At 38.4% G+C, this 69,421-nt stretch overlaps 1 protein-coding gene and 1 long non-coding RNA gene across 2 annotated transcripts in view; both read left to right on the top strand.

Moving 5' to 3' along the window:
• The window catches only part of Htr1a (5-hydroxytryptamine (serotonin) receptor 1A), a 4,441-nt gene extending 4,326 nt beyond the window's left edge, over positions 1-115 (top strand). The window contains exon 1 of the mRNA NM_008308.4: positions 1-115. This exon is cut by the window's left edge and continues 4,326 nt beyond it. The gene's annotated coding sequence lies outside the window, so the exon portion shown is untranslated.
• Positions 116-38,653: 38,538 nt separating this feature from the next.
• Gm41050 lies at positions 38,654-54,900 on the top strand. The gene is made up of 4 exons (XR_873898.1): positions 38,654-38,719; positions 38,956-39,075; positions 40,430-40,478; positions 54,697-54,900. It is a non-coding gene; the product is annotated as a predicted gene, 41050 (long non-coding RNA).
• The last annotated feature ends 14,521 nt before the right edge of the window (positions 54,901-69,421 follow it).

A 69,421-nucleotide genomic window follows, 5' to 3' on the forward strand; every position in this document is an offset into this window, starting at 1 on the left:
TTACAGTAAAATGTTAATGCATCAAAATTGGCCTTCACTTTTCCTTGTGATAATAAAGGACTTTAGTAATGGCAATGCTGTAATAAACTAAGACCAGTAACCTATATGTACCTTTATTTAATCAGACTCTCCATTTGTGCTAGTTGTATTAATACAGAAATAAAGGTGAAAAATAGGACTGATCTCACAATTCAGGTTAGGGAATTGCTTTTTAAAATTTTTTTGGACACAATTTTGTCTAACTATGTAGCCCTTGCTGGCCTGGAACTTTCTATGTAAACCAAGCTGGCCTTTTTATAATTTCTTTTTTATTTTAGGTATATTGATGTCTTGCTTGCATGTGTATGTCTATTTGAGGATATTGGAGTTGTGAGCTGCCATGTGGGTGCTGGGAATTGAGCCCAGGTCCTTTGGAAGAGCAGTCAGTGCTTTTAACCTCTGAACTGTCTATCCATTGCTCCTCTTGCCCCTGCCCTCAAACTGGCTCTGAAGAGCTCTCCTTACTCTGTTCCTGTGTGCTGAGATTAAAGACATGGGCAGCCACGCCCCCTGCTCAGGGAAGGGATTTAACACTTACGAGAAAAGTTAGGCTCACAAGTCCTCCCTCCCTCCATTCCTCCCTCCCTCACTTCACTCTTCCCTCCCTCCATTCCTCCCTCCCTCCCTCCTTCCCTCCCTCCTTCCCTCCCTCACTTCACTCCTCCCTCCCTCCCTTCCTCCCTCCCTCACTTCACTCCTCCCTCCCTCCCTTCCTCCCTCCCTCACTTCACTCCTCCCTCCCTTCACTCCTCCCATCCCTCCTTTCATTCCTCCCTCCCTCCTTCCCTCCCTCCTTCCCTCCCTCCCTTCACTCCTCCCTCTCTCCCTCCCTTCCTCCCTCCCTCACTTCACTCCTCCCTCCCTCCCTCCCTCCCTTCACTCCTCCCTCTCTCCATCCCTCCCTCCTTCCCTCCCTCCCTTCATTCCTCCCTTCCTCCCTCCCTTCCTCTGTCCCTCCCTCCCTCCCTCAGTCTATCCTCTGTCCCTCCCTCCCTCAGTCCATCCTCTGTCCCTCCCTCCCTCCCTCCTTCCCTCCCTCCCTCCCTCCCTCCCTTCATTCCTCCTTTACTATTCCTTCCTTTCTTCCTTTCTTAAATTTTAGTCTCTAAATAATATTTTATTTCGTGGGTTTGACATGAAACCATGCATTTTACATAACTGGCTCCTTCAATAGTTTTTGGCTTCTGTCTCAGAAACATGGCCAGCACAGGAGAATGAACAGGATGGAAAGCAGTGAAGCTTCACTCTTTCAGAGCAGCTCTTTCCTCTGTGTCCCTTACAATATCCAGAGGACAGGAACCACTGGTCTCCAAAGGAGCTGATCTTTGTTATGGGGTTGTTGCTTAAAGCAACAATGAAGGGACATTCTTTTTTTTTTTCTTTTTTTTTTTTTGTCACCGGCTCTCATTTGATAATGGGTTTCCAGGAGTAAGCCTTAACGTGGAATCTGCATGTGCTTTTTTTTTCCCTCCCTATTCGAATCATCAGTATATTTCTTGTTTCTATTGTATCGAATATTCTTAAGATTTTCTGGTATCAGAATGATAACTGCAGTTAAATCTCAATTAACCTCAAGGGTAAACAAGTCAGGACTACTATGGTTGCAGCAGAGAAACCCTCAGAAGGTTCATGCAGCCTGTCCCAGGATGGAGATTATATATGATATATGATGTGTGTGTGTGTGTGTGAGTGTGTGTGTGTGTGTGTGTGTGTGTGTGTGTGTGTGTGTTGGAGAACTTGAAACATGAGAACATTTTGGATTTGGATTTTTTTGTTTGTTTGTTTATTTGCTTTTTTTTTTTTTTTTTTTTTTTTATGCTTCTCAAGACAGGATTTCTCCGTACAGCCCTGGCTTCCTGGAACGCATTCTGTAGACTATGCTGGCCCCAAACTCACAGAGATCTACCTGCCTCTGTGATTACAGGTGTGTGCCACTACTGCCAAGCTTTGTTTGGAGTTTCTTATCTGAAAATTTTACATCAATGTGTACAGTGTCACATTCTGCACATTTGTCTGGACCTGGAGGAGAGTGCATCTTTGCTCTCCTTCTCTCTTCTGCCTTTCTTTTTTCCACAAAGACAACAGGTTTCTCTTTCTATGGGCCCTCCCATTACAGGAAAATCTATAGAGATCAATCCCACAGCTCAGAGACATTATTGTTACAAGTCACTTCCAGAGTGACTAGAAAACCCCAGGACCCACTGATAGTGCCCAGCTCTATCAGCTCCTGTTTGATAATATAAGATTACAAATAGTACAAGCTATTATTGCAATGAAGAAAATTTCAACTTGGTTGAGTATGTACAAATAAGCTGCTATGACTAAATGTCCACTTGGGGAGGAGGTGGGGGATACAAGTACCTCCTAAACAAGGTGAACCAGAGAACTTTGGCCTTATTCAGAGGACAATGGTCATCACGTGATGTGCTGACTGGGAAGAATGTGTAGAAATGTCTATCCAGGATGGAGATCTGGAGAGATGCGAGTTGGGATGAACAACTAGGGGTCCTTTAAGAGGTGACAGACCGGAGTCTGATCCCTGTTTTGTATTGAGTAGATACTTGGGATGACAATTTTTAATGGGTTGTTTGACCTTGATTAGCTACCATGGTGGTTTATGCCTTTGACAATGAGGCAGAAAAATCATCACATTCTGCAATCTGATGAGCTCATGAAGACAGAGGGAGAGGATGAATCTGAAGTCAAAGAAAGTAAAATGGGGGCTGATAAGATAGGGGAATGTAAGCAGAGAAAGGGCAGAAAGGTGACAACAAGGTCGGGGCATGACAAAATAATTTACACTTATAAAATGGTTTTAATTATATCATTTAGTTAATTAATCAATTAAACTTTGTCAGGTGCTTTTTCCTCCACATATAATATACCATTTAAATCTTTTTAGAAATGGCAAACAGGTCATTTTAAAACCAGATCAGTGTTTTTCCATTGGTGGTTGTGGAAGGATGAAAGTCTATCATGGTGGGAATAATAGCAGCAAGCAGTGGGCGGGCATGGTGGCAAGAAGAGGAAGCTGAGAAATCATAGCTCTACTGCCAACACAGAGCAGAGAGAACAGACTGGCCGTGGAGTGAACCTGGATAGTCTCAAAGCCCAGCCCTGGTGATGCCTTTTCTCCAGCATGGCTCCATCACCCCTCAATCACTGCCACCAACTGGGAAACAAATGTTCAACTATGCTAGCCTATTGGGGGACATTTCTCATTCAAGCTACCATAAGCAGTTTTATCATGTAGTGGATAGGTTTAAAGAGCAATGCTAAAGAGCATACATAGAGACACTAGATTCCAAGTCCAGAAATCAATGTGGGAAGTTTGGAGATGATTTCAGTGATGCAGGTTTGAAGTAATAAAGACCTGCAGCAAAAGGCTAGAAGGAGGATTGGAAGACAGGTATGAGCATTAAAAAGCAATTAAAAGCCAAATCTGTCAGGAATAGTTGTCTATGGAGGAGAACAGTGTGGGAATGAAGATTCTGATGGAAATTTCACACTGAGCGTTTTGGATAAATGACAGAAAAAGAAGTCGGAGGTCATTGCTTCTATTTGAATTACCTTTTGTAGCTTCATCTGTGATTGTGAAAAGGCTTTGTCCACTGTGAACAGAACTAGCCCAGATGGCAAGAGCCTGCTGGAAAAGGAATTGATTGCTGTCACAGCTTTGAACAATCTGCTGTTTGGATGAGTACTTAAGGCATGCTACCACCCAGAACAGTGGTTGGATCGATTCCCTGACTATTGTAACTCTTAACAGTAGAACATGTTAGTCATTTTTTGAAGAAGGCACAATTCCAAGGGACAAAAATCCTTCAGGAACTCTAAAACATCATGTTAGGCATTGTGTTGGGGAGAACATATGAAGATTAAATATTGAATCTATTTACTTAAGCACACTGAAGTGGAACCACCCAGTTTGTTCAAGTACTCTTACCGATAAACTTGTTGCAGTTTAATCCTAATGATCTTGGTCTCCATGGACAACAACAACAACAACAAAGTGTCAAATGAAGTAAGTAGTTTATGAATTATAAATTCATTTCTCATAGGTCTAAAGGCTATGAAACCCATGGTACCAACAAGTTTGATGTCTGCTGGGAACCTGTTTTTCCTGCCTTGTAGAAAGCTCTCTTGCTATAATCTCATTCAGAAGAAGGGAAGGGGTTATACTTCGGGGGCCTCTTTGTGTAAGAGAATTAATCTTATTCAAGATGCTTTCATAATCCATTTATCTTCTAAATGGCCATCATCCTAGTAGCATCACATTGGGGATTAAATGACAGCATTTGAGTTTTGAGGGATATACATTTTTTTTTTCAGACAGGAACAGTATGACTAATCAATGAATTTCTTTTGTTTTCTGATTTTCTTTGTTTATATGGCAGTGACAGGGAAGGGGAAACATAGTGTCAGTAAAAACCTCAGTACCAGCCGCCATTTCAGACCCTGATGCCTTGTCTGTAGCTCTGTGCTATTGCCTAGGCTTTCAGAACATTCCTTAAGGCAGTTCCAATGCACTTTTATGTATTGGCAATTGATAGTTCTGCTGTATTTAAGCTGGTTCCATACTTGAAAAGAGAGAGGTAAGTGAGATGGCTTGGAAATGGAAGGAAACAAAGAGCAAAGAAGACACACCAAGATTCACTTTCATGGTTTCTACATAGCTGTAGAGGTGAATGGGAAATGTGGTGTGAAACATCTCCAATGACCTTGGAAAGTGAGTTTTCAAGGAACTTTGAATGCTTCATGGACTCCAGGAGCAATCAGCCACCCAAGTTTGCAATGACTACAAGAGACTCTCAAAGTTGATTTAACCTTAAAAGAACAGCAGCTACACATTCACTCAAACTAGAATTTAATATGAGTATCTATATACAGTAAATATTTACAACAAAGAAAGGACAATTTATTGGAGAGACTTTGGATTATAATTCAAGCTTTTATTCATCCTGGTCACATTTATAGTGTCTATGGAACAGTTATCAAAATAAAGGTACTGCAATTAATAAATCATGACAAATCTCTGGTACATTGCTTGCAGAAATGGACACCACAATTTCCTTTTATGTGTTCTTCTCTTTGTAGAGTGACCAACATTCATGATATGGAGGCTGTAAAAAGTTATTAAAAGACTAGATGTCTAAGGGTTGTCAATACACATGACCATAATAAGTAAATGAAGTAGTGCATATGTTTTATAAAAGGATATAATTTTTTTTCTGTATCTCGAATCTTGGACTGCCTATGTGACTCTGTGGAGAATTAATATGGTGTCAAGAAATCATTTACTTACTTATTTATTATTGATAAGTAACATCTAGAGTTTATTGAGTGTTTCCTATGTGTTAGTCACTCATGAATATTCATTTCTTATTTTCTTTTTTTATTAGATATTTTCTTCAATTATATTTCAATTGCTATTCCTAAAGGTCACTATACCTTCCCCCTGCCTTGCTCCCCAACCCACCCATTCCCGCATCCTGGCCCTGGCATTGCCCTGTACTGGAGCATATAATCTTCACAAGACCAAGGGCCTCTCCTCCCATTGATGGCCTACTAGGCCATCCTCTGCTACAAATGCAACTAGAGACACAAGCTCTGAGAGGTACTGGTTAGTTCATATTGTTGTTCCTCCTATAGGGTTGCAGACCCTTTCAGCTCCTTGGGTACTTTCTCTAGCTCATTCATTGGGACCCTGTGTTCTATCCAATAGATGACTGTAAGTATCCACTTCTGTATTTGCTAGGCACTGGCATAGCCTCACACGAGACAGCTATATCAGGGTTCTGTCAGCAAAATCTTGCTGGCATATGCAATAGGGTCTGGGTTTGGTGGTTGTTTATGGGATGGATCCCCAGGTGGGACAGATTCTGGATGGTCCTTCCTTCAGTCTCAACTCCAAACTTTGTCTCTGTAACTCCTTCCATGGGTATTTTTCCCCATTCTTTTTTTTTTAAGATTTATTTATTATTTATATGAGTACACTGTACCTGTTTATTTTTTCATTTTTTATTAGATATTTTCTTCATTTACATGTCAAATGCTATCCTGAAAGTCCCATATACCCTCCACCTGCCCTTCGCCCCTACCCACTCACTCCCAATTCTTGGCCCGGGCGTTCCCCCGTACTGAGGCATATAAAGTTTGCAAGACCAAGGGGCCTCTCATCTCAATGATGACTGACTAGGCCATCTTCTGCTACATATGCAGCTAGAGACATGAGCTCTGGGGACACTGGTTAGTTCATATTGTTGTTCCACCTATAGAGTTGTAGACCTCTTCAGCTCTTTGGGTACTTTCTCTAGCTCCTCCATTGGGGGCCCTGTGTTCAATCCAATAGATGACTGTGAGCATCCACTTCTATATTTGCCAGGCACTGGCATAGCCTCACATGAGACAGCTATATCAGTGTCCTTTCAGCAAAATCTTGCTGGCATGTGCAACAGTGTCTGCGTTTGGTGGCTGATTATGGGATGGATCCCTGGGTGGGGTAGTCTCTAGATGGTCCATCCTTTCCTCTCAGCTCCAACCTTTGTCCCTGTAACTCCTTCCATGAGTATTTTGTTCCCTATTCTAAGGAGGAATGAAGTATCCACATGTTGGTCTTCCTTCTTCTTGATTTTTTTGTGTTTTGCAAATTGTATCTTGGTTATTCTAAATTTCTGGGCTAACATCAACTTATCAGTGAGTGCATATCAAGTGACTTCTTTTGTGATTGGGTTACCTCACTCAGGATGATGCCCTCCAGATACATCCATTTGTCCAAGAATTTCATAAATTCATTGTTTTTAATAGCTGAGTAGTACTACATTGTGTAAATGTACATTTTCTGTATCCATTCTTCTGTTGAGGGAATGGTTTGTGCTGTAAGATCAAGAATTGACAAATGGGACCTCATAAAACTGCAAAGCTTCTGTAAGGCAAAAGACACTGTCAATAAGACAAAAAGGCCACCAACAGATTGGGAAAGGATTTTTACCATCCTAAATCTGATAGGGGACTAATATCCAATATATACAAAGAGCTCAAGAAGCTGGACTCCAGAAATTCAAATAACCCCATTACAAAATGGGGTACAGAGCTAAACAAAGAATTCTCAACTGAGGAATACCGAATGGCTGAAAAGCACCTGAAAAAAATGTTCAATATCCTTAATCATCAGGGAAATGCAAATCAAAACAACCCTGAGATTCCACCTCACATCAGACAGAATGGCTAAGATCAAAAATTCAGGTGACAGCAGATGCTGGCTAGGATGTGGAGAAAGAGGAACAGTCCTCCATTGCTGGTGGGATTGCAATCTCGTACAACCACTCTGGAAGTCAGTCTGGAGGTTCCTCAGAAAATTAGACATAATAGTACCGGAAGATCCAGCAATACCTCTCTGGGGCATATATCCAGAAGAAGTTCCAACTGGTAATAAGAACACATGCTCCACTATGTTCATAGCAGCCTTATTTATAATAGCCAGAAGCTGGAAAGAACAAACATGTCTGTCAGCAGAAGAATGGATACAGAAAATGTGGTACATTTTTTACCCATTCTAAGAAGGAATGAAGTACCCATACTTTGGTGTTCCTTCTTGAGTTTCATGTGTTTTACAAATTGTATAGTGGGTATTCTAAGTTTCAGGGCAAATATTCACTTATCAGTGAGTGTGTATCACGTGTGTTCTTTTGTGATTGGGTTACCTCACACAGGATGATCTCCTTCAGCTCCACGCATTTGCCTAAGAATTTAATACATTCATTATTTTTAATAGCTGAGTAGTACTCCATTGTGTAAATGTACCATTTGCATTTCCCTGATGATTAAGGACGTTGTACTTTATTTTTTTCAGGTGCTTCTCAGCCATTCAGTATTCCTCAGTTGAGAATTCTTTGTTTAGTTATGTACACCCCCCCCCCTTTTTTTTTTGGTTTTTAGAGACAGGGTTTCTCTGTATAGCCCTGGCTGTCCTGGAACTCATTCTGTAGACCAGGCTGGCCACGAACTCAGAAATCTGCCTACTTCTGCCTCCCAAGTGCTGGGATTGAAGGTGTGTGCCACCACTGCCTGGCTCTGTACCCCATTTTTAATCGGGATATTTGATTTTCTGGAGTCCAGCTTCTTGAGTTCTCTGTACATATTGGATAGTAGTCCCCTATCAGATTTAGGATTGGTAAAGATCCTTTCCCAATCTGTTGGTGGCATTTTTGTCTTATTGACAATGTCTTTTACCTTACAGAAGCTTTGCAATTTTATAAGGTCCCATTAGTAAATTCTTGATCTTACAGTACAAGCCATTGCTGTTCTGTTTAGGAATTTTTCCCCTGTGCCCATATCTTTGAGGCTTTCCCCCTCTTTCTCCTCTATAAATTTCAGTGTCTGTGGTTTTATGTGGGGTTCTTTGATCCACTTAGATCTGAGCTTTGTACAAGGAGATAAGAATGGATCAATTAGCATTCTTCAACATGATAACCGCCAGTTGTGCCAGCACCATTCGTCACAGTCAGCTAATGGATGAATCACAGGGCTCCCAATGGAGGAGCTAGAGAAAGTAGCCAAGGAGCTAAAGGGATCTGCAACCCTATAGGTGGAACAACATTATGAACTAACCAGTACCCCGGAGCTCTTGACTCTAGCTGCATATGTATCAAAAGATGGCCTAGTCGGCCATCACTGGAAAGAAAGGCCCATTGGACATGCAAACTTTATATGCCCCAGTACAGGGGAACGCCAGGGCCAAAAAGGGGGAGTGGGTGGGTAGGGGAGTGGGGGTGGGTGGCTATGGGGACTTTTGGTATAGCATTGGAAATGTAAATGAGCTAAATACCTAATAAAAATGGAAAAGAAAAAAAAAAAAAAGAAAGTGATGTCTTTTTTCCACTGGATGGTTTTAGCTCTTTTGTCAAAGATCAAGTAGCCATAGGTGTGTGGGTTCATTTCTGGGTCTTCAGTTCTATTCCATTGACCTACCTGTCTGTTGCTGTACCAGTACCATGCATTTTTTTTTAATCACAATTGCTTTGTAGTACCGCTTGAGATCAGGCATGATGATTCCACCAGATGTTCTTTTATTGTTGAGAATAGATTTTGCTATCCTAGGTTTTTTGTTATTCCAGATGAATTTTCAAATTGCCCTTTCTAATTCATTGAAGAATTGAGTTGGAATTTCGATGGGGATTGCATTGAATCTGTAGTTTGCTTTCAGCAAGATAGCCATTTTCACTATATTGATCCTGCCAATCCATGAATATGGGAGATCTTTCCATTTCATCCAGGTTTTCAGGTTTAGTTGAGTATGGTCTTTTGTTAGGATATAATGATGTGTTGGATTTCCTCAGGTTCTGTTGTTATATCTCCCTTTTCATTGCTGATTTTGTTAATTAGGATACTGTCCCTGTGCCTTCTTGTTAGTCTGGCTAAGGGTTTATCTATCTTGTTGATTATCTCAAAGAACCAGCTCCTGGTTTGGTTGATTCTTTGAATAGTTCTTTTTGTTTTCACTTGGTTCACTTCAGCTCTGAGTTTGACTATTTTCTGCTGTCTACCCCTCTTGGTTGAATTTGCTTCCTTTTGTTCTAGAACATTTAGGTGTTCTGTCAACCTGCTAGTGTATGCTCTCACCAGTTTCTTCTTGGAGGCACTCAGAGCTATGAGTTTTCCTCTTAGGACTGCTTTCATTGTGTCCCATAAGTTTGGGTGTGTTTTGGCTTCATTTTCATTAAACTCTAAAAAGTCTTTAATCTCCTTTTTTATTTCATCATTGACCAAGTTATCATCAAGTAGAGTGTTGTTCAGCTTCCACATGAATGTTTGCTTTCTATTATTTATGTTGTTATTGAAGATCAGCCTTAGTCTGTGGTGATGTGATAGGATGCATGGGATAATTTCAATATTTATTTTTATGTGTTGAGGCCTGTTTTGTGACCAATTATATGTTCAGTTTTGGAGACAGTACCATGAGATGCTGAGAAGAAGGTATATCCTTTTGTTTTGGGATAAAATGTGCTGTAGATATCTGTTAAACCCATTTCTTTCATAACTTCTTTTAGTTTCAATGTGTCTGTGTTTAATTTCTGTTTCCAGAATCTGTCCATTGAGAAGAGTGGGGTGGTGAAGTCTCCCACTATTATTGTGTGAGGTGCAATGTGTTTTTTGAGCTTTACTAAAGTTTTCTTAATGAATGTGGATACCCTTGCATTTGGAGCATAGATATTCAGAATAGAGAGTTCCTCTTGGAAGATTTTACCTTTGATGAGTATGAAGTGCCCCTTCTTGTCTTTTTTGATAACTTTGGGTTGGAAGTTGATTTTATTAGATATTAGAATAGCTACTCCAGCTTGTTTCTTCAGACCATTTGCTTGGAATATTGTTTTCCAGCCTTTCACTCTGAGGTAGTGTCTGTCTTTGTCCCTGAGGTGCGTTTCCTGTATGCAGCAACATGTTGGTTCCTGTTTATGTAGCCATTCTGTTAGTCTATGTCTTTTTATTGGAGGAGTCAAGTCCATTGATATTAAGAAATATTAAGGAAAATTAATTGTTGCTTCCTGTTATTTTTGTTGTTAGAGTTGGGATTCTGTTTTTGTGGCTATCTTCTTTTAGGTTTGTTGAAGGATTAATTTCTTGCTGTTTCTAGGGCATAATTTCCCTTCTCGTGTTAGAGTGTTCCCTTTATTATCCTTTGAAGAGCTGGATTCATGGAAAGATATTGTGTGGATTTGGTTTTGTCATGGAATACTTTGGTTTCTCTATCTTTGGTAATTGAGAGTTTTGCTGTGTATAGTAGCCTGGGCTGGCATTTGTGTTCTCTTAGGGTTTGTCTAACATCTGTCCAGGATCATCTGGCTTTCATAGCCTTTGTTGAGAAGTCTGGTGTAATTCTAATAGGTCTGCCTTTATATGTTACTTGATCTTTTTCCTTTTACTGCTTTTAATATTCTATCTTTATTTAGTGTATTTGTTGTTCTGATTATTATGTGTCGGGGAGGAATGCCTTTTCTGGTCCAGTCTATTTGGAGTTCTGTAGGCTTCTTGTATGTTCATGGGCATCTCTTCCTTTAGGTTAGGGAAGTTTTCTTCTATAACTTTGTTAAAGATATTTACTGGCCCTCTAAGTTGCAAATCTTCATTCTCATCTATACCTATTCTCCTTAGGTTTGGGGCTTGGAGAAAGGATCATTTATATAAATATTGATTGAGAAATCTTATGCAATTTATTATGAGACAATGGTTTATGTCGCATAAGAAATGCCAAGAAAGGAAAAACTTGGAGATTTGTGTGCTCAAATTTTAGGGATATTCAGTTTCTGCTAGGAAAACGAAAACATTTGTACTGAAATTACTAGTTAGTATTTCCCTTCTTCATGAGAATGCTGACTCAGGCTCTGAGAAGTCCTGGATGGGGTCCTATCCAGCAAGTCACTAGCATTTCTTGTAACCCTGACATGCTCTACAGTGTCCACAGGGGGAAAAATGAAAATGACAACAGCGGCAACAACCCTGCCTTTTTAAAAAGGATCCCGAGTTTAGTTTCCTTTTATGCTCAACACTGCACTTTCTGTATGTTGTATAATTTTATGAACAGCTTTATTGAGGTATAATTTGCATACTTGATGACGATGTCTAATGTATCCAATTCAAAGGTTTTCAGTTCATTGATAGAACTGTAGAGCAACTATCACAACCTCAGGACACTTTTTATCATCTCTCTAAAATATTTGTACCTATTTGCCTTGACTTTGTACTTATTTTTAAATAATCTCTGAACTTTAGCAACTACTAATTTTTCCCATCACTATAAGTCTTTTCAGTCTGTATTTGTATTCATTTGAGCCACAGCACTGTGCATATAAGTAAGTTCTTTTATCCAGTATAATGATATCAAAAGTAATTCCTGCTCTAATGCAAATGAATACTTTGGTTTTTATTTTCAGGAGCTATTTATTAACATATATTAGTTACCGAGTACTGTGTTTCATTGTGATCATTTCATATACACATATGACACTTTTTTAGATGTATGTATTTATGTACACGAGTACACTGTAACTGTCTTCAGACACACCAGAAGAGGACATTGGATTCCATTACAGATGGTTGTGAGTCAATATGTGGTTGCTGGGAATTGAACTCAGGACCGCTGGAATATCAGTCAGTGCTCTTAACTGCTGAGTCATTTTTATCACTCTCATTTTCATCCTTTCTTTAGCTGTCCCCACCTCCACCCTCTCTTCCTCAAATGGTCCCTCTTAATTTGAAAGGTTTGTTTAAATTTTTAATTTCATTAACTATTAATAAAGTATCTGCTCACTTTTTAGAACAATGATAATTTTCAGAAAACATTTAATATTCAATTTGGAGCATGCACGTTATCAATTTTGGTGGGTTGCGTGAATGCTTAACAAATTAGCAACTCTTTAGTGAAATGCAAAGCTATACTCACTAAAAGTAAAATAGTGTTTAGTTTCTGATTGTGCAGAATGCTTATTCCTCAAGACTCTAACATTAAAATCTAGCCAGATATGATAAAATATTTTTCAAAATAGTTGACAGTATTTTACAGATACACTTCATTTTTGTTACTCCCCTGCCCCATACTCCTTCCTCATCACCCTAACCCCTCTTTCTTACACATTCTTTTACCTCAGTATGTTTCTCTTCCATTTCTTCTATTATTGCCATCATTTCCTTTAAAGCTTCTTTTGACCCTAGTTTTATGGGTCCCTTTCCAGACTCCTGGCCTTTGTCATATTTATTCCATATGGGTATTCATATTTAACAGTTAGGGAGTAGAATCTGCATATAAGAGAGAACACAGAGGATTTGTCCTTCTAAACTTGGGGTTGCTCCATTTCACATGCTTTCTACCCATTTCCTGCAAATTTTATTTCTGTAGATGAATAAATGCCCCACCTCTCTCTCTCTCTCTCTCTCTCTCTCTCTCTCTCTCTCTCTCTCTCTCTCTCTCTGTGTGTGTGTGTGTGTGTGTGTAATTCACATTTTCACTATCTATTCATCTATTGATGGACACTTAGGCTCATTCCATCTCTGTTCAATCGCAAACAGGGCAGTGACAAACATAGATGATAGATGTGCAAGTATCTCTATAGTAGAATGCAGAGTCCTTTGAGTATATGTCCCTGTATTGTTTTTTTATTGTAAAAATAACATGCCATTTAAAAATATACCAGATTTTACCTATTCAACAATCTGTTGATGATAATTGGGATCATTACTTCCTTTTGTTGACTATTACAAATAATATTTATGAATTTCTGTGTGAACATATATTATTATTAAACTTGGGTATAAGTCTGAGTATAGACTAGATTTCAAGAGCACTGTGAAGGTTGGTTTTGCCAACTTGATGGGTTATAAATTAACTTAGAAGACATGTACATTGGACAGGTCTTTGGGGAGGGGATTAACTGTTGGGGAGAGAACTACCCTCAAAGTGGATAGAAGTTTCCAACTTATGTCCTAGCTACAAAGAGATCCAAGGAACAAGTAATGTTGTGTGGTGAATTCTCTGAGAGTTGAAAGGGAAGAGGCTGTGCTGTTAGAGCAGGTGAGAACAGCAACAGTGGGAACTCTGTCAGAGACTAAAGGAAACAATGGGATGAAGCCAACATACACTTCCCTTTTTCTTCTTTAGATGAAAGTTGGCCAATGTAAGTGTAGATAGCGGAGAGATGGAAGCACAGAAAAGCAAAGCTGAAATCTGGAAGAGTTGAAATTTTGTCAAACAAGGGGATGATTAAAGAAACTAAGGAAGAAGGCAAGGTTTGAAGGGTTGGTCCTTGAAGCAAGATTGTTCTATGACATCATAGATGAAGGGAGAAGGTGTGAAGAGGCATGAATGGGATCCAGAACACATGCTTATGTCTGATTTGGCAGCTACTCATGTCCTTCAATTCACTACTGCCTTTAAGCATCTGAAGGTTCTTTCACTATGGGAATTTTAAGAAAGAAGAAAAAGTACTTGTCTAAAGGATTTCAAAGTAAGTTAATAAATAGCAGCTATTAGTTGTTGAGGGAATGATCAATCTCTTCAGTATCATAGCCATTGATGAGTTGTTCCTACTCTTGTGGATAGCTCCACACACACGTGCATCTGTGAGGCCCTGGATAGACTCAGTGGATAATAAAACAAAAATAAAATGACAATAAAATGACATGATTGTATGGATGCATGAAAACATCACAGTGGAAATTAGTTTTTAAACAAGTAGGGGAAAAGGAATTGTAGCAAAGGCAGTAGCTTCATCAGAACAAGAATGTTTACTGTGACTACAGTTTCACTGGTACCTCTTGAGCTGCTCTGTTGCTCTGCATTGTTAGATGATGTTAAACTGCTAAACTTGTACTAAATCAGATGGATGGAACAGAACGGGTGAATAGGGTATTTCTCTACTCTTCCCAGTTTCTCCCATTACCAAGTCATATTCTTCTATGTCTCTCTTTATGCTCTTCCATTTTAAACCAAAAATTCTTGTCATTCCCCTTTGTAGTTCATGTCTCAGTGATGTCGAAATTGCTCTGGCTCCTTAAGTTTTCTTCTATTCCTTCCACCCCCTCTCTATCAATTTTTCTGTGTTTAAATTTGTATTGGTGCTATATTAGAAAAGGTCCTCAATTTTTAACTTTATTGACTAAATATGGCCAATTCTCTCTAACCTAGTACTAAGATTAAATGGAGTAATTTCTGGAGGCATTAAAAATTCTTCATCACTGAGTAGGTGTCTACTCAAGAGAGTGACTTTAATTGGGGCACTCATTGGTTCTATAGTGGTAGAGCTGGAAGTATTATATCAATATAATATGAAATCCATGATTTTTATAATCACATGAAACAAAAGAGAGTTAGGTAGAAGTAAGATTTTTATGGAGATTTCAAAAGCTTAAGAGAAAAAATAAAAGAATATTTACAAACTACCACTGCAACATAATAGATCATTCATTCTAAAGAAATAAGACCATATATGAGAATTGAGAAATAGCGTGGCAACTGATAAATTCCATAAAATGTCCCCCCTCTACACACACACACACACACACACACACACCCCACACACTCACTCACTAATCTTGGGTCTAGTTTTTATTATTTTGTCCACCGTGGTTCTCACAGGGGCTTCCCTGTGACCTTCTTAAGCCTCTTCAAAGGAATACAAAGGCTGGTGTACTTGATCTGCCAAAATAACAACAGTAAAAATCATAAAATGTGGAGGAATGATATTTCTTCTTATTTTTCATCTATGACAGAGATTTTAAGTATTGAGGACTTTAGAATCTGTATTTCATATGTTATTGAGTTGGGGTCACTGATAAATGAACATCTCTTAGCAGGCACACATTTGTTCAGGTGACACTTTGAATTCTTACTTTAGCAAATAAAAGCAATTATTAATGTGGAATTGATTTAATTGCTTGCTTCTTAGTTTGCATTTAGATCTTGATAGTATGCTATTTGAAAGTATTGGGATCTTCTACTGGTAAGAATATCTGAAATTATGCCACTTCCTTGACGGCTGTTTTGTTGTTTGTTTACATGATGCTTGTTTTAATATGACTCTTCACTTTTTAGTCTCACTTTGATAACATCTAAATTGTTAGTAATGGCATCATTAGATCAACCATTGATTTTTCATGAATATTTACCTATTCATGTACACATGTCTTATAATTTGATATACTTAGGTATGTAAATCTTTATACAGCTTGGTGTGTTCTTTACAGGATAGTTATCATGTTTACATGTTATAAGTAAGCTATAGATCAGTGTTTGGAGTCTTCATTGTTATAGTTGCAGGTGAGCTACTGGGACTCTTTGAGTATGTGCTGCCGAGATAGCCTCTAAAACAAAGAACTACCTCCTTCAAAGCATCAGCAGTGCTTATGTTTTGAAAATTCTCTAGGGAAATAGGAATGTGGCCATTTTTTCATGTTTCAGAGAAAAGCTTTGAGATACTTACATAACCAGTAAGGAAATAACGTGCACATGCAGGAAGACTCTAAGAATACCAATGCCATAGCTTCCTCTTAGTTTCTGTGCTTTTTAGTTTTTCAAGAAGCTTTCATGCTTAGAATCTTTCATAATTCCTGTGTTATTACTGTGATGTACAAATGGATGAGTTTTTAAATACGCATACCTTTTTACGGATGGAAAATTACATGGGGCAGCTTTAGTGATTACCCTGTTACATGACTGATTAGCTATCCCAGCTCTCAGGCTGACTGTAGAAGCAGAACTAAGAGGGTGACTTTTATGTTCCTCAGAGAAAAGCAGGCTGATAGCACCCAAGTACAGAACATTCTGTGTTATCCCTTTTCTTTGTCTCCTATCGCCCAGTAAAAGGAAAATCCCAGAAGAATAATTTCATCATTTAACATTGAATATCATATCATCATTTTAATTAAATTTTGATCTTTTGCTCATCATTTCTTCATTGATACAAAATTAAATTAGCTTATGTTAACCTGAAATTTACATTAATTTACATATACAGGTAGTGCATCTCAAACTGAGAATTCTGCTAATGGAGCTGTGGGGAGACTGAAATACAACAAGGAATATCAGCTTTCTGTGATTTTATTTTCTCTGCAAATTTCAAGCCATACATCCTCTTGCAGATGTCAAACAATGACTTCATGACAGAATGCCACTAGTTATGACAGAAATTTAGTGAGAAATGAAGACACCGATGCTTGGTAACAGTAGCGTTAATCTGGAATTAAGGTACTAATAATATTCAGTGAATCTGGAATTGAATTCTACTGGCTCATCTTTCCAAACTGAGTCTTACTGAATTGTTGCTATTTTTATCTAGAAAAGTAACTTTAAGCTCTAACTTGGAGATTATAATATTATAAAATTGTACTTTCTGTTTTAATGGTTGAGGAATTAATTGTAAATGAAATACAGATGTATATACTTATATTTATGCACACTTATATTTAAATGTTTCCTAACCAGATTTACTAGCCTTTGACAAAGAATGCACCTTGTGCAGCTGTAAATGTTTCCTGAAATTGATCACTGACAGAGCTACAGAGAATGCTCAGTTAGTTAGCCTGCTGCCCAAGCCTGGAGACCTGGGTTCAGTGGATTCCTAGAATACAATCTGGGCATGGCAACTTGCTCCTGTAACAACAGTGTTAGAGGGCAGAGACAGGCAGGTCCTGAAGCCCATTGGCCAACCACCTCGCCAACTCAATGTATCTCAACTTCAGTGAGATCCTATCTCAAAAGTAGAAACAACTAAAAGGAAAGAAATTAAAGTTAGATATTAATCAAGGAAAGTAGTGACACATGAAACTGAAGAAGAACGAAGACCAAAGTGTGGACACTTTGCCCCTTCTTAGAATTGGAAACAATCGTCCATGGAAGGAGTTACAAAGTTTGGAGCTGAGACAAAAGGATGGACCATCTAGAGACTGCCATATCCAGGGATCCATCCCATAATTAGTCTCCAAACGATGACACCATTGCATACACTAGCAAGCATTTGCTGAAAGGGCCCTGATATAGCTGTCTCTTGTGGGACTATGCCGGGGCCTAGCAAACACATAAGTGGATGCTCACAGTCAGCTATTGGATGGATCACAGGGCCCCCAATGGAGGAGCTAGAGAAAGTATCCAAGGAGCTAAAGAGATCTGCAACTCTGTAGGTGCAACAACATTATGAACTAACCAGTACCCCGGAGCTCTTGACTCTAGCTGCATATGTATCAAAAGATGGCCTAGTAGGCCATCACTGGAAAGAGAGGCCCATTGGACACGCAAACTTTATATGCCCCAGTACAGGGGAATGCCAGGGCCAAAAAGTGGAAATGGGTGGGTAGGGGAGTGGGGGGGGGGGAGGGTATGGAGGACTTTTGGGATAGCATTGGAAATGTAATTGAGGAAAATATGTAATAAAAAATATATATAAAAAGCAAGCCTCCCCCCCCCCCCCCAAAAAAAAAAAAGAATTTGCAACGATGTAAAAAAAAAAAAATCCACCTCTGGTCTTAACATTCACACATGCATGCACATACTTGTGTGTGTGTGTGTGTTTGTGTGTGTCCTCACAAACAAGCACATGTACCACATACAACACTTTGTCATGAACAAAATAAATTTAACATTTACAGAGTGGAGCAGGGAGTTGTTTTAGTTTCTTTGGTCATCATTGTGGCCAAATATCTGACAAGAATCAACGTAAGAGTGGAGGATTTCTTTTTGGATCACAGACAGAGAGGATATAAGTTCATTTTGGTAGGTCAAGTATGACTAAGGGACCAATTCATCCATGGCAATGGGAACATGAGACAGTTTGCTTACTTCTTAGTGGGTCCAGAACCAAAAACAGGACAGGAAGCAGAGATGTACGATAGACATTAAGAACCCCCTGTAGTGACCGAATTTCCTCAGCAAAACCTCAGCTACTAACAGTTGCACAACCCACCCAAATGGCATCCCTAGTTGGGGACTAGGTATACAAACCTATGAGCCTGGCATATGTCACATTTTATCCATAAGAAGTTTCTTCTCAACACACTTGTTGAATTCCTGCCAGTTGTCTGTCACTGAGGATATAATGGAGAGTCAGAGAGGCTTCATATGCATTTTCTCAAACTCAACATTTACACTGATGATTGCAGAAATCCTATAGTGGTTGTGGTGGTGAAGTAGCAGTGAAGACAGACCACGTGTGCACAGGAGAGCTGATTATGTAGAAATGAGCTTGGTGATGTCTGAGCAGAAGGCTAAGAGGAAGAGTAGAAAATAAGAAAAGTTAGGGGATGAAACGAGTTTCCTGAAGAGTTCTTTCTTTCTTTCTTTCTTTCTTTCTTTCTTTCTTTCTTTCTTTCTTTCTTTCTTTCTTTCTTTCTTTCTTTCTTTCTTTCTCTCTCTCTCTCTCTCTCTCTCTCTCTCTCTCTCTCTCTCTCTCTCTCTCTCTCTCTCTTTCTTTCTTTCTTTCTTTCTTTCTTTCGAAATTTATTCAGCACAACAGCTTCAAAGTGACTAGCAAAACCTTCCCACATTATCGATGGAAGAAATAGTTGAATTATTTGTAAATCCATATAGTCTAGTATCTGTTTTAAATCCCCAAACATATTCAGATTGCCAGAGGAGTCATAAGTGTGTGCTTGGCCAGACTTTCATGTGGGCCCAGAATGAAGCCTGATAACCTTCCACTGACATAGGAAAGCAAATGAAGAGAGAGCTCAGTGGGTGGTGAAGTTAGTTATTTCATGTTGCTATGATGAACTGCCTTGCAAAAGAGTTTATTTTGCTCTACAACTTGGGAAAGTGCATCACGATAAGGATATACTGGCAGTGGGACTGTGAGCCAGTCGGTCACAATGTAGCCACAGACAGAAAGGAAAGCATTCAGCTCATTTCCTTCTTTGCCTTCAGTCCAGGATGTCACCCATGAATGGTGTCACCCACCATTAAGGTGTGTGTTCACACTGTTAACCTAGTCTATGAAATCTCTCACCAACCCTTGTCTCATGTATGGATTCTGGACCATGTATGGTTAGTAAGTAGTTAATATTAACCAGCACAGTGATTCTAAAATACAGAAAGCCAGGGGGACTACATAGCAGTTTGAAAAGATCCAAAGTCATCAGAGAAGACATAGCTTGTGCTTGATGGTAATGAGTGCTTTATAAGGCTCGGACTTTTTAACATTTTTCCATGTGGGACTTTACCTTTTGTTTTTGTTTTTGTTTTTTTTTAAAGAATTTATTTATTTATTATATGTAAGCACACTGTAACTGTCTTCAGACACACCAAAAGAGGGCATCAGATCTCATTACAGATGGTTGTAAGCTACCAAGTGGTTGCTGGGATTTGAACTCAGGACCTCCGGAAGAGCAGTCAGTGCTCTTAACCACTGAGTCATCTCTCCAGCCCGAGCTTTACCTTTTGTATAAGAATGAACATGAAAAGGAGGCCAGTCACACTTCTGTCTTGCTGTCCTCCTCATCTCATAAACCTGGGAATTTAACATGGCATGTAAATAATGAAAAGTGTCTAGGAAATCTAAATAATAAAGAGTCATTGTACTTGAATGGCCTTTAGGGGCTACTCTAGTCTAAGGTATCCTGAACTACACATTAAAAGAAGCTAACTGGAGTAAGATTTTTAAACAAAATGATAATTATGATGTCTAAATTAATGCATTGATATGATATTGTGACATCAAAGAAATAACTAAATACTGTTCTCATATAACCAGAAGGAGACCTGTCAATGACAATAGACCCCAAGGCCAAGAGTCAGGGCACACACGCACACACACACACTGCAGAATCACCTTCACAGTAGGAGAAAGATGTTTTAACTGTGGGTTTGCACTGTGATAAGTTACAGTCTTGGGGATGGAGAATGAAGAAGAGATTTGGTCCATATTATAATTTAAGAATACATGCAGAATATTAACAAGTATCTAGAACCCAGCAGCAATATTTAAAAGGAATTAACCTTGGTTATTTTGACACTAAGCATACTCTTGATCTCCTATTGTGTTAAACATCTTTTAAATATTTCTCTTATCACCCTTTATAGATGTAATCTATCCTAAGTAGGGAGTTTGTCTAATCTGTCATCATTTTAATAGGAATGTCCTTGGAAATGTGGGGCATCTCACCAACATATCTAGGAGTAACTTTAAAGGAGTTAGATGCTGAGAACAAGCAGGAGGCAAATTCTTTGGAGGCATAGCTGCCTGTGTTGTATTATACAAGTTGATAGAGACCTGTTAACAGGAAGTTGATTAGATTGTTCCTAGCATACATAAAATCTAACTGTTAAAACCAAAAATGAAAAAAAAATTTAAGCTAGTCTAGAATCTTCTTTTTATAAGAAACATTTTTATTTGTTATTTGAGAATTTCATATACTGTGTTTTGTCATATTCAGCCCCCTCCCTCAATCTCCATTCCTTCAAGATCTACCCCCTTCACACCCAACCACCCAACTTTGTTCTCTCTCTCTCTCTCTCTCTCTCTCTCTCTCTCTCTCTCTCTTTCTGTCTTAGTCATTTGAACTCCTAAACTTATTTCTTACCCTTCAAACATATCTCATATAATAAGTTGTATTAGAAGAGATAAAGAGAACAATACCTAGGAAGAATCTACCAATGGAGATGGAGCACAAAGCAAGTTATTTATAGCTATTGTCAACATGGTTGAACTAAGAGATTCCCAGGAGCTAAGTAATAGGTCTTTCTAGATGTGTCAGTAAGGGCATTTCCTGAATATTATTAAGGGTTTGATATAATAGGTAGTTTAATAATCACCACAGTTGGAGTGAAGATGTAACTAGGCAACTGGAGAGAGGGTGGATGCTTTGTGTGTGTGTAAGGTGAAGAGTGGCTGATGTAATAAATGAGGCCATATCATGAATGTTTCTTCTTCTTGGACCCTTCTTCCTCCTCTGCTTCTGGATAACATGACCTGAACATGTCTCTTCCATTCGGCTCTCTTTGTGATACTCTTTTGCCTCATCACAGGCTAAGAGAGATTGAACTAGGAAATGGTGCTTTCAGACATTTGGAAACTTCTGGAACATGCGCCAAAATGAATACATTTTCCTCTTTATTTTTTAACCCCCCCCCCGTGTGTGTGTGTGTGAGTGTGTGTGTGTGTGTGTGTGTGTGTGTGTGTGTGTGTGTGTATGTGTGTGTTTTGGGGGATGTTAGGGAGGTGAGCATGCCACAATGTATCAATGGAGGTCAGAAGAAAGTTTGGAAAGTCAATTATTTCCTTTTATCAAATACAGGTGATAAGCCTTGGTGGCAATTGCCTTTTCCTACTATGTTGCTTCTTCTATCTTTTTTTTTGTCATAGTTACATAAAAAACTAATACAGAGAATCTTTAAAAAACAAACAAACAAGAACTAGAACAGTATGCCTCAAATATGGCCTTCAAAGAACAAACTGATGGCTTGAGTACATACAGTGAACAGTAGATAAAAGACAAACATTCTATGAACTCTTTAAAAAGCACTATTGAATTCAACCATTACATTAAACATTAATGATACTTTAAAAATAAAACAGAGGGTCTGGAAAGATGGCTCCATGAGTGGAGGTGCCAAGCCTGATCGTCTGAACATGTTCCCTGAACTCATATTGTGAAAAGGGAAAACTGAGTCCTGCAAGTTGTCCTCTGGCCTCTTCAAGCACATTGTGGTATAAGGAAACACACACACACACACCCCAAATAAATAAATAAATAAATAAATAAATAAATAAATAAATGCAAAACAACAAAGCAACAAAATATTTTATTTTTGACATTATCCTAAAAACAAACCCTGCTAGGTACAGTAGTTAAAAAGAAAGCAAGATCAAAATTTGCTGAAAGAAACCAGTGTTATGTGTCATGCGTGTTTAACTGTGCATATCTTTGCTTTAAGTATCTTATAGTTAGAAAATTCCATGGAAATACCAGACTGCTGATAAATAATATGTTTATAGATTTTTCAATCAGCAGCATTGTTAATAACAGTAAAACTGCACAGAGGATAGGTGCTTAATTATAGTGGTTTGATTAATTCATTGTAATAATTCATACAGAAGAATACTATGCAATAATCCAAAAAGTATGTAGAAGTTCTTACATTCTTATTGTGTGTGTGTGTGTGTGTGTGTGTGTGTGTGTGTGTGTGTGTGTGCAGGCAAATGCATGCCACCAAGTGTGTTGACGTCAAGTGACAACTTGCAGATATTGGTTTTCTTCTTCTACCCCGTGGGTGTCAGGGATGGAGCTTAGGTCACAGTATTTGTGGAAAATGCTTCTACCTGCTGTGCCAATTTGCTAGCTCTGTAGGTTGGTTTTGAATGGTACTAATGATATATTGTTAATAAAAAAACCAGTTGTAAAATAATTATTTTAAAAAATTGCCCATATGAAGAAGATTAAATTTTTAGTGAACACCTACATATAAATAATGTTAATTTTTCTGTGGGTCCGGAAGCTATCTTTCTTTCTAAAAGTATCCTCTTATAATTGTAAATAAATTCTTTGACATAGAAACAAGGCAGAATTCAATTGGTAGTATAAAATACTCCATTTCTATTGAAAATCCATGTTGTTTTTATTATAGCTTTTGAGAGTCTAGGGAAAAAAATCTTTTTTTTCCATGTGGGAGGCATTTTAAATGTAGCCACAATCCATTAAAATTATATTTCCATAACATTTTAGTTGCGGAGATAAAAGTACGCAAATGGCACTACTGGAGTGAAACAGACTAAGTAAGCCATCATAAGTGATGCAGGCAGTACACTTTTCATCTGGAGAAAATCTGTTGGGGAAGAAACTGGTGTGAACTGGGAAGTCAGCTGGCCATGTGAATGGAGTGAGGGGACCTTGGCTGTTAAGGATGATGGGACTGGATACAATATAAGAAGTAGCTGTTTGGATGCAGACACTTATGTGTCATTAGAGGAAAAGTCAAGTGGTTGATAGATCCAGAAAGGAGATACAGAAATGATAATCTATAAAGAATTCACAAATACAAATATACAGGCACAATCTGAACAGAATAGGAGTCAGGAAGTGTGGCTCCTGGATGACTGGAGATCTGAGACACAAAGTTATTCCATACCGGAGGAATGGAGTGAAGATAGTGATACCAAGGAGAGTTGAGATGAAGCGAGGACCCTGCTCTGGGTGCCTCTGAGACCAGTCAAGGAAGCATCAGCATAACTTAATATACCAAAGGGAGAAAAACAGAGAGCCCTGAATGGATGAGGAAAAAGAAAACTATCTTAATGAAAAAGCTCTGCACACATTGCTAAGCTTCCCTTCAGAGCTTCCATCCAGTTTTCTCTTATTGTCGGCATCTCACGTAACTAAAATACCAAAATAAAAGAAACAAATGGGTGCAGAGCCATTAACGAGACTGCAGACTTTATTCTCATTTTATCAATATTGTACTACTCATCCTTCACTATGACAGGATCCATTATTTTATGTCTTTATGTAGGCAACTTAGCCCTCCACTTGCAATCAGGCAGCTGAAGACTTAATATCCCATTCTTGCCTTTCCAGAAGGTTATATAAATCAGGTCATAAAATATGTATTAGTATTTTAAGCATGGCTTATTTCACATTGAAAATTTTATTAAGGAATATCATACTGTTTCATGAGTTAATAATATACTTGCTGTTATTACTTAACTAGCATTTCCCTTTACTCCACACCTGTGAAGCTGTTGGTTGGTCCACTCTCTGGTGTGGGAGCTAATAGTGCATTCCGAGTTATAAATACAACTGATACCAATGAATGTGTAAACTTCTTAGGGAACATGAATTTGCACATCTCTCAAGTAAACATCTAAGTTTATGGATCCCATGCTAAAAACACGCTGAACTTTATAAGGAACTGCAAAGCACTTGAGAATGTATATCTACATTCCCTTTATCTCAGCAGGGTATCAGAGTTCAGTGTCCACCATGTTCTTTCTGATTGTCATGTGGTCAAGTGTTCAGTAGCTTATTTGAGAGCAGAAGTGTGAAATTATATAACATTTTACCTTTAATTCATGTCTCCTTGAATTCATGAGTACTATTCATGTCTTTATGAATTCATGAGTACGGATGGTACTCTGAATCAGTCCATAATTAGTGTTCAACACTAATATTATCATGTAACATTTAATATAATCAAATGTTTTTTCCATTTTAAGACTAATATTGGATGAATTATATTATTTCATCATTGTTAATATGTTGATTCAGTTGAATATTTCCAGGATAACATCTACTTGGTTATGAAGCTTAACATTTCAAATGCATTTCTTAGTTTAAGTATATTTGCTTCTATTTTTTGAAATGTAGTTACTATGAAAGTCATTCCTCTGTATTTTCCTGTGGTTGTGGTTTTGGCCATTGTGTATCAGAGTGTGCTAATGATTGGACATGAAATGAACACTAACAGAGAAAGCCTGTATTGAGAAGAGGCCATTGCTGTCACCACACAGGATTCAGAAGCTTTTCCAAATATTTTATGGGAGACACTTAGAAGAGATCAGAGAAGGCAAGTGGTCAATACGTAGAGTGCTGTACAGAGAGCATAATGGTGGGCTCTTAAAGGAACAGAAGATCTGAGTGACTGATAGGGATATGGAGAATCAAGAAAGGCTCAAGAACTTTCAGATGGAAATGGGGACTCTATAGGGATTTGGAACAGATTGTATGCAGGTCAAGATGATTTCTGCATTTTGTGTACACTGAAACTTTATTAAGAAGCTGAGCTAAAAGTTAAGTACTAAGCATTCTGAAAGAGGAAATTAGAAGGAAGCATACATAGCATTCCTGCTGTGGGATGGGTATTGATCATCACTGTTAGCTTGGAAAACCTTGGACACTGGTGAGAAAAACAATACATTTGGAATTGCAGTCAAGGAAGGTGGAGTTGCTGAAGAGTTCTTTGCCTTAGGATAACAGGAAAGACCTGAAATGTGTTTCAGGAATTATCCAGAATCCACTGACTAAAGGCTCAACAGTATAAGAAAATAAACCAACAAAAATATCCCTGTGAAGGGTGTGCTATGGTAGTTTTCTCCTACATGGATGCCTAGAGATTTTTCTCTAGATTCAGCTCATTGTGCTCTGCCACACAGGCATTCAGTCTCCAGCAATTTTGGTTCAAGCATGCCTAGCACTTTACTGGTTTTAGATTTTAACATTCATATAATGCTGGGTTCATAGTTATGCAGAATGAAAAATTTGTGAGTTAATGGAGTTTTCCACCCAATTTCAAATAAATTTTTTTAAGCCAGGCATTGTTTACCACAGCCAAAGTCCAGTGAGTAGTCTTTGTGATTGTGTCTCTGAATCTGTGAGAGTGGAGACAAAGCTGCAATGAAGACTACAGGAAGCTGAAGATGCCAGTACTGTGGATGGAACAGCTGCCCAGAGAAGCTGCATGCAGTGAGCAGAGCCATACCAACAGAAGCCATGTGTGCCATATCTGACAAGAATGCAAGAATGGGCTCCTCCAAGCCCTTAGAACTCATCTCAACTCACTGTGTACCCTTGTGTGGTGGTGGTTTGAATATTCTTGGCTCAGGGAGTGGCACTATTAGGAGGTATGACCTTCTTTGAGTAGGTGTGGCCTTGTTGGAGGAAATGTGTCACTGTGTAGGTGAGCTTTAAGACACTCTTCCTAGCCATGTAGAAGCCAATCTTCTGTCTGCCTTTGGATCAAGATGTAGAACTTTTGGCTCCTCCAGTCCCATGTCTACCTGGATGCTGCCATGCTCTTGCCTTGATGATAATGGACTGAATCTCTGAACCTGTAAGCCAGCCTCAATTAAATGTTGTCCTTATAAGAATTGCTTTGGTCATGGTATCTGTTCACAGTAATGGAAACTCTAACTAAGACATCTGGGTACTTGCTGGGAGCTCCAGGATGCAGTGTTTCTTCTGCTGGTTTTGATCTTGCTTTGGCACCTTCCTTCTTCTCAATGGTTCCATTCATTCATTTTCTAATGGCAGTGCTACCCTACACATATGCGACACATGTTTGGAATATCTAACTTGTTATTTTGATTAATACATGGCCTCACAGTTACAAATTTATTTCATGGTTAAGGAAGTCTTTGAACTGGGACTTCTAAGGAATTCTAGAATTCTGAACATTTTGGAATATTTGGGACAAAATTTTATGGTTTGTCATATGGAATGTCTTCAAGGGTTCATATGATGAAAGCAGGATGTCAGTTGTTCAACTGAAAGGGGTCTGCAATAATCATTAGGTTCCTAATATGATTAATTGATAGCCCTATAAATAAGTCCATAATTGACTGTGCTATCAGAGGTGGGCCTGGTTTGAGCAAGTACGGCATTATGCACCTCCCAAAAGTGTGTATTGTCACCACCCCTTCCTCTTTTTATCATTCTGATCGATGGCTGTCATGCTATATAGTCCCTCTGTCACGATGTACAGCCTTACCATAGCCCATCTCAATGGTGCCAAAGACCACAGACTGAAACTACAGGTACTGTGAAACAATATAATCTGCTCTCCTAAGTTTGCATTGTTATATTAAGCAATTGCTGCAACAATAGAAAATAGTAAACAAGGTAAAAATGGCCACACAGAAATAGATTGGAAAGGAACTCTTCTTTTAGGGCCAGTGATCAAATGGCTCAGTTATCAAGTATGCCTGCTCCCAAATCATTAAGACCAGTGTTCGGATCCTAGTACTACTTGTACAACGCTGGATTCTCAAGCACCAAGTGGGGTGACTGGGGCTTGCGGCTACCAGCCTAGGAAAAAAAAGGTGATCCCCAAGTTTAGGGAGAGACATGCCTAAGGAATAGAGACATGCCTAAGGAATAGAGGCAAATCTCTGGTGATGTAATTTGGCCTCTATTCAGGTATATAGGCACATATGCACACACACAGACACACACAGACACACACACACACACAGATACACACACACACACAGACAGACATGTGGGAAGCTGCCCTCACATTTGCCATTACAAGATGGCGCTGACAGCTGTGTTCTAAGTGGTAAACATAATCTGCACACGTGCAGGGGCAGTTTTCCCGCCATGTGTTCTGCCTTTCTTGTGATGACAACTGAGCCGATGGGCTGCAGCCAATCAGGGAGTAATACGTCCTAGGCGGAGGATAATTCTCCTTAAAAGGGACGGGGTTTTGCCATTCTATCTCTTGCTTTCTTGTTCTTGTTCTTTTTCTTGCTTTCTTGCTCTCTCTTGCTCTTGCTCTTGCTCTCTTGTTCTTGTTCTTTTTCTTGTTCTTTTTCTCTCTCTTGCACTCTTGCTCCTGAAGATGTAAGCAATAAAGCTTTTGCCGCAGAAGATTCCGGTTTGTTGCGTTCTTCCTGGCCGGTCGCGAACACGTGTAAGACAGACAGACAGACACACACACACACACACACACACACACACACACACACACACACACCTAACTAAAGCAAATAAAATATCCTCTTAATATTTTCAGGACATACTACATAGAATTTGTGTTAATATTATCATCACCCTTAAGTGTTTAAGAGAATTCATTAATGAAGTTATTTGGGCCTAGAACTTTTTTAATTGGACTTTATTTATTTTTTTGTTATTTTTATTTTATACTTTTAAAAACTTAGTATATTTAATAGCCATGGAATTATTCACATTATCTGCTTGGTTTTTTGTTTTATCTGTTAAACTTTGTCTCTTGAAAAAATGGGCACATTTTAAACTAGGTAACTGAATTTATGATCAGAGTACTGTTTATAGTCGTTCATTATTTTCCATTTGAAACAGATGAAGTCTGTGTTGATGCATTCTGTTTCCTAAGAGTTGTATTTTATTCTTTTTCTTTATTTGCCTTATTATTTCTAATCAGCTTAATAGGTCTTTGCAATGAATCAATTTTGTTTTAATTAATTTTCTGTGTATATTTTGTGTTTTGTGCTTCTGCCTGTTGCCATGCATATGATATTTAAAAACTGCAGTTTTCCACAAGGACGCATATTGAGTTACTTATTTCATACCAGTGATTCTTAATAGGAACATTTAAGGATGCATGTTTATCTGTAAAGAATGCTGTAAGTTTATCCCACCCATTTAAAAGTGTCTTCAAATATCCTTTGAGATTTTCTCCAGGTTGCTCAGAAGCATTTCCTTTAGCTTCCTAGCATTTGAGCATTTGCTGATAGTTTTGTGTTACTGACTAGTAGTGAGTGTAACACCATTATGTCTGATCTCATACTTGCCTTACTGCTATTCTGATAACATCCTTGGTATACTCCTATTATGTTGATCCAATCTGCTGGCACTTGATTCACTTTCCATCATAGATCTTGACAGATATCGGAAGAGCTTTTGAAAGAAAAAAATATATGTTGCCATTGTAGCATATCCTATAAATATTAAGCACATCAAGGTGGCTGTTGAGGTCGGTATCCCTAACAGTGCATTCAGTTAACTACTGAGATTAATTGTGAAGTCTCCTGTCATAATTGCTGATTTACCAGCTCTATCACTTTTTAACTTTATACAATTTTAATCTCTTTATTTACATGTCTACAAAGTTGGGCTCGTTGCATCTTGTGGAAGTACTAAGCTCTTTATGTTTATTTGATACTATCTTTGTTCCTCATTACACTCCCTTTTCAGTAAATGTTTTGTCGCAGATGAAAATAACCTTCTGCAGGGCGTTCTGTCTACTTGTAAGATAAGTCCCTGTTTACTCGACACTTGTATGGATACCTTTCTATTTAAATTGAGCTGCTTATATATAGCATTAAGGTTTTGATTTTTAAAAAAATACTTGGAAATTATCTTTCTCTTTAATTAATGCTTCTAGACAGTTGAGTGTTCCTGCACTTATAATTGAATTAAAATCTGCCATCTTAGCCAAGTAGGGTGGTACAAGCTTGCAAACCACCCTAGTTGGGAGACCAAGGTTTTCCAAGTGGTTTGAACCAGTTCGCACATCACAGTATGAAACACTTTGTGACCAACAAGCCCGAAACCTGCCTTTTCCTGGTTTGGCCTGTGTTTTATTTGCTTTCCTTTCTCTGGGGCTAATTCAGCTTCACATTAGATATAGTCTATAGTCACTATTTGTATACTATCTCCACCTACTCATTAAACATTTTAGTAGTTGCCTGAGAGTCACAATATGCAAATCTGCTTGATCACACTTTACCTTCAGAGGATGTTTCATAAAGAGTTATATTTCCTGCTCTAACTCCTGTGTTTCACATGCTGACGTTTGCATATGACATAAGCATATAATACACTTTTACTATTTTTACTTCAGATGGTAAAAATAAGACAAAGTGTAATACCCATATTTATTCCATTACTAATGCATTCAGTACCTTGTTAATATATGGAACCAGGTTTCTGTCAAATACGTGATTTGTTCTCTATATTTCTTATAAGCCTATTAACATTTTTCTCTGCTTATATTTTTTTTTCTGAGAATTTTTTTCTTCTGCACCAATTTTGGATATTATTCTGCTAGATGTTGACTTCTGTCTCATAGTTTTCCTCTTGGTATTTTGTTTGTCACTTCATTTTTTTTTTTTCTGACAAAAGTCTGCTGTGATTTTTTAAAATTTGTTTTTCTGGATATACTTTTGCTTTTCTGCCCTTAAGACTTTCTCTCTATATGTTAGCATTTCATATAAAACAAGCATGTGTGTGATGTTTACATTTCTACATGTATATGTAAAGTATGTATATATGTATGTACATGCATATGTATATGTGTATATGTATATGGACAGGCATACATAGGCCAGAGGAGGATGCGAGGTGTCTTACTCTTTCACGCTCTATCTTACCCCAGCAATCTTCCTGTCTTCACCCCACACAGTTCTGGGGTTATATGAGCACACGGCTACTCATGTTTCTTTACATGGGTGCTGGCAATTTGCTTTTACCCTCTAAGCTATCTCCCTAGTTCCAAGTTGAGATCATCCCCTTCTTTCCTTTATTCTGCATCTTTCTTCTCCTTTCCCCATTCATCATCTCTCCTCCTCTGTAGGGACTTTTGCTACTGTCAAAAGGATCAAAAGGAAGCCATTTTTGGTCGTTACACCTGGGATAAATGTATCTGGGTCTAGTTTTAATTTTGGTATATTTCTAACCATCTTATAATGCACAGAGCAGCCTCCTTAAACAGTGCATCTCTGATACCAATACCAAGCATATCAGCCTTTGGTATTGCAATATGATATTATTACCTACAAAGTTCATGTTTGAGAACAGTGCAATTGAGTTGCCAAAACAATCATTAGAGAAACAAACAAACAAACAAACAAATCCTCTCATGGTTTATGTAAGTTTACACCATAATGTTTGGCAGCATTCTTAGTGATTCTCAGCCAGTCTATGTCTGCTTGACACAAATTAGAGTTGCTCTGGAAGAAGGGCCCTCAACTTAGAAATCATCTCTATCAGAATAGCTTGTGAATATGAATGTGGGGCACATTCTTTTCTAAGTTAATTTATTTTTAATTAATTATTTTATTTATTTACATTGCAGCTCTTGGCCATCCTCTCAGTCCACCCGCCACAGTTCCTCACTCCATTTCCCCCCACCCCTTGCCTCTGAGAGAGTGTTTCCTTTCTCCCCCACCCCAGGGATTCCTCTTCCCTGGGGCCTCATGTTTCTGGAGGATCATCTTCTCCTACTGAGACCAGACCAGACAATCCTCATCTGTATTTGTGCCAGAGGCCTCGGACCAGCCCATGTGTGCTGCCTGGTTGGTTGCTCAGCCACTGGAAGTCTTTTTTTTTTTTCTTTTGTTATCCCTCCTTTTTATTTTATTGTATTTGATATGTTATTTATTTACATTTCAAATGTTATCCCCTTTCAAAGTTTCCCCCCAGAAGCTCCCTATCGCATCCCCCCCCTCCTGCTTCTATGAGGGTGTATTTCACATGGCTCATCCATTACTGTTGACGTCTTGTGTATAACTGAAGTGATTGAGGTGACAGGGTTTTTTATTTTTCCTGGTTACAGTCATATTTTCCTTCCTGTATGCTATTACACGAAGATATGATTGAATTCATACAGGAGGTTAGTTTGAGATTTGTTGGTGCTGTAGTTACTCTTTTGTACCATGGGCTTCCCATGTTAAGGACAGCACAGGTTTTCCTTTTTATTCCCACAAGTTTGCTGAGCCCTTGGCTTTGGGTTTTCTTGGTAAGTGTGCTTCGCCTCACATATTCTGTGTCTTCCCTCTTGTAACTATTAAGCTAACCTTTCTCTGGCTTTATCAGGAAATATTATTTCTTAGTAATGTTCTTTTGTAAGCTTCCTGAGGACTATGTGTAATAACCTTGCAATAGAGTGCATGCCCCCCATATGTGGTTCTTGTGAGTTCTATAGAGTTTTGCCACCTTAGACTCTGCCTTCAACAGTATATGAAATATTCCAGCTGACTTCGTATGGGGTCTGGCTTTCTTGTCTCTAGGTGAAAAGATGTTTATGGTCTCTCTTTCTTTGTCCTGTTTGCCACTGTCTCCATAGGCTAGCTCTCTGCCCTGTGATTTTATCTCTGGATTCCAGAAAGGTGTTCACAATTTCCCTTTCTTCTTTCTTGGTGTCTCAAGAGTGGCACAATATTCTTTCCAGATGCTTCCATATTCATGTGAGAGTGGAGTCTCTCTCCCATTTGATCCCACCTTCATGGAGTGGTATCCAACATTGTTTACTCTGGCCTTCAATTTACAGCCAAGCAAGAGAACAACATGATCAATCTGTTGGCTACATTTGCTGTATATGTTGGGTTTGGCCTCCTGAAGTTAGAAGCTGGCATCTTGTGTAGAACAAGACACTTGAAATGTGTAGATCTCTTGTGTAGAAAATTCTAGGATCCAAAAATGCATGTACCATCTAAATGGGCTTTCTAGCATAATACACAGGTAGGTTAGTGACTGAATATTGCTTATTGGATAGGGGAAAAAAGTGTTACTGTAGCAGCTGATGGTATTGTTTATCTGTGGAAGTTTCAGTAGATAGGGATCATCATTCCAGGCAGCTCATAAAAAATGGATGATTAAATTGAGGCTTACTGAAGGCATTAATATTCATAAGCTTAAAAATTGACTATAAACTCGGTTCAAAGTTCATTAATGCTTTCTAACTGGTTCAAAACAAATAGGATTTGATAGTGCCTAGAACAAGAATTTTCACTGCAGAAATTGAAATACATGTAAACTTTGGTGGGGAATGTGTTTCACTCATAATGCTCACACCAGAAACTAACAGATCTTAACAACATTTTAAATGTCATCTTCCCTATTAATATATTAAATGTATATAATATTCTATATGAGACCATGATCCTTATACAAGTATAGTAATTGTACTTGGGAATAATTTCTTACTCTTTAAAATTTTTGTATTACTATATCTATATAGCTATCACTGTAGCTTTGGGTATTTAAGCTGTCTTAATCTGGTTTAACCTTACATATATCACTGTGAGACTTTTTTTTATCTCATTAGTTATTCATCTAGATAAATTCCTAGAAGTGTATTTATTAGATAATCCTCCCTCCCCCCCCCCCCGCCCCGGTGCTGATTGTCTAGTTGCTTTTCAGGAAAATCGCACTGATTTACCCTTACATTGAGGATATAGGAGGTATCTGTTCAAGATGGGGGCTTCTCTGCCTACTTCTTCATCATGCTGAAGGAGGTCTGAAGGAAAAGCTAGAGGAAAATCCACAACTTTTCTGTGGACCCAGGTAATATATAGCTGAAAACAGCTAAAGGCAGATCTCTGTTGAGTGAAATGGTATAAAAAATTGAACATTCGCAAATATTTAATATTTAACATTCAATTTAAAAGAAAGTAAATTAATTATTTTCAACTTATCAGTTCTTGGAATGCCTTGAACTCTTGGACATCTGGTGTGAGTTTGGGATGTCTTTTCTTTCCATTTGTCAAGTTCTTTCTAGTAATGCAAATTATTCTCCTTGCTGAAATTATTTCAAATTCCAAAACTTTGCTCTTGGAATTATGTATGGAAACCATCATTTGTACTTTTCTGTTTTTAGCATTAGGCATGATGCTCAATCTTTTTATGTACATGTCTTATTTTTAACAATGTTTAAATGTTCTTCAAATACAAGGCTACTGTCTTGCACAGTCCCTGTCTCCCAGGATGAGCCCCATAATTTTGCATCATGTTACCTTCATTATTTGTTGTTGTTCATGGTGATTTGATATTAAACTTCCAAGAACAGAGCCAATATCTTTCTTCCCACTATTCCACTTTGGTGCATTTTTGATTGCTCAAGATGGTTGGACATCATAAATTTTTCTTGAATTATCAATGAAAAATAGACTTATTATTAATTTAGTGTAGCAGGTTCACATCCTAAAAAGTTACTGTGTGTTCTGTTTCCTTCATAGCAGCTTCATCAAGAGTAAGGACAGGAGTCTTTTAGCTCTTTGGATGGAGTCTAGCAACTGAGTTTTCTGTATGACATAAAGTTTTCCAATTTAGTGATATTGTAAGACTGATATTGTATTTCTGAAGAAAAATACACTAAAAAAGTTTTTGTGCCAGGTTTGTTTGTTTGTTTGTTTTGTTTTCAAAGCAAATAGGTCTATTTTTCTCAAAAGGGAAAATAAGGAACCAATCTGTGTTTATCCTGTGGAAAGGAAGAAAATTATGTAACTTGGGTTTTATCTCTCAGGATTGAGAAGGACAAAGAGCTGAAAATCTCTTGGGGAGTGGGAGCTGAAATCAGTTGTGGCATCTTTGAAGGTCAGGAGGCTAGAGGATAAATCAGAGGCAACAGCTGTGACTATAGGGGCCAGCAAACCCATCAATAGATACAGCTTGTTGGCTCCAGCCACAGATGGCACAAGAGCTTGAACAGATGGGGATATGTGACCACCTCCCAATGGTATGGTGTGATTTCCAAGAGTAAATGATAATGGGGCAGCCACAGGATGAAGCTCCTCCATGCTCTGGAATGGGAAGGCTGGAGTTTAGTTTTCATACAGCTACCTATTTTTCTAGCTATCTTGGCAATTCCTGGCAGAAAAAGATTCTAAACAAATGGCTTCAATTATTCTGCCAGTTTTAATGAGGCAAGACTTTGAGCTATTTCTAATTAATTTGGAGACAGTTAAAGGATGCACTATCACATGATCTCTGTATATCCTAGAAATTCATATGTCGTATACTTATGGCTTTGTTTTCTGTGGTCACATCCATTAGGACCTCTCAAGGCTTGGAGATTCATACACAGATATGGAAGATATCTCCATCTTTTAAGACATATATTAGTAAGAGGAAGAGTTTTTATAGATCAACATTTAGTCTCGGTATCCTACAGTTTCTGGAATGATTTTAAGGCATTGATGCCTTAAAATTCTTATCATTGGCCTATGTCTTCCTTTTATGTGTATGAACTGGTAGCAGGTAAATATATGCTAGGCACACTGTTACCATTGGTGTTGTAAGACATTTTCACTAACAACATGTGCTGGGTTGTGGGGGTGTTTGAGGAAGTATTTTGCCAAGCTTTAGATTTAAGTTTAAAAAAAAAAAATTCTGAAGGGCAGTTTTTTGTTCTAGACCAGCTGTTTAGCTTAAGTTTAAATTGCTTTTAATTTCCTTGTTGAATATGTGCAAATTGCATTTGAGATGTGAAAATAGTGGTGTGTAGGTGAAGAGATTTGATAACATCCTTCCATAAAGTTTCTCTCCCTTTGTGTTTATTCCTTCCCCTCTCCCTAACAATTAAATAAGATTCTCTTGCTGATTATAAAGGAGTTGGCTGGAGCTTGTAAAATGAGCAGGGTACAGCTGGGTTACATTTGTTTTTCTCCTTTGCTTCTTCAAAAGTATGGGACAAGGCTCACACAGCTGTGTTTCCTTATGCTTCTATTATGTCCATGTCATGGTCTACAGTCCTGAGGAAGAAGCAAATCCATTGTTTTTGGAAATACTGGCTAGGCAAGTTTATTAAATCAACATGTATTTTCAGAAATACAATAAGAGCTCTGTCTGAAAGTGTTAAGGTGTCTAGCCCAAGTCCAAGGAGGAAACCAACAATATTCATGGATTTATCTAACAAAGAGTCACCTACATCTACATGAGATATAGATATGCATGAGTAATTCTGCGCTTACAAGCCAAGAGAGAATGAAGTTCCAGTATGGGTAGATCACTCTAGTCAGTTTTGACCTCTGTGTAGTGATTCTCAACACTGCCTTTTTCTGGTGAGTTTATAGCATGATTCTGTTAACATCACTTATCTTTTTCAGACCATTAAGACAGAAGCAGTGTACTCACAGTTAGTATCTTGGTGCCTCGTGATGTTCCTTTAACCCTTACCTTGCTTCTGTAACAAGTGTCTGAAAATTTACCTTAACAGAAAATGTCTTCTGCTTCCTTCTGAGATGTTAGTGCTAAAAGACAAAGATTTTTTTCCCAAGTACTGGGAAGATTTACTCTTGGAAATATTCTGAGTTTATAACTCTTCAAATTGATTCCTGGACAATAAGAGACAAATTTACAAAGATTTTTACTGTCACTTAGAGTCCAGATTCTAAAAGTGAACTTTAAATTATTGCACCTGGGTCTTCCCAAATTGAATAGAATGAAGTTTGCATGAAATACCAAAATGGACTCGACTATACTGGGACTCTACCTCTGGTTGGTCATGAAGGAAATTGTTGCTCAGTGAGTTTAGGTCGAATCAGTTTTTACAGGTCAAATTATGATTTAGACTGGAAACTGAAGGAAAAAAAATCTATCAAATTCTCCTCTCTGTGTTTGCCTAAAATTAGGACAAATGGTAGGTAGGCTACTGAATATCAACTGATTTATAGGGATATGCCAATATGATGTGCATCTATCTTTGAGGCATATTTTTCTGAGCTGTGATTGACACCAAATCGCTGAGAAAGATAGGAATAGTGAAGGCTGTCACTCTAGGGGACATTGTTTTTCTCTTAATTTATAGATTAATCCTGAATTAGTGAGCACGGGTGGGGGCATAGGGCTTTGATCACTTCATATTAATATGTCAAGCAGTCATGTCTTTCTATGTGAAGAATGCCACAATGTTTAATCTCAATGAGTTTTATCTAAATCAGAAAGGTTCCTGTAGCTTGTAATTTTTGCTACTCCATATTAAGCTCTAGGCAGGCCATGCCACCAGCCCTCACCCAGAGAATATTAGATCTATGGATGAAAAACACAGACAGATACCCACACACATTGCTCAATTTTAACCTCCCTTATTGGGTCAATTGCTGGGCACTACTAATCTTCCGCGGCTAGCATGCCCTTTCCAAACACTCTTAGTTCAGTACCTCTCAACCTGCCCTCAGCTTCAGTTACTCAGTTACCTTTAGTTCCAGCTTAACATCCAAACCTCCCATCTAGAGAAGTGGCCTATGGCCACTCTGACTAAGATCTCACATGGTTCCCTCTGAAGCATGCTTAAAACTCCTTTTTTTCTCCTTATATCTCATCTCATCCCCTCCAAGGACAGGGAGGTCAGGCATCTTTCTGCCCAGCAATTAGCCCCTGGCATCTTTACTGACAGATTAAGAACCAATTGGGGAACAGGACCTTAGCATCAGAATCACCCCATACAGGCTCCAATGTGCTCATGGTTTTGAAGACTTGGTTATAGCTTGTGGTCAGATATTGGGAGGTTGTAGAACTTCAGGAGGTAGAACCTCCCTGGAGAAAATATGCCACTTAGGGCTTTGAGCGGTGTTCTCAACCTTCCTAATGCTGTGACACTTTAATACAGTTCCTCAGGTTGTGGTGACCCCCAACCATAAAATAATTTCATTGCTACTCCATAACTAATTTTGCTGCTCTTGTGTAATATTTTTATTAATGTTTGTACAAGTAAAACAAAACAATCTACAAACAGAAGTATAGACTAGAATATAAAATATGAAAACTTTTGATTATTTTGCAATATTACACAGTGTTAATTTTCAGTACAACTATTCTTCACCTGCTTAGCTGATCCAAACTGGCTCATCAGATTTGCCTCAGACCATCAAAGGAAATTTCTTCTAAATGTTTGGTATTATGGTTTACTTGAAAAAAAATCATTAATGGACATTGGGCTTATCAAAAAGTATGCCTTTGTAAAGAAAACCTTGTGAAGTAGGAATAATGTCTTAATTTTATCATTCAGAACAGTTGCTCAACATTTAAACATGCTTCACTAATCTTAATGGAGTATTTTGAATTCCTGGAAGGTAAGGTACCTGGGATCTTTACACTTACTGACTAGGATGCAAATTTTAAACCAGCAGATTTTTTAGAGGGATTGCATGCTTGATTCATAGTATGAGGCAAATTGTGGAGAATTAGCTGACTGCTCATCAAATTGTTTTGGTATCAAATTTTCAGGATTCATGGAACTGTAGACTAAGTTCGTTAGACCTGGAGAGAGTAGACGTTCTGGATGCTTTATTTAAATATTTATTGTAATATATTCCACCTATAAGTAAAACACAAAAAGGCACAGACAATTACAAGACAAATGACAGTTTCTGTTCCCTGATTTAAATAACGAAGTCTGTGTATACACTCAAGATGTATCTCTACTTTACATTCATAGAACAAAGATTAACCATATTTGCCCCTTTTTTTATTTTATCCATAGTGGACCGCTTTCATTATTTGTTCTCACAAGCATGTGCACTACTGAAGGTTATTAACAGGACCAAGAAAGCAGAAGAATGACAGGTTCATCCTCTTCATACTTACTGTGGTTGAATGGACCAAGAAAATAATGAGGTGTAAAATTCAAACTCATACATTAGGGGAGTCATATTGCCACATGGAACAAAGCTTATATGGTAAAATAATACATGAATTTACTTAAATTTTGCCTATGAATGGAAAGGTTTAATTATGATTCAATAGTTCTAATCCAGAGACAACACTTTCACTTCTAATAAATAGCCTACTAAACACAAAAAAGCGGAGTGTGAAATTAGGGAATAATAATATTTAAACATGCATACATAAAACAAAGCAAAGCAAAACAAAACAAAATCTAGCAATTCCTATAGTTCTTGCCTATACTTGTTTTGGTTTGAATTATTTTTTACTATGCCTTACAGTGTGGGAGACACACAGAAGATATGGAAGTTCTCCAGAGAACATATGGAAAGTGACTGGATCTCTGGTATGTGGACATTACTAGACTAGATGCTCTCTTGTCTGGGTAAAGAAAGCAATTGCAAAAGAGATCATGTGAAGGCCTTGTCTGTATGATTGTGTTCTTTGCCATGCAAGACCTTTTTTCATGAAATCTCGTTTATTAATTGTTGATAATAGTGCTTATGCTAATGGTATTCTCTTCACAAAGTCTTTTCCTGTACCAATGAATTTAAGGCTTTTCCAAACTTTCTCTTCTACCAGGTCTAATGTATGCCAAAGTTTTTGATCCATTTGGAGTTGCGTTTTATATAGGATGATAAGTATGGGTATATTTAAACTCTACGTACAGCCATCCGGTTTGACCAGCATCATTTGTTGAAGGTATTGTCTCTTTTGGTGTGTATGTCTGACTTCTTTATCAACAACCAGATGTCCATGGATATATGGATTTATGTCTTGGCCTTTAATTTGATTATATTATCAACATGCCTGAGTCAAAAAACAAAACAAAACATGTTTTGTGCTAATACCATGCTGCTGTTGTTACTATAACTCTGTCCTACAATTTGAGGTTGTGGAAGCTGATATCTACCTCCTGCAGTTCTTTTATTATTCAGCATTATTTTAGCTATCCTGTTTTGTTATTGTTGCTGTTTGTCTATATGAATTTGAGAGTTGAGAATTGGCCATTCAAGATCTATGAAGAATTGTGTTGTAATTTTGAAGGGGATTGCACTGAATATGGATATTGCCTTTGATAAGATGGCCATGTTTACTATGTTAATCGTCTGGTCCATGTAGCTTGATATCTATCTATATGTATCTCTTGACATCAAGTTTTAGGTAACAAAAGTGAATGACTTAGAAAGACTTGCTTTTAGCACTTCTTCTGTGTTGAATAACAAAGCAAGGATCAAGCACTAACAAATAGTTTTCTATGCAATGCTACCTTGATTTCTCTTGGCCATGCAGGGTGATGAGAGAGGAGATGTGTGTCATGAGATAGAGTCCAATGAAAATAAATTAAGAAGGAAGGAAGGGAATCCAAGTGAGAAAACAAGAGTACAACTGTGTTTCCAAGAATTCCATGGAGATAATTTTCTTCCTTTATTGAACACACTGAGCATTTTTGGGCCAGAAATTATTTTTGATCTTATCTTATTCTATGGGAAAACTATCTTGATCATACTTGTATGTGCAGACATGAAGGATGACTTTACTCAAACGTTGAAAGACTTTCATATTCATCACAAACTCTCCCCACTCTGATGCTAATATAATTGTAGTTTTTAATAATTTAAACTTTATATGTTATTTTTAAAATAGTATTGAATTAACAACCTTGAGATTAATTTCAGGTAATAACCCTTGAGAAAACTTTTTTTTAGCATAACTTCCATGCACACATTATTTATTCATTATTCAACAACCCTGTCACTTATCTCCATTGGCATTATAAACAGGAAGCATGACATGATAGTTAGAACTATGAATTTGGATTGGATCACCTGGATTTGAACCCTGGTTATATTATTTGTAGCTCTAGTCATGTGAGGTTGAACATATTTCCTTAGCTTCAAGGAGATTTTGCCATCAGCAAAATCAGAATAATACTAACAGTGTTGTTGAAGGATTAACTTGGTCAATATGTTAAAATTTGAAACATATAGAACAGTACCTGTTTTAAAAATAGATATAATAACAATTAACTATTATTATTTTTTTCATTTCTCAGACGATGTAACTGAGGCTTGGAGAAGCAATTTACTTAAGATCATAGAATGGTAGGTAAGAGAACTGGGTTTCATATCCAGATTATCATAGAGACCTTGACCTTGAATGTTGACTTCACTGTAGACAGATTTCTGGTCCAAATAAATATATTACATATCATGTCTGCTTAACTATGAGGTCTGGCCTTGTCAGTGCTGCTCTTTAGGATCCCCTTGCTCTCTTCCACTAAGTCCCAGCAAGTGGGAGAGAAATCTCACAGTAGAGATATGTATATGTTCTCTCTCTCTCTCTCTCTCTCTCTCTCTCTCTCTCTCTCTCTCTGTCTGTTTGTCTCTGTCTCTCTGTCTCTCTTTCTATGCTGGTTGTTTACTTTTGTATAGTAATTTTGTTTGATCAATAAACTAAGAACAGCTATTCTTTTGTTGGAATATAGTCTCGGGAATAGAAAAGGAATAATTTGGCTTTTCAGTGCAATTGCAAACAAAGAAGGAAGTGGATTCAGCAAACACAGCTTGAATTTTTGTCCTGAGGTCTCTGTTGGATCTTTCCATTCTTCTTTCAAACTGGAGCTAAATAGCCTTTGAATCTCAGACAGTGGAGTCATCAGTTCAAATCTTTGTATGTCTGATAGAGAGAAAACAGCATTTAGAATATTTTCTGTTAAGTTTAAAGATTTTATTACCTTGTCTGGATTTTCACAGTTCCTCTCTGTGGAGTTTAGGTAATTTCTTGGTCCACCAGAGTTAGAAATTCTCAAAGTACATTACCTTTATATCAGGTCTTGAGTTGTTTCAGATTCCCATTATGTACTCACAGCCTAGAATCTTTATGCAGAAAGGATTGTCTCATTAAAGTCACAGTTTTGATAGTTTATTATTCTTGGTCATTTTTGAAGATTATATAAGGTTTATTAAGGTTGTCGGATTAGCATATACATATACTGTATTTTACGTTCTTTTGAGAAATGAGGAAACTAACACCATTAGAATAAATTGTCCAAGAAAGATGATAGAGACAAGCCTTTCTTCTTGACAGTCTGCCCTGCATTTGCCTATGGAATGTATTCCAGATAGCTGCCAGCCGGTCTTCAATTTGTATTGCTTTCAAATCAATATCATTACCTCTGGTTAGTGGACTGGCATGCGTTATTGTCAAAAAGATATAAAATGAACTCTGCCTCATCTGTCCTCCTGCCAATGATTGATTTGTGTTGCCAGAAATCTATCAGTCTTCTCTCATTTGGGAGATTGCACCTCTGACTGAATATGAATATAATGTAATTGATCAAATTAGAAGTGACACCTTATGTAGAAGAAATAGAAATGATTTGAAGCTTGCCCTACAGTGTTATTAGCAAATGAGTACTGAGCTATTAGATTGATCAAGGGCTTTTCTTTGCCAAACAGCAACTCTGGGTCAGGTACTTATGTGTAATCTCAGTTTTCCATTTGTGGAAATAGGACAAGCCCTATACTTTTCTTTTCCTCCAGATATTGAGGATTTATTAACACAATAAACATAATATTTATTCACGCTCCACTATTGTATGGAATGGCAGAGAAAGTATAGAATATAATGGAGCTTTAGGATCTTAAATTTTTATTCTTCAAAGTGACTAAGTGATATTCAACAAATAATCCAGTCAAGCTTCAACCTTAGTGTTAGCTATGGTCATCTATTAAGCATTTGATAGATACAGACATCAGATAATATGTGAAACATCTTGTATATACTTTTTCATTTAATCTTTACAAATACCCTAGAAAGGATATACTATATATATATATATATATATATATATATATATATATATATGAGTAAACCAACACTTTCAGTTAGAGAAATTTGCTCAAGGAAGGTGATAGGGACAAGTCTTTCTTCTTGAGATTCTGCCCTGCATTTGCCTATGGAATGTGTTCCAGATAGCTGCCAATTCTTAATTTTATACTGCTAGCAAACCAACATCATTACCTCATTACCTCTGGTCAGTGATAGGAGGGTTTTGAAAATATTACATTTTCCCTTAAAAATTAATTATTTCATAATCTCATATACTTGTTTGATCATATGCACCATATTCTCAAATCTGCCCAGATTCCCTGTTCCCTTTACTGCCAACCCACTGTGTGTCCTTCTTTTTGAAAAAAAAATCTTCAAGATCAATTCATGCTGTCCAAATATTGGATGGGCGGTCTTCCATTAGAAATTTGTCAACTTATCAGGGTCTCTCCCCATACGTATCAATTGTCAATAGATAATAGCTAGGGGTGGGATAGTGTAGCCACCTCACCTCTCTGTTCTGAAATTTGATCTGGCTTAGGCTTGTACAGGTTTTGTGCATACTCATAAGATATGTGTATCTGTCTTGCTGTGTCCAAATAATACTGTTTTCTTATAGTCAATGTACCTCTCTGGATCTTACAATGTTTCTTTCTGTCCATCCTTCTGCATAGATTCCTGAGCCTGGGAGGAAGGGAAAGAGTGTGATATATAGGGTTGAGAATTGAGAATTTTGCAGTTTCTTGTTATCTGAAATAATGCCACCAACATCATGGTGGTAATCATTCACTTTCAGTTGGGTTTAAGCCCAGATGCACAAGATGAAACCCATAGCTTATACCATTATTGGGCTAAGTACTTGTCTCAGTCAGGGTTTCTATTCCTGCACAAACATCATGACCAAGAAGCAAGTTGGGGAGGAAAGGGTTTATTTGGCTTACACTTCCATACTGCTGTTCATCACCAAGGAAGTCAGGACTGGAACTCAAGCAGGTCAGGAAGCAAGAGCTGATTCAGAGGCTATGGAGGGATGTTCTTTACTGGCTTGCCTCCCCTGGCTTGCTCAGCCTGCTCTCTTATAGAACCCAAGACTACCAGCCCAGAGATGGTCCTACCCACAAGGGGCCTTTCCCCCTTGATCACTAATTGAGAAAATGCCTTAGAGTTGGAGCTCATGGAGGCATTTCCTCAACTGAAGCTCCTTTCTCTGTGATAACCCCAGCTGTGTCAAGTTGACACAAAACTAGCCAGTACAATTGACCCCTTGTCAACTTGACACACAAACACATCACTAGTAAGCCTCAACCCTTACATTCTTATTCATCCCCAAGATCTAAATAACTTTAAAAGTCCCACAGTCTTTCCATATTCTTAAATTTTCAATTTCTTTAAAATATCCATCTCTTTTAAAATCCAAAGTCTTTTTACAATTAAAAGTCTCTTAACTGTGGGCTCCACTAAAACAGTTTCTTCCTTCAAGAGGGAAAATATCAGGGCACAGTCACAATCAAAAGCAAAAGTCAATCTCCAACCATCCAATGTCTGGGATTCAACTCACGATCTTCTGGGCTCCTCCAAGGGCTTGGGTCACTTCTCCAGCCAGGCCCTTTGTAGCACACGCGTCATCCTCTAGGCTCCAGATGCCTGTACTCCACTGCTGCTGCTGCTCTTGGTGGTCATCTCATGGTACTGGCATCTCCAAAACACTGCACGACCCCTTCAATCTTGGGCCTTCAATTGCAACTGAGGCTGCACCTTCACCAATGGCCTTCCATGGCCTCTCACAGTGCTGAGCCTCAGCTGCTTTGCGTTACCCCTTCATGCCTTCAAAACCAGTACTACCTGGGTGACCCTTACATATTACCAAGTCCCACTGCAGCAGGAGTACAACCTTGGCCATCTCTGGAACACAGCCTCTTTGTGCTTTCAGAAAACACTTCCCAGAAGATGTCACCTCAATGATGCTGGTCTCTTCTTAATCACCGCTAATTTCTTAGCTCCAGCTAACCAGCATCAATAGTCCCAGTAATGCAAAGTTTTTGCTTTGGTAGTTCTGGTATCTTGTTAATCACAGCTGATTCTTCAGCCACAGCTAACCAGAACTACAGAATCTTCACAATCAAAACAGCAATGGCCCTGAAAAGAGTCTTTAATTTTCCCTCTGAAATTTCACAAACCAGACCTCCATCTTCTGCAGTGTTCTCAACATTATCTTCCAAGCTTCTACACAACATCTGACAGAGCTCTTAACAACAGATGGATCTTCAAGCCCAAAGTTCCAAAGTCCTTCCACAGTCCTCCCCAAAACATGGTCAGGTTGTCACAGGAATACCCCACTCTGCTGGTACCAATTTGTCTCAGTCAGGGTTTCTATTCCTGCACAAACATCATGACCAAGAAGCAAGTTGGGGAGGAAAGGGTTTATTTGGCTTACACTTCCATACTGCTGTTCATCACCAAGGAAGTCAGGACTGGAACTCAAGCAGGTCAGGAAGCAAGAGCTGATTCAGAGGCTATGGAGGGATGTTCTTTACTGGCTTGCCTCCCCTGGCTTGCTCAGCCTGCTCTCTTATAGAACCCAAGACTACCAGCCCAGAGATGGTCCCACCCACAAGGGGCCTTTCCCCCTTGATCACTAATTGAGAAAATGCCTTAGAGTTGGAGCTCATGGAGGCATTTCCTCAACTGAAGCTCCTTTCTCTGTGATAACCCCAGCTGTGTCAAGTTGACACAAAACTAGCCAGTACAGTACTTATGGCTAAATATATCATAGGTCCCAAGGAAGAATTATACTATAATCTCAGAAGTAAATTTTTTAAAAAAGCACTGGAAATTTGAGAGGGATTTCATTGGAAAAAATATATATTACAACACACACACACACACACACACACACACACACAAAGGGTATGTGTGCATGCGGGTACCCATGTATGTGGAGACCAGGGGGAAACTGGTTTTATTCCTCATGTCAACCTGTTCTGACAGGGTCTCTCAATAGAATCTGGGGCTCACTCACTGGCTAGCTGCCACAGACTAGGCTCAATCGCCCCCCCCCAATCCGTGTGAAATTAGGTGTTCTGGCAGGTGGGCATGGAGTTGGCAAGGAAAAAGGTGACAAACAGACACAGACACAAGGGAGTTCTGTATCTGGATGTATTTTTTCAAGCAAACACCAGGCTTTCAATACAGAAGAAAAACAAAAAGGCTAGGTAAACACATCTGTCAAGGTACCCTGGTTCTTACAGGAAACAAAGAAAATGCATACATAAAAAGATAGTAGGAGCCAGGCCTTGTTTACAACTAAGAATAGGAACAACCCCAATTAAGATCAGCTAAACACAGGAGCCAGGTGAATGCTCTGATACAATGCTAGTCTATTGTTAAACCCACCACCAGGGGTTCTTTAGTAAATACCTGATTATGCTATTTCTCTGGGCCTAGTGAAAAAAAACTGCACCAGGGGAATTCTGTTCAACTAACCCTTTCATGAAAAATACTACAACCCACCTATTACCTAGGCCATTGTGTATTCCTGTGTTTGGGTGTGACTCAGCTATTGTCCTATGTAATTACTATGTAGACTAGCCCTGAGCTTTTCTAGCTCTGTTCAAGTAAATTGTAATGCCTAATTAGTTTCACTGTCTCTACTAGAAGTGAATTTGAATGTTACTGAGTAGGTAACATTCTTACCGAATTCCAAGCTCAGGGTCAGCTTCAAGGACTGCCTAGGACATTGGAACACTGGCGAAGGCTTAGCTATATGTCAAAATCAATCCTTAAAGGCACTTATAATAAAACAATACTGAAAGAGAGCACACGGATCCATACCCCAGACTAATGTGGGGACAGGTTTGGGCTATACATGCTATAGGAATGCCAAGGTTCCAGGAGGCTAATTTTCTGTGAAACTCTTTGCCTCATGACTGCTTCCAGGCTTTTAGGCCTACCAAGCAGACTTCACTGGAGTGGATGTAGTAGCTAGGTAATGAGCCCTAAGGGTACTCCTGTCTGTGACTCCCTGAGCACTAGGATTACATGTATCAGCATGCTGAGCTTAATCCACGGATACCAGGGATCTTCTCACCCATAGGCTTCTGGAGAAAGCGCTTTACTAACTTAGCCATTTTCCTGACCTACCCTGGACATTTGTCAAATGAGAATGTTCTAATTTGTCCTACAGAAAGCATACAGAGGCAAGAACTGGAAACACAAATATATTTACATATAGTTCTGGCTTCAAATTTCACTGGGCAAAGATGCCAATCAAAGTTTTATATATATATATATATATATATATATATATATATATATATATATATATACACACACACATACATATTTATATATTTTCTTTATTAGATATTTTCTTCATTTACATTTCAAATGCTATTCCCTTTCCTAGTTTCCTCTCTGAAAATCCCCTATCTCCTCCCACATCCCCCTGTTCCCCAACTGACCCACTCCCTCTTCCTGGCCCTGGAAATTCCCTATACTGGGGCATAGAATCTTCACAAGACCAAGGGCCTCTCCTCCCATTGATGGACAACTAGGCCGTTCTCTCCTACATATGCAGCTCTCTTTGATTGGTGGTTTAGTCCCAGGGAGTTCTGGGGGTACTGGTTAGTTCATATTGTTGTTTGTCCTATAGGGCTACAGACCCCTTCAGCTCCTTGGGTATTACCTCTAACTCCTTCATTGGGGATCCTGTGTTCTGTCCAATAGTGGATGTGAGCATCTACTTCTGTATTTGCCAGACACTAGCAGAGCCTCACAGGAGACAGCTATATCAGGGTCCTGTCAGCAAAATCTTGTTGGCATATGCAATAGTGTCTGGGTTGGGTGGTTGTTTACGTGATGGGTTCCTGGGTGTGGCAGTCTCTGGATGGTCCTTCCTTCAGTCTCAGCTCTGAACTTAGCCTCTGTAACTCCTTCCATGGATATTTTGTTCCTTCTTCTAAGAAGGATCAAAGTATCCACACTTGATTCTTCCTTCTTGAGTTTCACATCTTTTGCAAATTGTATCTTGGGTATTCTGAGTTTCTGGACCAATATCCACTTATCAGTGAGTGCATATCATGTGTGTTCTCTTGTGATTGGATGATTCAGGATGATATTCTCCAGATCCATCCATTTGCCTAAGAATTTCATAATTTCATCGTTTTAATAGATGAGTAGTACTCCATTGTGTAAATGTACCAGATTTTCTTTATCCATTCCTCTGTTGAGGGACATCTGGGTTCTTTCCAGATGCTGGCTATTATAAACAAGGCTTCTATGAACATAGTGGAGCATGTGTCCTTATTACCAGTCAGAACATCTTCTGGGTATATGCTCAGGAGAGGAATTGCTGGATCTTCTGGTAGTACTATGTCCAATTTTCTAAGGAACCGCTAGACTGATTTCCAGAGTGGTTATACAAGCTTGCAGTCCTACCAGCAATGGAGGAGTGTTCCTCTTCCTCCATATCCTCACCAGTATCTGCTGTCACTTGAATTTTTGATCTTAGCCATTCTGACTGGTGTGAGGTAGAATTTCAAGATTGTTTTAATTTGCATTTCCCTGATGATTAAGGATGTTGCACATTTTTTCAGGTGCTTCTCAGCCAATCAGTATTTCTCAGTTGAGAATTCTTTGCTTAGCTTTGTGCCCATTTTTATAGGGTTATTTGGTTTTCTGGAGTCCAAATTCTTAAGTTCTTTATATATATTGGATATTAGTCCTTTATCAGATTTAGGAATGGTAAAGATCTTTTCCCAATGGCCTTTTTGTTTTATTGACAATGTCCTTTGCCTACAAAAGCTTTGCAATTTTATGAGGTCCCATTTGTTGATTCTTGATTTTACAGCACAAGCCATTGATTTTCTGTTCAGGAATTTTCCCCCTGTACCCATATCTTTGAGGCTCTTCCTCACTTTCTCCTCTATAAGTTTCAGTGTCTCTGGTTTTTTGTGGAGTTCCTTGATCCACTTAGACTTGAGCTTTATACAAGGAGATATGAATACTTAACAAAACTGGAAAACTTGGATGAAATGGACAATTTCATAGACAGATACTAGGTACCAAAGTTAAATAAGGATCAGATTAATGATCTAAGCAGCCCCATATACCCTAAAGAAATAGAATCAGTCATTAGTAGTCTCTCAAAAAAAAAAAAAAAAAAAAAAAGCCCAGAACAAGATGGGTTTAGTTCAGACTTCTTTCAGATGTTCAAAGAAGACCTAATTCCAACACTCCTCAAACTATTCCATAAAATAGAAACAGAATGTACTCTACCCAATTCATTCTATGAAGCCACAATTACTCTGATACCTAAACCACACAAAGGCCCAACAAAGAAAGAGAACTTCAGACCAATTTCCCTTATGAATATTGATGCAAAAATACTCAATATCCAAGAATACATCAAAACTATTATCCATCATGATCAAGTAGGCTTCATTCCAGGGATGCAGGGATGGTTTAATATACGGAAATCCATCAACATAATACACTATATATAAACAAACTCAAAGACAAAAACCACATGATCATCTCATTAGATGCTGAGAAAGCATTTGACAAAATCAAACACCCATTCATGATAAAAGTCTTGGAAAAATCAGGAATTCAAGGCCCATACATAAAGATAATCAAAGCAATATACAGCAAACCAGTAGCAAACATCAAACTAAATGGAGAGAAACTTGAAGCAATCCCACTATAATCAGACTCTAGACAATGCTGCCCACTTTCTCCCTATCTATTCAATATAGTACTTGAAGTCCTAGCCAGTGCAATGAGGCAAGAAAAGGAGATCGAGGGAATACAAATTGGAAAAGAAGAAGTTAAAATATCACTATTTGCAGATGATATGGAAGTATATATAAATTACTGCAAAAATTCCACCAGCGAACTCCTAAACCTGATAAACAACTTCAGTTCATTAGTTGGATATAGAATTAACTCCAACAAATCAGTGGCCTTTCTCTACACAAAAGATAAACAGGCTGAGAAAGAAATTAGGGAAACAACACCCTTCACAATAGTCACAATAATATAAAATAACTTGGTGTGACTCTAAGAAAGTGAAAGATCTGTATGATAAGAACTTCAAGTCTCTGAAGAAAGAAATCAAAGAAGATCTCAGAAGATGGAAAGATCTCCCATGCTCATGGACTGGCAGGATTAATATAGTAAAAATGGCTATCTTGCCAAAAGCAATCTACAGATTCAATGCAATCCCCATCAAAATTCCAACTCAATTCTTCACAGAGTTAGAGCAATTTGCAAATTTGTCTGGAGTACAAAAAACTTGGGATCACAAAAATTATTTTCAACAATAAAAGAACCTCTTGTGGAATCACCATCCCTGACCTCAAGCTGTGTTACAGAACAATTGTGATAAAAACTGCCTGGTACTGGTACAGTGACAGACAGGTAGTTCAATAGAATAGAATTGAAGACCTAGAAATGTATCCACACACTTATGGTCACTTGATCTTTGTCAAAGGAGCTAAAACCATCCAGTGGGAAAAAAGTCAGCATTTCCAATCAACGTTTTTTAATAGAAAGGTATGTTATAGCTGCATGCCAGTAGTATAGATGCTGCCTCTTAGAACAACACAAGTGAAAGCCTGCTTGGAGCTCGTGTTTTTAAGGAGTGTAATCTGCCTATAGTAATGGGTTTTCTTAGAGTTCTAAGATTACAAAATGTTCATGTGTTCCATTTAAGAAGATTGCTGAAAAGAACACTGTTTGCCAGACCAGTCAAAGCAACCTTGAGACCAGTTACCCATTACCAATTATTTGCACTTGTTCTTAAGGAAATCTTTTACTCAAAATGCCTCGAACTCAACTGTCCTTGAGCTTCCATTGATACTGTTTCTTTCTTTATTAATCAACCTTCACAATCCAGAATAATCAGGGAGTTTCTTGATTTTTCTTCATTTTTTCCCTATGTAATATTTCACCAGTTACTCTCAGTCTGAGCTGCCAGAGCTGTGCTCCTGGGTCTCACCTCTTACACTGCATAACCACAGTTCATCCTTTTCAAATGAACATTCACATCACAGACACAAAGGTGATTATGGCATCTCCCACCTACAGTCTCATAGTAGTACTGTGTGCTATGGTTCCACAGATTTATCATGAACTAGCCCATCTAAAGTTACCTTCACCTGTTCTCTGCTCTGCTGGCCTGAGTTGTTTTCAGTTGATTCATAGGGTTTTGTTCACTCTCCTCTCTGGGTCTTTATCTTTACTCTTCCCCATATTTGAGACAATATAAATGAACCTGACCAGCTTGTGATCAGAGGCATAGGGATATTTAGTCTTTGGAAAACTGCTCTCTGCAAAGTACTTTCTAACAGGCCATTCATCATTTAGAATGTTGTGGTTGAAAGCACAGAGACCTGTGGTCACTGCCAACATTTATCTTAGCACTGTCTCTTACTTTCCCTATCTTTAACCCAAGCTTAAAAGCAAAACATCTTTCTACAAGTAAAATCGAATGTTTTATATGTTATCTGGCCTGGGAGGGATCAAAAATTAGGAAGATGTGGTCAGTTTCTAGTTTAAATTTTCTATCGATACAGGAACATTTTATGCCTTGCTCAGTGTGGAAAAGCTTGTGAGGTTTGTGAAAATTAAAGAATTAATTAGGCAAATGTACAGTGTGTTGGTCTAATCTGTTGCTATGATTAAATACCCTGACCAAAAGCAAGTTGGGGTGGAAAAGTTTTATTTTGGCTTATATGACCAGATCATAGCCTATCCTTTAAGGAAGCCAAGACAGGAACTAAAAGCAGGGGCTTGAAAAAGAAATCCTGGATGATTGCAGCCTGCGGGCATGCTTTCTGGCTCTCTTGTAGCTCATGCTTAAATAGCGTTCATATACAATCCAGGATAACTTGCCAAAGGATTGGTGCTACTACCTACACCAATTAATGAGTCAATTAATAACTATGACCATTTCTCACAGTTAACCTTACAGGCCAATCTGATTTAAATAATTTCTCAATAAAGGCCTTCTTCAGAGGTGAATTTATGCTGTTTTAATTAGATAAGCAAAGCTAAATAGGACAGGCAGCAAAGCTTAGAGTCATGGAAGATGAAAGGAACTAAAAGCAAGGTGCCAATACAAACTTACATAGGAATGAGTTTTGTTACTAATTTTTAAAATTATTTACAAAATAATGAGTTTAATTTTATTATGTATTATCTTCAAATATGTGTATTTTTTACTTTGCTTATGTTATGCAATTATATCCTCTCTCCCACTTCCTGACAATTTGAAGTAACCCTGAAATGATATGCAGTCTTCATGTTATAAATATTCTATTTATTCAAATAATTATATTTATATATATATTGCATAAGAGAGACAACATGATATTTGTCTTTGTTTATTCCTATTATTCTCTACCCACCTCCTGCCTACCTCTGAAATGTCTTCTTCATATCTCAAATGGCCCTCTTTCTAATTTTGTGCTCTGTGTGTGGCACATGTGCACATATACACATTTAAATCTATATTTTGCACATAAGATAAAATGTTTTTCACAAGTTTGGCTTATGTCAGCAAACATGATTATCCAAAGTTTGACCCATTTGCTTTCCATAACACAATATTCTTTGTGGCTGAATAATAATATTTTTAATATATGCCCTATATTCAAAACCTATTCTTCTAATAGTGGGCATCTAGGTTGATACCACATCTTGGCTATTATGAATCATGCTGCAACAGACAAGGATCTGGCATCTCTTTGTTGTGCTGTTTTAGATTCCTTTAGGTATTAATCCAGGAGTAGTATTGCAGGACCAAATGATAACTTCATTTATAGTTTTTTTTTTTTTAAGAATAAGTTGTATCCTGCTGGAAATATAAAGGATATTTTCACATTATTGATGAAATTGAAGCTCAGAAATCCTAAATATCCTTTTCCTCATACTGTAGTAAGAAATAGTAAAACTGAAACATTTAATTGGTTTGGAAGAATGTGGACATTTCAGAACACTTTGGATCCTTCCTCTGAAGGTTCTCTCTGTCAACACTGTGACAATGTGTTGATGTCTTGTGAAATAATGTGCCATATCTGAGAGCACAGGGAGAGGTGACTCTAGAAATGACATTTTATCCAAGAGATCAGTGGTAGGAAGGCAACAAGGGATGCTTGTCTATAGCTTTGTGCCTCTGAAGGTTGTCAGCCATGCTTTGCCAGGGTGAAAGGCCTTGCTGATCTGCCCTAATAGTTCTCCTGAGAAAGTCCTTTTTAAGGTACTGACTTCTGCAGAACAAATTTAGTGTCATATGGACAATAATAGTGGCATCTGGTGGAAAAGTGGAGACCCTGGCTGGGGCAAATAGTAAATAAGAAATGGCAAGGTCATTGGCTAGATCCAGAGAATAGATTGTCCTTAAAAACCCCCCTTTCACAGCCTCCAACGAACAGGGGTTATAAAGAAGAAAGAAAACTTCTTAGGAAAGGAAGTGTCATGTGGGGATCTAGCATGTAAAGCAGTTTGGTTTGATAATGGTTAAGTGGTTGTCAAATTCAGAAGTAGGCACAGGCAGAGATCTCTGGAGTGTATACATTATCTAAGACTTCATTAGCATGGCACAGGATAGGATGCTGGTTTTTGACTTATCCCTTTGTTAGTTATTTTTAACCAAACTTTCTAATATGTACAAGGAAATTGATACATATGGAATGAAGCTATCAAACCAAATGATTGACTCACCTACTGCCCGACCAACTCAATTGGCCAACTGGCCAATAACAAATCAAACTTTAAATGCCCCTGATGAGCATGACTGCTTTGTTATCTGTCAGATATTTGACTCTATTCACTGTGCTTTCTTGAGATTATTAAGGCTTGTCTTATAAAATGTATACTTCCTACATCTTGGGATGGAGAAAAGATTGCCATTTCTGTATCCAAAGGTTGGTGTTTGCCAAAGTAAATTAAATGTAAGATGTGCAAGAATAAGCCAATAGGAGCACGGGGGCTAATATATTGAATGGTGAAGCATAAATAATGAAAAGTGTAATAGAAAAGTTGGAGACTGAATATAACTGAGAAGCCCTCTGAAAAGCATTCTGGTGGAATTAAAAGATGAACATACATAAGAAATTCTGAGAGAACAGTTGGCAGATTGAAATATCTCACTGAACCTAATAGGAAAAATTGATGAAATTGAAGCCAGACGCTCTATGTCCTGAAATATTAAGAGTTAAGAACACATAAAAAAATCAAGTTTCTTAAAGAAAAGTGTAGGCTGCCTATAAAAAGTAAATTTAGATTACCATTTGTCTTCTTAGTAGTGATAGAAGGCACTTTAGTATGAGAATTTAAGCATATTAAAGAAAAGAACTTTGAATTCAGAATTTCATATCTAGCAAAATATTAAAGTAATACAGTAAATAGATGCATAAATTAGACCCCTGAGGGCCTATGATCCACAGCAAATTCCCTGGAAATATACTTAGAGGAAATATTCTGAGTGCCAGGGAAACAAATCGAGATTGATTTTAGATATCCATGGAAGTAAATAACTTGGCACATTTTTGACCCCCTAATAAAGCAAGGATGCCTCTTAGTCTTTGCCCCAGCAATCATATTTCTGGGAATTTACTCAAGAGAAATGGAAGTGTACTTTTTACATCCCCCACCCACATTGGCCTTATTGCTAATAGCCAAACACAAATTGGCAGATGTCTAACAGGTAAATAGGTAATTTTCTGTTTAATCACAGAACAGAATTCTACAGCAATTGAGCTGTCTACTGTTGCCTGGTGCTATTTGGATAAATCTCAAAAATATTATGTGGAGCTAAGAGACTAGACATAATTGGGTCCTTTTTATGCTATATTGTAGAAGAGTGAAAATGTAAACAACAATGAAGAAGTAGCAATGAAGAACTAGAATTAGGGATTGTCTTGAATGAGGTTGAGATAGTAGTTTAATAAGTTTGGAAATATTACACCCTAGAATACTTTATAGATATAGTGCTTGGATTAAGAATAAATGGAAATTTTTAGAACATGGTCTTGACTAAGTAAGCATTATTAAAGATACTAAAGAATGAAAGGTTATGCAGGTAGAGTTTAAGGAGGAAATTACTTGCATTTCTGTGTTTATGCAACAGTGTTAAGCTCATGCTTAGAGTTGGTCTCTGCCAACAGAGTTGTGTTTAAAGCAGGCTTGACAAGCATATCATTAAAGGTATATTCTCAAGTTTTGTAGAGGTTTAACTCTTTCATTCATCTAGCTATAATACCAAGAATACATTACTACAGTATGTGCCAATATGGTTCTATATAATCATTCAGAGAAAGGTCTTAATGAGTCATATGGTGGTTTGAATGAGGATGGATCTCACAGGCTCACACATTTAGGATTAGGTGGTATGGGATTTTGGATGAAGTTTGTAACTAGAGGTTTCAAAAGCCCATATTAGACTCAGTCTCTGACTCTTTCTCTGTCTTTCTCTCTCTGTCACAGATGAAAAATATCATGTCTACTGCTTGAGCACCATGACTACCTGCCTCCCTCTCCTTTGTTGGGCATTTCAGCTAATCTCATCCCGATTGGGTCCTGGGAACCTCTTAGATTTTTTTGTCATCTGGGATTTGCTGGTGGCTACCACCAGTTCCCCATCCTCCATTGCTACACACCTCTGTTCAAATTCGTGACACTCTGTATATCATCCCCACCTCCTCCCACAACTGATCCTGCCCCACTTTCCCCCTCCCCCATATTTTGCTCCCAAGTCCCTCCCACCCTCTAACTTTCTGTCTAAAGGAAATAGAGAGACTGAAGGAAGGGCCATCCAGAGACTGCCCCAGCTGGTGATCCATTCCATATACAGAGACCAAACCCAGACACTATTGCTGATACCAAGAAGTGCTTACTGACAGGAGCCTGTTATAGCTGTTTCCTGAGAGGACCTGCCAGAGCCTGGCAAATACAGAGGTGGATGCTCACAGCCAACCATTGGACTTCTGAGCACTGGGTTCCCCAAGGGAGGAGTTAGAAAAAGGACTTAAGGAGCTGAAGAGGTTTTCAACCTCATAGGAAGAACAACAATATTAACCAAACAGACCCCCCAGAGCTTCCAGGGACTAAACCATCAATCAAAGAGTACACACGGAGGACCCCATAGCTCCAGCCACATATGTAGTAGAGGCATTTTCTGGCATCAATTGGAGGAAAGACCCTTGGTCCTGTGGAGGCTCGATCATCCAGTGTAGGGGATGCTAGGGAGATGATGTGAAAGTGGGTAGGTGGGTGTGGAAGCACCCTCATAGAAGTAGGGGAAGGGGGATGGGATAAAGGGTTTCCAGAGGAGAAACCAGGAAATGGGATAACATCTTAAATGTAAGTACATAAAATATCCAATAAAAAGCAAACAACACACACACACACAGCAAAAAAAAAAAAAAAAAAAAAAAAAACCCAAAGACAATAAATAAATAAATAAATAAATAAATAAATAAATAAATGGAACCACACAAACAATGCGAGCATGCTCTTGCATAGCTGAGCCATGCAATGATTCCCTTCTTTGCTGGTCTTTGCTAGTTTGCACTTCATTGAGAAAAAGATACAAAAGAACACCTCATGGTATTCCAGTTGATTCTGGCCATTTCTGCTGACTCATGCTGATTTGGAGGAGTATTGCTGTTTTGCTGGAACATGCCAATGTTAGCTATTGAACTGGACAGCTGGTATCCTGACAACAAAGAGTAGAATCTCCCCAAGGAACTACTTCTAAACAGGTCCACACACCCTTTTCCTAGTAACCTTCCCCTACCTCTGTTCGATGAGTTAAAAGGGAAGTTGAAGTGTTTAAGAAATCTAAATAAATTTAAGTTTTGAAAAATCTAAGCCTACACATTATAGTCCATATTCCATTACTAGTTATACACCAGAAGACATCTAAAAACAACTATTGCAGGTCCCATAAAAGATCTATCAAGCTTCAAGTTTCCATCTACACCTGGAGCTGACCCTGTGCCACAGCTCTCCCTACCCAAATCCTCCCAGGAGAAAGCTGATCTCCCAGGAGTGCTGACACACCTGACAGCACAGGTAAGACCACCACTTCTGCTTAAATACCTGCCCCAAGAGGGACCTGCCCAGAGGCGTCAGGCACAGGAACCAAGGAATATCCAGGGACAGGATCCTTCAGGTTTCCATCTGTGCTCTGGAGCTGACCCTGTGCTATAGCTCTCCAACTCAAAATTCTGCCCAGAGAGAGGCTTATAGGAGGGACAAGCCACAGTCAGAGACACCAAGCCCAGCTAACAAGACAGATAACCAGATGGTGTGAGGCAAATGCAAGAACACAAGCAACAGAAACCATGTCTACTTGGCATCATCAACACCCAGTTCTTTCACCACAGCAAGCCCTGGATACCCCAAGACACCAGAAAAGCAAGACTGATTTAAAAATCACATCTCATGATGATGATGATAGAATAATTTAAGAAGGACATAAATAACTTCCTTTAAAAAATACAGGAGAACACATGTAAACAGGTAGAAGCTATTAAAGAGAAAACACAAAAATCCCTTAAAGAATTACAGGGAAACACAACCAAACAGGTGAAGGAATTGAACAAAACCATCAAAAATCTAAAAATGGAAATAGAAATAATAAAGAAATCACAATGGGAGACAACTCTAGAGATAGAAAACCTAGGAAAGAGATCAGAAGTCATAGATGCAAGCATCACCAACAGAATAAAAGAGAAAGAAGAATCTCACGTGCAGAAGATAACATAAAAAACATTGACAGAAAAATCAAAGAAAACGGAAAATGCAAAAAGATCCTAACCCAAAAAATCCAGGAAATCCAGGACACAATCTGAAGACCAAACCTAAGGATAATAGGTATAGATGAGAAGGAAGATTTCCAACATAAAGGGCCAGTAAATATCTTCAACAAAATTATATAAGAAAACTTTCACAACCTAAAGACAGAGATGCCCATGAACATACAGGAAGCCTAGAGAACTCCAAATAGTTTGGATCAGAAAAGAAATCCTCCCATCACATAATAATCAAAAACACCAAATGCAGAGAACAAAGACAGAATTCTAAGAGCAATAAGGGAAAATGTCAGGTAACATATAAAGGCAGACATATTAGAATTACACCTGATTTCTCACCAGAGACTATGAAAGCCAGAAGATCCTGGGAAGATGTCATACAGACCTGCAGAGAACACAAATGCCAGCCCAGGCAAATATAACCAGCAAAATTCTTAATTACCATAGATGGAGAAATCAAGGTATTCAATGACAAAACCAAATTTACACAATATCTTTCCGCAAAACCAGCCCTTCACAGGATAATAAATGGAAAACACCTACACAAAGAGGGAAACTACACCCAAGAAAAAGAAAGAAACTAATCTTTCAACAAACCTAAAGATAATAGCCGCATGAACAGAATTCCAATTCTCACAACAACAACAACAACAACAACAACCAGGAAGTAACAGTGACTTTTGCTTAATATCTCTTAATATCAATGGACTTAATTCCCCAATAAAAAGACATAGACTAACAGACTGGTTACATAAACAGGACCCAATATTTTGCTGCATACAGGAAACCCACCTCAGGGACAAAGACAGACACTACTTTAGAGAAAAAGGCTGGAAAACAATTTTCCAATCAAAAGGTCCCAAGAAAAAAAGTTGGAGAAGCCATTCTAATATCAAATAAAATCGACTTTCAACCTAAAGATATCAAAAAAGATAAGGAGAGACACTTCTTACTCATCAAAGCTAAAATTTACCAAGATGAACTCTCAATTCTGAATATACTCCAAAAGCAAGGGTATCCATATTCATTAAAGAAACTTTAGTAAAACTCAAAGCACACATTGCATCTCACACAATAATAGTTGGAGACTTTAACATCCCACTCTCATCAATGGACAGATCCTGGAAACAGAAACTTAACAGACACAGTGAAACTAACAGAAGTTATGAAACAAATGGATTTAACAGATATCTATAGAACATTTCATCCTAAAACAAAAGAATATACTTTCTCTTCAGTACCTCATGGTACCTTCTCCAAAACTGACCATATAATCAATCACAAAGCAGGCCTCAACAGATACAGAAATATTGAAATAATCCCATGCATCCTATCAGGTCACCACAGACTAAGGCTGGTCTTCAATAACAACATAAATAATAGAAAACCCACATACACATGGAAGCTGAACAACATTCTACTCAATTACAACGTAGTCAAGGATGAAATAAAGAAAGAAATTAAAGACTTTTTATATTTTAGTGAAAATGAAGCCACAACATACCCAAATTATAGGACATGATGAAAGCAGTCCTAAGAGGAAAACTCATAGCTCTGAATGCCTCCAAAAAGAAACTGGAGAGAGCATACACTAGCAGGTTGACAGCACACCTAAATACTCTAGAGCAAAAGGAAGCAAATTCACCCAAGAGGAGGAGAAGGCAGAAAATAATCAAACTTAGGGGTGAAATCAATCAAGTGGAAACAAAAAGGAGTATAAATAAAAATAAAGAATCAACCAATCCAAGAGCTGGTTCTTTGAGAAAACCAACAAGATAGATAAACCCTTAGCCAGATTAATTAGAGGGTACAAGGACAGTATCCTAATTAACAAAATCAGAAAAGAAAAGGGAGATATAAGAACAGAATCTGAGAAATTCCAAAAAATCATTAGCTCCTACTACAAAAACCTATACTCAACAAAACCTGAAAACCTGGATGAAATGCACAATGTTCTAGACAATTTTCTTGGTAAACAGGTACCAAAGTAAAATCATTATCTGATTAATGATCACAACAGTCTGGTATCCCCTAAAGAAATAGAAGCACTCATTAATAGTCTCCCAACCAAAAAATGACCAGGACTAGATGAGTTTAGGGCAGAGTTCTATCAGACCTTCAAAGAAGACCTAATTTCAACACTCCTCAAACTATTCCACAAAATAGAAAAAGTAAGTGCTCTACCCAATTCTTTCTATGAAGCCACAATTACTCTGATACCTAAACCACACAAATACCCAACAAAGAAAGAGAACTTCAGACCATTTTTTCATATGAATATCAATTAAAAAATACTCAATAAAATTCTTGCAAACTGAATCCAACAACACATCAAAACTATCATCCATCATGATTGTCGCATCCACCCTGACCAGCAGGAAAGATGCAACACCATGTTGTCCTTCTTCAAGCAAGTTTATTCAGGAATGCTTCACAGTGCAATGCAGGAACGGGAATCTGCCGAACAACTCGGAGAGTGCCTTAAATACCCTACTCACTCCTCCCAATCACCCCAGTCACTTCACGGCAGTCCATTGGTTCACAACAAGTGACAACACCTCAGGCAAGCTGATGAAGCATGGCGTCTGCACAGTGCAGACGGCTGGGATGTGGCTAAGTCTGAGGTAATGAGGAAGTCAGGCACAGGTCATAAGACCTGGCAGCCATCCCGGGCGCCATCTTGGGGTGGCTGCGGCACCCGCTTCTCACACATGATCAAGTAGGCTTCATCACAGGGATGCAAGGATGGTTCTATATACAGAACGTAATCCACTATATAAACAAACTCAAAGACAAAAACCACATGATCATCTCATTAGATGCTGAGAAAGCATTTGACAAAATCCAACACCCATTCATGATAAAAGTCTTGGAAAGATCAGGAATTCAAGGCCCATACCTAAACATGATAAAAGCAATATACAGTTAACCAGTAGCCAACATCAAACTAAATGGAGAAGAACTGGAAGCAATCCCACTAAAATCAAGGACTAGACAATGCTGCCTACATTCTCCCTTCCTATTTAACATAGTTCTTGAAGTCCTAGCCAGAGCTATTAGACCACAAAAGGATATCAAGGGGATACAAATTGGAAAGGAAGAAGTCAAAATATCACTATTTGTAAATGATATGATAGTATATATAAGTGACTTCAAAAATTCCACCAGGGAACTCCTAAACCTGATAAACAACTTCACTGAAAGAGCTGGATGTAAAATTAACTCCAACAAATCAGTGTCCTTTCTTTACACAAAAGATAAACAGGCTGAGAAAGAAATTAGGGAAACAACACCTTTCTCAATAGTCACAAATAATATAAAATAACTTGGTGTGACTCTAAGTAAGGAAGTGAAAGATCTGTATCATAAGAACTTCAAGTCTCTGAAGAAAGAAATTTAAAAAGATCTCAGAATATGGAAAGATCTCCCATGCTCATGGATTGGCAGGATTAATATAGTAAAAATGTCTATATTACCTAAAGCAATCTACAGATTCAATGCAATCCCCATCAAAATTCCAACTCAATTCTTCACTGAGTTAGAAAGGGTAATTTGCAAATATGTCTGGAATAAAAAAAATCTAGGATATCAAAAACTATTCTCAACAATACAAGAACCTCTTTTGGAATCACCATCCATGACCTCAAGTTAACTAGAGAGAAATTGTGATAAAAACTGCATGGTACTGGTACAATGACAGACATGTGGATCAATGGAACAGAACTGAAGACACAGAAATGAACCCACACACCTATGGTCACTTGATCTTTGACAAAGGAGCTAAAACCATCCAGTGGAAAAAAGAGAGCATTTTCAAAAAATGGTGTTTCCTCAACTGGCAGTTAGAATGTAGAAGAATGCAAATTGATCCATTCTTATCCCCTTGTATAATGCTCAGGTCTATGTGGAACAAGGAACTCCACATCAAACCAAAGACACTGAAACTTATAGAGGAGAAAGTGGGGAAGGGCCTCAAAGATATGGGCACAGGGGAATGATTCCTGAACAGAACAGCAATGCCTTGTGCTCTAAGATCAAGAATTGACAAATGGGACCTCATAAAATTTCAAAGCTTCTGTAAGGCAAAGGAAACTCTCAACAAGTCAAAACAGCAACCAACAGATTTGGGAAAGATCTTTACCAACCCTAAATCCAATAGGGGACTAGTATCCAATTTATATAAAGAACTCAAGAAGTTGGACTCCAGAAAACCAAATAACCCTATTAAAAAAATGGTGTATAGAGCTAAACAAAGAATTCTCAACTGAAGAATACCAAATGGCTGAGAAACACCTAAAAAATGTTCAACATCCTTAATAATTAGAGAAAAGAAAATTCAAAACAACTCTGAGATTTCACCTCACACTAGTCAGAATGGCTAAGATCAAAATTTCAGGTGACAGCAGGTGCTGGTGAGGATTTGAAGAAAGAGGAACAGTCCTCCATTGCTGGTGGGACTGCAAGCTGGTGAAACCTCTCTGAAAATTAGATTGGCTGTTCCTCAGAAAACTGGACATAGTTGTACTGGAAGATCCAGCAATACTTCTCCTGGACATATACCTAGAACACGCTCTAACTTGTAATCAGGACACATGCTCCTCTATGTTCATAGCAGCCTTATTTATAATAATAGTCAGAAGCTGGAAAGAACCCAGATGTCCCTCAACAGTGGAATGGATATAAAAAATGTGGCACATTTACACAATGGAGTACTGCACAGCTATTAAAAACAATGAATTCATGAAATTCTTAGATAAATGGCAGGATCTGGTGGATATCATCTTGGCTGAGGTGATCCAATCACAAAAGAACTCACATGACATGCTTTCACTGATAAGTGGATATTAGTCCAGAAGCTCAGAATTCTTCTTAGAAGGAGGAACAAAAGACCCATGGAAGGAGTTATAAAGACAAAGTGCAGAGTAGAGACTGAAGGAATGACCATCAAGAGACTGCCCCACTTGGGGATCCATCCCATAAACAACCACCAAACCCAGAGACTAAGCAGATGCCAACAAGAGCTTACTAACAGCTTACTATAGCTGTCTCCTGAGAGGCTCTCTCAGTGCCTGGCAAATACAGAATTGGATATTCATAGTCATTCATTGGGCAGAGCACAGTGTCCCCAATGAAGGAGCTAGAGAAAGTACCCAAAGAGCTGATGGTGTTTGCAGCCTCATAGGAAGAACATCAATATGAACTAACCAGTACCTCTAGAGCTCCTTGGGACTAACCCCCTATCAAAGAAAACACATAGTGGTACTTGTGGCTCTATTTGCATATGTAGCAGAGGATGGCCTAGTCAGCCATCAATGGGAGGAGAGGCCCTAGGTCCTGTGAAGATTTTATGGCCCTTTATAGGGGAATGCCAGGGCCAGATATGGGAGTGGGTGGGTTGGGGAGCAGGGGGAGGGGAAATGGGATAGGGGAATTTCATAGGGGAAACTAGGAAAGAGTATAACATTTAAAATGTAAATAAAGAAAATATCTAATAAAAAATAGCACTTAAAAAAAAAAAAAAAGAAAACATTGACACAACAGTTACAGAAAACGCAAAATGTGAAAAGCTCCTAACCCAAAACATCCAGTAAATCCAGGACACAGTGAGTTGACCAATCCTAAGAATAATAGGTATAGAAGACAGCAAAGATTTCCAACTTTAAAAGCCAGTAAATATCTTCAACACAATTATAGAAGAAAACTTCCCAAACCCAAAGAAAGAGATGACCATAAACATATAAGAAGCCCGCAGAACTCCAAATAGTTTAGACCAGAAAAGAAATTCCTCCTGTCACATAAACCTCAAAACTCCAAATGCCCAAAACAAAGAAAGAATATTAAGAGCAGTAAGGGAAAATAGTCAAGTAACATATAAAGGCAGACCTATCAGAATTACACCTGACTTCTCACCAGAGTCTATGAGAGCTAGAAGATTCTGGGCAGATGTCATACAGACCCTAAGAGAACACAAATGCCAGCCCAGGCTACTATACCCAACAAAACTCTCAATTACCATAGATGGAGAAATCAAAATATTCCATGACAAAAACGAAATATACAATAGCTTTCCACAAATCCAGTTCTACAAAGAATGATACATGGAAAACTCCAATACAAGTAGGGAAATTACACTCTAGAAAATGCAAGAAAATAATCTTTCAACAAACCGAAAAGAAATTAGCCACACCAACATAATTCTATCTCTAACAACAAAAATAACAGAAAGCAACAATCAGTATTCCTTAATATCTCTTAACATCGATGGACTCTACTCCCCAATAAAATGACATAGACTAACAGACTAGATATGCAACGAGGACCCAGAATTTTGCTGCATATAGGAAGCACACCTCAGTGACAAAGACAGACACTACCTCAGAGCAAAAGCCTGGAATACAATTTTCCAAGCAAATAGTCCTAAGACACAAGCTGACGTAGCCAGTCTATTATTAAATTAAATGGCCTTTCAATCAAAAGTTAGCAAAAAAGATATGGAAGGATACTTCATACTCATCGAAGGAAAAATCTACCGAGATGAACTCTTAATTCTGAATATCTATATTCCAAATGCAAGGACACCAACATTCATAAAATAAATTTTACTAAAGTTTAAAGCACACATTGCACCTCATATAATAAATTAAACTCCAGAGAACCAAATAACCCTATCAACAGAGCATTCTCAACTGAGGAAACTCTAATAGTGGAGAAACACCTAAAGAAAATTTCAACATCCTTAGTCATCAGGGAAATGCAAATCAAATGACCCTGAGATTCCACCTCACACTAGTTAGAATGGCTAAGATCAAAAACTCAGTTGACAGTAGATGCTGGTGAGGATGTGGAGAAAGAGGAACACTCATCTATTGTTGGTGAAATTGCAAGCTGGTACAACCACTCTGGAAATTTTCTGGTGGTTCCTCAGAAAATTGGACATAGTACTACCAGAGGATCCAGCTATACTACTCCTGGGCAAATACCCAAAAGATGCTCCAACATGTACTAAGGACACATGCTTCACTATGTTCATAGCAGCCATATTCATAATATCCAGAAGCTGGAAACAACTCAGATGCCCTTCAATAGAGGAATGGATACAGAAAATGTGGTACATTTACACAATGGAGAACTACTCAGCTATTTGAAAACAATGATTTCATGAAATACACAGGCAAATGAATGGATCTAGAAAATATCATTCTGAGTTAGGTAACTCAGTCACAAAAGAACACATATGGTATGTACTTACTGTTAAGTGGATATTAGGCAAAGTGTGAGGAATACCAATGATACAACACATGGACCACAGGAAGCTCAAAAGGAAGGAAGATCAATGAGTGGATGCTTCAGTCCTACTTAGAAGAAGGAACAAAATTATCAACGGAAGTATTGGGTGGAAGGGACTTGAGAGGAAGAGAGGAGACAGAGAGAAAAGAGATGAGACAGAGAGAAAATAGATGGGAAGAATCAGGTATGGGAGGAGATGGAAGAGATGTACAGAGGGTCAGGAAATTGAACAGGGTTGTGTAGCAATGGGGGATGGGGAGCTTGGGATAGCAATGAAAAAGACCCAGATTCCAGGAAAACAAGGGCCTCCAAATCCCCACAGGGATGACATTAGCTGAAATACTTTACACAAGGGTGGGAGAACCTGTTGAGACCATATTCAGAGGTTAGGCATGGCTCCTTGGTTGAGGGAAGGGGCCACCCACCAATCTTCAAAATTTTAACCTAGAATTGCTCCTGTCTAAAGGAAATACATGGATAAAGAGTGGAGCAGAGACTGAAGGAAAGGCCATCCAGGGACTGCCCCAACTGGGGATCAATTCCACATGCTGATACTAAACCCAGACCCATTTCTGATGCCAAGAAGTACTTGCTGACAGGAACCTGATACAGCTGTCTCCCGAGATCCTCTGCCAGATCCAGATCAGTACAGATGGGGATGCTTGCAACCAAGTGTCAGACTGAGACAGGGGCCCCAGTGGAGGAGTTAGGGGAAGGACTGAAGAAGCTGAAGGGGCCTTATCTGGTATCACTGGGAGGAGAGGCCCTTGTTCCTATGAAGGCTTGATGCCCCAGTATAGAGGAATGCTAGGGTGGTAAGGTGGGAGTGGGTGGGTTGGTGGGGTAGCACCCTCATAGGTGGTGGTTAACGGGGGTGGGGGGTGGGGGATGGGATAGGTGTTTTGCAGAGGGGAACTGGGCAAGGGATAACATTTGAAATGAAAACAAATAAAATATCCCATTAAGAAAGAAAAGAAAAAAAGTGATCTACCAAACTCTCTAAGTCATGTAATACTGGCATTTCCCCCTAAGGGCCTATAAAAAGAAAATTATATTAAAACTTAACCTCACTGGGACATCATTGTCCATAGAAAGTGCCTTGTTATTCTGGTTGTGGTAAAATAGATTCACAATATATCTACATTTTTCTACTTAGTTTTTTTTTCTCACAATAATCCATTTTAAATGCCAAAGTAGCTCATACATGCATTGACAACCTGGGCATTGATATTATTGCTCTTCTCTAAATAATGGCATGAAAGAGATTGGAATGATCAATTGGGACAAAACGAGTAAAAGAGAGAAAGTGAGAATTCATGGTTATCACTCTTAAGATGTAAGGTGTGATAACTTCTTCTCTCAATGACAATGTCTCCATTAAGTGAAGTTCTTATCAGACATACTAAAGTACCAGCTTGTTTACCATAAGTATAGTGAAGCCAGATTGTTATTGAATCTCAGCATCTTATCAGAGTACACAAAACTTCTCTTTTCTACTTTGCTACAATAAATCCATGTTTGGTACTTTTAGGCCATCAGTCAAGTATTTAATAACTGGAGTCATTGGAACAAGAAGCATGGCTTTGAAACCAATAGAAACATGGCTGCTATTTCTTATTGTCTGATTTTGCACATCATCACCTATATGTTAAAAAGATAGGATATGCCAAGAAGATAGTATTTCATAATGTATATTGACACTTAAAACATGTTTTTAAAATAGAAGATGAATAAAAACTGTTTACCCTAATCCTTAGCTGTGGCTTCTCCCACTGTACTAGTCTCCTGGCTCAGTCACTTCTACCTTCTAGTAAAGGGTGTTGGCTGTCTATAAGGAGGAACAGGTGGGGGTGTCTAGGGTACATGTAAAGTCAGCACTAAGGGGAGCCCCAGAGGAGTTGGGGGGTCTTCTAGCTTTGGACAATTTGGAAAGTTAATATTTCCCATGCATAGCAAGAGTAGTGTCCTTGGAGACTCAAGTTTGTTGATATGCTGACTTGTCAAAAGGTGATAAGATAGATGTGTTTTGAGTGATTGGGCTGAGGCATTCATTTACATTTAAATCTCAAGCTTATGAAATTTGTCCTTTTTGTTTCACTGGTGCATCATCCGAAGCCTCTGCTGCAGCTGTTAGGATCCTTGAATATAAACAGCAGTGTACTTGGTATGTTACTGCTGTCTCTCCTGGCACCAGGCCCTAATTGGCAAGGCAGTGGCTAGGGCAATTTCACCACATTGAGCTCCTTTGAATCACTGTTCCTAGGGATTCCTGTCTCTTCAAGTAAGTTGGTGCAGTGGGAGAAAAAGAACAAAAAAATACCTGATTTTCTAGGCTTTTTTAAAAAATATGTGCTAGTAATCTAATAAGAGGATATTTTTCACATTCCAAGTGTTCTTTTATTTAGTTCTGTTTAATTTCAGAAAGTTTAAAACTTCTGTTTATGAATAGAGATTTAATTATGAAACAAGAACCTAATCGTTAGGAAATGGAAGTTTGGCTTCCTGCGGAAGCATAAATTCATTTTCTACATGAAACAACTCTTAATTATGTTAAATTTAGAAATCATTTTTCTTCCTGAGTTAATGATACAAGAATCTGCTTCTGTAATTTTTTTTTGTCTTCTTTTGGTAAACCTAGAAATAACAGTAATTTGAGCTATAATGCAGTAATTTGTTTCTCTTATGATGGGGGAAAGACGTGTGAAATAAATCACAAAATTTGTATCTGTGAATACTAGCTCCTAATTTTGAATTAGTGCTGGTTAATGAATTCTTCTTCTGAGGAGATGCACTCAAGAATCCAGGATTTTCTGTGTTGTCTTCTTGTCAGGTATGCAAGTGCTTCTACAAATGGAAAAGAGGGGCAGAGGTTGGTTATTAATCCCACCGCAGTGGTTATTAATTGGCAAGGGACACAGTAGAGGGGATTCAGACATTCGATTAGTGATTATAACAAAGAAAAACCGAGCCCCGTTATCTCTGATTGCCAATCATTATTTGACCTGTACTTATGAGAATTCGCCCCACTTCCTGCTGGCAGCATTGTCCAATCACCAGTACTCTTGTCTCAGTAAACTTTATTTTGTAGTAGGTTCAATGAACATTTGTTGTAAATTCAGTCTTTGCAAGAACTGCATTAGCAATTCTGGAGGGATGAACATAACAGTTATATATAACTTTATAAATTAAAAAGCTTCCTTGTTTTAATAATTAAAACTAGAAAAGGCACACCAATAACTGAACATAATGAGCAGCATTGAGTTCTTGGCCTCAGTTAACTTACAATGGCAGCATGATAGATTCTTCAGGATGCATTCTTCAAGTCCATGAGGCTTTAGTTGTATCAATTGTTCTAGTAGCTTCCCTATCAAATCTGATGATTTGTAATCCATGCTTTAGAATAATTAATATCAAGAATGGAAAGCTAAATAATAAAGTTACCCAATTAAAAGGATTTATCCTTTATATAAAAATGAGTTCATATATTAAAAATAATTATTAATTGGCCACTATTAATTTGTACTGTTAGAGTGGAATTTTTCTTTTAAGCACAAGGTCTATGTCATGGGAAATCAAAATACATTCATAGTAATCACAAATTTTGTATATGGTACAAATAATACATCTTGTTAGAACAAAATGACTTTAAAACATTGAAAGTGAACCCAGTTATACAGAGATTAAATAATAGCTGTCACCAAAGGTAGGAAGCTGAACAGACCAAAATAAACACAAGCTCTCTTGTATCCCGAGCTTTTGTTCCCACCAGAAAGAACACGCTCAGGACAACCGGAATCTTCTGCGGCAAAAGCTTTATTGCTTACTTCTTCAGGAGCAAGAGAGAAAATGGCAAAAACCCGTCCCTTTTAAGGAGAATTATCCTTGCCTAGGACGTGTCACTCCCTGATTGGCTGCAGCCCATTGGCCAAGTTGTTGTCATGGGGAAGGCAGAGCACATGGAGTGGAAAACTACCCTGGCACATGCGCAGATTATTTGTTTACTACTTAGAACACAGGATGTCGGCGCCATCTTGTAATGGCGAATGTGAGGGCGGCTCCTCACACTCTTGAAATGGCAGGAACAGTAATAAAACTTACTGGCATATGCCTTCCTCTTAGTACTCTGAACAAACAAATGAAAAAAAAAACAAGCAAACAAATGAAAAGACACGTGATGAAGGGTTCTTGGCTAACAACATGCATGTACTGATCTTCTGTACATTGTATAATTGAGCCACATTTGCTGGAACTCCATAGAGAGAGAAACTGCACCAGATCACTTCTGGTGTTGTACTGTAGCTTCTTGTCACTTCTGCAGACTCAGAGTGATTGATAGAGAAGAACACAGAACTCAAAAAGGTCAACAGGATGAAGGGCCCAAGTGAGCCACACTTTGGAAAGAGAAGAAAGCAATCACAAGTAGGGAGGGAAAGTGGACAAGGGTGGGGGCTGGAGAGTGGAACCTGATCTGGTATTAGGTGAGGGAAATGGACTGAAGCACTGAGGACCAGCAGAAAGAATGGAAACAGGCAACCTCAGGAGGTAGATGACTGGGGGGGGGGGGGGGGGGGTGGGGCTCCAAAATGCACCAGAGACCTGGGAGGTGAGAAACTCTCAGTACTCAAAGGGAGGGATCTTAGATGAAATGCTCAACAGTGGGGAGAGGGAACTTGTAGAGCTCACCTCCAGCTCACATCAAGGCATCAAATGAGGGAGGTGGTTGCCATCTCACAGTCACATCTCTGACCTATGATTGTTCCTGTCTGAAAGAACCGCAGGGATTGAAATTGATAGAAGCCTAAGGAAAAGAAGGTCCAGTGACAGGCCCAAAGTGGGATCCAGCACAAGGGAAGGTCCCAAGGCCTAACACTATTACTGAGACTATGGAGCACTCACAAAAAGGGACCTAGCATGACCGCACTCTGGAAGACCCAACAAGCAGCTGAAAGAGTCAGGTGCAGATATCTGCACCAAATCAGTGGACAGAAGCTGATGATCCCTGTGGTTGAGTTAGGGAAAGGCTGTAAAAAGCTGAGGAGGGGGGCGATCCTGTAGGAGGACCAGCAGTCTCAACAAACCTAGATCCCCAGATCTCTCAAACACTG

The sequence above is a fragment of the Mus musculus genome, chromosome 13, assembly GCF_000001635.26.
Source record: "Mus musculus strain C57BL/6J chromosome 13, GRCm38.p6 C57BL/6J".
Lineage (NCBI taxonomy): Eukaryota > Metazoa > Chordata > Mammalia > Rodentia > Muridae > Mus > Mus musculus.